The sequence below is a fragment of the Rattus norvegicus genome, chromosome 3, assembly GCF_021556685.1.
Source record: "Rattus norvegicus strain SHRSP/BbbUtx chromosome 3, alternate assembly SHRSP_T2T, whole genome shotgun sequence".
NCBI lineage: Eukaryota > Metazoa > Chordata > Mammalia > Rodentia > Muridae > Rattus > Rattus norvegicus.
In genome coordinates, this window is record NC_141536.1 from 65,797,497 (window position 1) to 65,869,585 (window position 72,089).

The window sequence follows — 72,089 nt, forward strand, 5'->3', positions numbered from 1 at the left end:
GTCTCTTCTTTTGGTTTTCTATATTCAGTGTTGTTTCCATGTGTTCTTTCTTGATTGCTTCTATTTCCATTTTTAATTCCTTCAACTGTTTGATTGTGTTTTCCTGGAATTCTTTCAGGGATTTTTGCGATTCCTCTCTGTAGGCTTCTACTTGTTTATTAATGTTTTCCTGTGTTTCCCTAAGTGTGTTCATGTCTTTCTTGAAGTCCTCCAGCATCATGATCAAATATGATTTTGAAACTAGATCTTGCTTTTCTGGTGTGTTTGGATATTCCATGTTTGTTTTGGTGGGAGAATTGGGCTCCGATGATGGCATGTAGTCTTGGTTTCAGTTGCTTGGGTTCCTGCGCTTGCCTCTCGCCATCAGATTATCTCTAGTGTTACTTTGTTCTGCTATTTCTGACAGTGGCTAGACTGTCCTATAAGCCTGTGTGTCAGGAGTGCTGTAGACCTGTTTTCCTCTCTTTCAGTCAGTTATGGGGACAGAGTGTTCTGCTTTCGGGCGTGTAGTTTTTCCTCTCTACAGGTCTTCAGCTGTTCCTGTGGGCCTGTGTCTTGAGTTCACCAGGCAGCTTTCTTGCAGCAGACAAGTTGGTCTTACCTGTGGTCCCGAGGCTCAAGTTTGCTCGCGGGGTGCTGCCCAAGGGCTCTTTGAGTTTGCAGCAACCAGGAAGACCTGTGCCGCCCCTTCTGGGAAGTTCAGTGCACCAGGGTTACAGATGGCCTTTGGTGTTTTCCTCTGGCGTCCGAGATATATGTACAGAGAGCAGTCTCTTCTGGTTTCCCAGGCTTGTCTGCCTCTCTGAAGGTTTAGCTCTCCCTCCCACGGGATTTGGGTCATCCCCTTTGTCTTGTGGAGGCTCCATGACCAGGTTAAGGGAATGCTAGGTTTCTGAGGCAGGACTGGGTGGGTAGGTGGGGGAGTACCCTCATAGGGACAGCAGGAGGATGGAGGGGATAAGGAGCTTGTGAAGGGGAAACTGGGAAGGGGGATAACATTTGAAATGTTAATAAATAAAATAAGCAATAGAAATGAAAAAAAAAGAAAGGAGATAAAATCTACCCATCTCTTAACTAATGAGAAAACTCTTGGAATGTATAGTTCAGCTTGTCTGCCTAGCCTCCCTGCGCTCAGTCTCAGACTTTGACAAAGACAACATATAGTCCCAGAAAGTATTCCAACTATCTTACATACCTACTCCCTCACGTCCTACCCCTGTCCCACCAAAGCATTGTTTAAATGTATTGATTTTTTTCTTTTGACTTCCTTTATGATGACTATCTATGTTCCTATACGCTTAGTTGAGCATGGTAAAGCCATGCTACAATCTCAGTGGTTTTTGGGGTTTGTGTGTGTGTGTGTGTGTGTGTGTGTGTGTGTGTGTGTGTAAAGTTTTCTCTCCTTTTTCACCCTACAGGTGCTTTGCATGTACAATAGTTTACAATTTTGTGCTTTTGTAAGATTCCTGACTGTATGAACAAGTACGCCTCTACATCCATATTTAATGTCTTGCCTTTTTGGGGGGTATCTTTTTCTTGCATATGTTTGTATTGTCCTATTTCAATGTATTAGATTTGTTTTATTTCATCTTAGTTTGTCTCAGTTTATTACAATCCCTCAAAATCCTATTTGTTTTCTAATAAGATACAGAATGAGGGTACATCTGCGGGGGGGGGTGTTGAGGACAAATCAGGAGAAGTAGAGAGGGAGGGGGAAATCACAATCAAGATAGTATGTGAGAAAAATCTATTTTAAATAAAATAAAATAGCAAAAACATAAAACTATTGTCTTGTAAATCAGATTTGATTTCACATTCCTCTATCTCTGCTATGTTAAAATCTCAATTCTCAAATCTCAATACCCTGATACAGACTCCCAATCTTCCAGAGCTGGGAAAATAGTGACTCAGTTTCTGGTATTCTGTCCTAGTATCACAAATAGATGGAGATGTCAAGATGGCAGACGCTTTTTCCTCCTAAATCCAGTGTCTCAACTGTCATGAGCCTCACAGTCTTTCCTGCTTCTAAAATGTACCTTCAATGCCCATCTTCATTTTCTTCTACCAGGCAGCTGCCATCTGACCCATCCTCATCACATAAGACTTCACCTCACCATATCTAGGAGGAGCAGTAATCCCTACTCAGTAGCTCAGAAGACTGTGTGGGTGACTAGAAAGGATGGATGGTCCAAGACTCAGAGAGGATTGTGGGAATGTTTTGCTCTCCTCTGGGAGAAGTCAGACCATTGTATGAGGAAACTTGAGAACTCAGATAGAATCTGGAAGAAACACTGGCAGTCTTTCCCCTCATGCCATCATTATTTCGCCTCTACTGGTGTTCCTATCTTAGTCCACATTCTCTGCAGTGTTTCCTCTGGTTTCATGAACCACGAGAATTCCTTCAGTAAACTATATAACCTTAAGCAGTTTTCTCTGACCTGAAAAAAAAACACAGATGTTTACTATATTCATAGAACCCTGTACTACCCTGCACATTCCCATAAAGGTCCCCTCAAAGAGCTCTTTTATTCTTTATACAGCCTCCATTGAGAACCTTTCATAAAGTGATTCATATAGCTCATGTGCACAGCCATGCAGCACACCAAAAAACTTGAGAGATGGACCCACGTCAAACAACACTTCCAGAACTTCTCAGTTCTACAACTTGCCTTCTGATCTCTGGTCTCCTGAGAGTCATATTTATGGAATATATTTATTATAAAATAAATGAGCAATATGTTTCAGTAGGCTGATACATTCATTCTGTGCCACATGTAACTTTGACCAACTGGGCAGTACTCCACTGATGTACCATTTTGACCCTAGATGTTCAACATAGGATCTCCAAAATTATGGGTGGGCTGTAGGACCATGTTTCAATACCTGGATCAGCACACCATTAACTTATTTCATGGCCATGAGCTGTAGTTAGAACAAATGGTTCTGGCCATGTTTTTAATAGCTTTGTTTTGGTCTCTGGTCCATTATGATGCAACAGCAAAAAAGTTAAGAACTAGGAGAAAATCATAAGAAATCAAAAGCAAGATAAGATGCTCTCTAAGGGTCATCACAATATCCTAGTGATGATCTAAATCTTATATCTCTGATACAAGTACACAAGTATAAATTTGTATCCCAAAGCCAGGCCTAGTGTCTCTCTCTTCCTGCTGTGTGTGGATCCAGGTGTATAACTCTCAAATTCTCCAACACCATGTCTGCCTGTATTCCACCATGCTCTATGACTTGACAGCAATGGGCTAAAACTTGAAGTTTAAGCAAGCACCAATTAAATGCTTTCCTTTATAAGTGTTACCTTGGTCATAGTTTCTTTCCACATTAAAAAGAAAAAACAAACAAACAAAAAAAAAACCAAAAAAAAAAAAAACCCACCACTGAGAGTTATAGTCTGAATTATGGCCATTATGTAATATTAGCATCTGACTTCATCTAATTTAGCAGGGATAGTATCTGTAGGCTAATGAAACACGCTAGTATAGGAATGTTTGTTAGATTGTAGACTTTGATTACTTTTACATTATTTCTACTCTTCTATATTTGCTCTTCAAACCTATGTACAAAGACAGATTCATACAATAAACATGGGAAACTCTAGAATAAAGACATATATCAAGATTAGCTAAGTCAAAATTAAGACACTTGTTACATAACAAATAACTTAGCTATTTCTTCAGTAAACTTATTACATGCAACAATCTAATGTTCTCAGATAAGATTTTTCTTTTCTTTTTTAGACAACCATACAGATTGTCTGTTTTACTGAAGTCTCTGTGATTGTTTATAATAGGATGAGATTAAGTAACTTGTCAGTGATATTAAAGCCATAGCTTAACCCAAGAAGTCCAATTTAAAAATCTTCAATTATTCAGTAATATCCTGTTATATTCTTTATGTTTTATTATATTAATATAATAAATTACATATCAATATATAAAATATACATGATATAAAATATCTAATATATCTTATATATCATATATCTTATATGAGACATATAAATAAGAGATATATATTATAAATATATATAAATTAACTATATAAGATATACTTTAGAGTACATCTTTTAATATTTTGTATTTTTTATTATATATATTACAGAATAAATTATATATTTGTATATATATTATTTTATATGGTATCTAGCCTTTCAGAAATTTTAGAACTAGCAACAGAGGATAGTTTGATAATAGATTCAGAGGCAGTGATAGTTTGGTTTGTACTATAATTTTGACAGTATAACACATGACAGGACAAAGACTAAGTTACACAATTATTACTATTAAAGATCACATAACATAAAAAATAAGGGATACAAGTATAAGCTCCAAGGTTGTCCCTTCAGAGATTGGCATTCTTAACATGGTTCTGGAGCAATGCACTGCTCACAGTACACAGTAGTACAGGATGGGTACATACTTTTTTGTGAATAGATAGGAAAAGACTTTAAATATAGGGAAATTTGAGCTGAGTTTTTAAGGGAGGAACAAAGGAGAATACATTTGAAGCAATGGTAAGAAACATGGGAAAACATCTTAATGCATGTGGTCCAAAGCAGAATGGTGAATGGGTATCCATCTACAGCTGCAATGAGAGATTCTATGTTGGGAACCAGAATTTACAGGAAGAAACAAAGAGCAGAAGGAGACTGTAAGGAAATCTAATCTCATATTACAATAAGAATTGCAAAAGAGCAAGAAGTGGACTATAGTATCATAATTTCTTTCATAACTGTGTTCTTTCAAGTTTGTTGGTGATAGCTTTTACCAGAAAGAGCTCATGATGATTTATCTGGATTGTCTTTTTATTAGATTGATAAGTGCCTGGGTAGTAGAGCATGCCTCTGGACAGTCTGGGAGGGCTTTTCAAGAAAGGATTTACTGAGGATTGAAGGCTACCTTCAAGGTGGGCATCACTGTCTCATAGACTGGTGCTCTGGATGGAATCAATAGAGCCTTGAAGAAACCTCTTATCAGTGGGATATTCTCTCTCTCTGTGTCTCCCTGTCTCTGTTTCTCTCTGCCTGTCTCTCTGTGTCTCTCTCTTTTCCTAGTTGTGTTGTGCTTCAAATCTACTAACTCTGAGCCCAAATAGGTTTTCATTAAGACTTTTCGCAATGCTGTAGTCAAATGCATGACAAAAAACAACCCACAGGTTGCAAGGTTAACTTCACCATGCAGGTCACGATGTTGCAGTCCTCTGTGGAGGGAAAGGCGTGTCTGAAGAGAGGTGAAGCAGCGGGTTACATCTCATCCTCAGAGAGAGAGAGAGAGAGAGAGAGAGAGAGAGAGAGAGAGAGAGAGAGAGAGATAAATTGTTGATTTTCTTTTAGACCTCTATGACTTGAAAGTGTTTATTTTTATTTTTCTTTATGGTTAGGTGCCTGTTTATGCCACAAATGTTGATGTCTCAAAATGCCTCAGATGTCACAAGAGGAGTAAGATCCTCTCCAATGAAATTACATGAGGTTGTGAGCTGTTGTCATGGGTACTGAGAAGCACCTTTGTGTTTTCTGGAAGAACAGCACACATTCATAGCTACAAAGACAACTCTTCATCATAGCTTTCTAATTTTTACATGATCTAGGACTCCAGTGGATATAATGGTATTGCTTACATGTAAGCAAGTCCTCTCACCTCAGTCAAAATAATCTAAAATTCCTTGACAAGCACCTGCAGAAATTTGTCTCCAAAATGGTTTTAGATAAAAGTTGGCTAGCAATATAAATAACCACATTCTTCTTTTTTTGCCATATATTTGATAACATTGATATAAAACTCACTAATGGTAAAAATAGTTACCAAGGAGTAGGCTTCTGGTGTTGACATTTGGCCACGTGCCTCTTATGTCCCCAATAGTTTGTTAGATGAATCTAGTCATGTTTATAGGTACAGAGTTTGTACAATTATATAATCAGAGGTGAATGGATAATTCTGGTGGGAGTTTAAGATATGAAATGGCCTTTATAAATACAGAGAGATCAGTCTTGTTCTGATGATTCAGATAGATAGAAATAATAATGTTATTGAGAATTGGATTAGAATTCATTCCTCTTGAACTTAGGCAAGGAACTTGACATTTTTGTCCATTTTGAGAAACTTGATTCAGCATAATTGCATCTGTCAGTAGAGAAATATAGAAATATTGAACTAAATCAATGATAGATATCAGAGAATGGACTGTGTTTGGAAGCCAGTTTGTAAGAAATTGTCTTCTGTGGTTGTGTAGATAGGAGTTATGTCTTCCTTTAGGCTCTATAACCTGAAGTTATTATCATACAAAGGTGCACATATTCTCTATTAGCTTTGGCTTATCATTTTTATTACATTTAAAACTCAAATTACAAAATGTAAAATTCAGCATGATAGTCAGATATAATAGCATTTTTATGTAATATATTTATGACTGCTTCTATTATGCTTAAAACTTATTCAAACATAAGAGAATGAAATTGTTTTACTGTCTGGATAATAAAGATAATCATATTAGCCACATCTACTGATTGCTTAATAAATGTGAAAAACTGTTCTAGGCACTTTTTAATAATTGTCATAACTTTCCAAAAATAAAGGAACAGAGGCTTAGAGAAGTTACGTAAATCAGTTAAGGTGCCCTCCCAAGTTGGCCTTCAGAAAACCATTCTGAACAGAAACTTATCTGCTCTAAATCTTAGGTAGTAAGATACTGTTCTAAACACCATCTGCTCCAAAAGGTACCTACGATTAATAATGACTAAGAAGTTTTTATCACGTTTACACCAGCACTGACTTTCCTTGACACAAAAAGATTAAAGTTATTTTGCCCATTTTGCCATGGCTTTTATAAAGAATGGCTTATGTTTAAAAGAAATTCTTTATCTGTACTTATAATTTGATTGATATCAGGAAACCATGATATCAACTATGAAAATTAATTGTATGGCAATGAATGTATATCACATTTCCAATATTAATGCTAATCTTTTTTTTAAAAAGAAAAGATAAATTCTTACAATTTTCAGCATTTCTCTATGCTCAACAAAATGGCATTTTCTTTCACTTCTTGAAGTTAACTTTATATAAAGTCTATCCTTTACCTCTTGTTGTATATGTATTTGTTCCACTGACAAACATAATATGTCTTGGCAATGTTCAACTTATTCAGTGGCATTTTTTATTTAAGCTACTCTCATTTTAAAGGATTTTTAGAAATATTCTTGAGTCTAATAGGTCAACAATTTATAAAAAGAACAAAAAGGGTACTTTGGTAATTTATTTAAAAGCCTGTGCAGGAAATGTCATGGTAAAGTTTAGACAGTTGTTTTGTTCAACAAAATAGGATTTTGACTTATATAAGAAGGCTGCATTACCAGTTGAGCATTAAATGCCATTAATCTTAAATATTTTAAAGAGGCTTTAATGTTTCCTATTGATAATGACAGCGTGTATTGATAATTCTAAATTGTATTTATAGACTCATTAAAGCGAACCTTGGAATGGTGTCCTAGTATGAGAATAATGTAACTGGTGTCATGGAATACAGTTTCATATTGGTGAGTGTGTATTCAAACTCTCCTTGTAAGAATCTAAAGGATCTGATTGCATTTCTTGCCTTTCTTTCATATACATTTCATTATTTTCTCATTGCACCATCATATATATTGACACTTCTGTATCAAAGCCTGTGATGTATTTTAGGAATAGTGGAAATATGGGTCATGTAACTTTAAAGAAACATTTGCAGAAAACAGCAAACAAACAATCCTATAAGATGAGATAGATTCCATATCATGTGAGTTAGTCTTTATTCTCATTTTTCTTATCAGCAGATACAAATATGTTTAAAGGGGGCATAGTTTTGTATAAAAGATCACAAAAAGGAAATACTCAATTTTCCATTATGTACCTTATAATTTGTCTCACAATTAATCCAGCATTTACTATAGTCAAGTGATCATTTTGATAACTTAGTAAATTATTTATAGCAATCTGCAGAAATTTCTTATCTTAGCAGTGTTTTAAACATTACTAAAATATTTTTTCACAAAATACTTTTCATATGTTATTATTTCAAAAACATTTCACTGGAGGGCATATTAATTGAAAATAGCTAGGTAGTTCTTTTAATATAACAGGTGCATAAATTCTCTGGGTATTTCAGACAATTTTCATCGTATTTTCCCATCTCCCCAAACTTTTCCCAAATCCAATCCTACCTCCCTACCACCCAACTTTATATCCTCTTTCCCTCCATCTCCTCTGACCCCTTTCAAAACCTATGGATTCTAGTTTTTGCAGTCCTAATACTTTTGGATATAATGTCTGCCCAGGAAAGTGGTCAACCTACCAAAACTCATACCCTTAAAGAAGACAGACTGTGGCTATTAAATGCCAGTAGCCACCAGCTTTGTGCCCATCCCACAACACATGCTGGTTCTGTCTGGCCTATAGTTTGAAGGCATTGTTAAGTTCACACAGTCACTATGAAGTCACATGTGCATCTGCCCTGTTATTTCTTTCTTCAAGGAATGCCTTGCTTCCTTGAAGTCATGCACTGCTTTTGGCTCTCGATACCTTTCTGTCTCTTCTTTCATGATTATTACTGAGTCTTCAGGGAAGGGCTATGATATAGATGGCCTCCGTAGCTGAACACTGCAGTGTCTTGTGCTATGCATGTTGATCAGTTGAAAATCTCTGTCTTAATTGCCATCTACTGTTAGAAACAGCTTCTCTGATAAAGAGACAGATACAATGATAAATGAGTATAGTGACAAGGAATTTGAAGTCATTTTTAAAATGAGTAAGTTATCCTTTAAAGCCTATAACCTATCAATTCAAGGATTTCTTTTCTCCAGTGATGTTTCTGTGTATGAGTTCTATCTTGTGAAGCATAATTTGAATAAAAGCAGAAAATCGTCAGTTACACTCATAATATTTGTACCATATTGTTTCAACAGTGGGCATATCTTCTTATTTCAGTAACTATTGTAGTTAACAGGAGTCATTGCTAGGTAATAATGGTGTTTATTTTTCTCTTGTGGTAGTGTTCATAGACCATTCCAACACTATGAAAACTAACCAGTGAATGGTTCTTAGTGATACATAAATAACTACGTTTAGGAAACATAATCTTTTTTTTTTTGCAGAGGATTACTATTAATTTGTATGTATTTTAATTTTGTACATGAAACATTTCTAATTATATAAAAAGGATTTTTGGTAGATTTTAAAGGACTTTTATATATAATTATTGTTTTGACATAAGGGTAATTTGTTTTCTTTCCCTATTTTTCCCTTTATTTCCTCCTCTTTTATTGTTATCTGTCCTAAAACTTCAATAACTGCACTATAAAGGAATATGGAGAATGAACATACTTATCTTGTTTATGATGTTAGTGGAAATGTTCGAGTATGTCTCCACTTAGCATGGTGATGACTGTGGTCTTGTGTATTGCCTTTATTATGCTGAGATATGTTGGTTGCACAGCTAGGTTCTCTGTGACTTTCATCATGAAAAGATGGTAAATTTTGTCAAAAGCCTATTCTGATCAAAAACAGAAATATTGAAAACAAAATTACGACATAAAGTCAATATTAACATTAAGACACAGTTAAAACACATTTTCATGACAGTTATTCATTAATCATTCAGACTATGTAAAACAAATTGGAATTTTTATATAAAAGACATAAAATTTTAGATGTTTAATATTAATATAATTTATATTCATAAGACATGTATAGGTAGGTGTGATTTGCCCAGGGAATGGCACTATTAAGAGGTGTGGCATTTTTGGAGTAGGTATTGCCTTGTTGAGGTGTCTTACTGTGGGGCTGGGCTTTGAAACCCTCCTCTTAGCTGCCAGAAAGTAGATATAGAGCTCTCAGCTCCTCCAATGCCATGCCTGCCTAGATGATAATGGACTCCTCAGAACCTGTAAGTCAGTCCAATTAAACAATGTCCTTTATAAAAGGTGCTTTGCTCACAGTCTCTTTACAGCAATAGGAACTCTAAGACTAAAGTTAGTACCAGGGACTAGAGTATTTCTGTGATAGGCCTGATCATGTTTTTGTTTGGAAGAATGTGGTTTTTTTGGACTTTGGATTTGAATTTGGGTAGGGGGAACAGTTGTTTTTGTTTTATCTTAATTAGGTTAGCCAGAATTGCCTCAATATCTTAATCACCACAACTTCGTCATATCACTGGGCATCCTGACATCAGATGTATCTCTCAGAAAGGTCACAAGTTTGTCATAGGCATCCTGACCACCAGATGTTTTTCTCAAAACCTTGTTTTCACAGCTTTGTTTTTCACATCTGTGAAACCTTATTTCTTCATTCCCCTTTTTCTTTTGTCATGGTTTTAATCTTAAAATCACAACCCAGTCTCATCACTAGTGATAAGCCTGTATTGTTGCCTTAACAAAATGTTCTCTAATAAGCAATAAACCAGAGTTGTGAACCAAGGGGGAGAATTGAACCAGGTTTCAAATCACCTTTTGTCTTGAGCTCTCTCTCCTTAAAAACTTTATTCTAATCCTTCTCTAATCTTAGCCAAATTGTCTTTAACTCTTCCTGAATGATCTATATAAAAATAACATTCTTCTTTTAATGCAGCACACAGGGTTCCTTCTTTAAGGAATAACAGTAGATCCAATCCTATCTTATTCGGTAGGACTATCTCTGAGAGGGAGGTCAGGGATTCTTGGAGTTTAGTTAAGGTCTTTTCTATTCTTTCTACATCCAAGTCAATGGCAGTTCTCAATTCTCCATAAGCCTTGTGTGGCAGATGTCCCTGTAACTGCCCCTGCAGCACCTAAACTCAGCCCTAATATAACTGCCTGAGTAATTCCCAACTCTCTTTTGTGCCTTTCCAAGTCTCTAGCATCAGGATCCCAATAGTTGAGTATATCTTTATAAGGATGGTATAACAGTATAGGCACTATCTAAACTAACACACAAAAGTCATAATTGCCTTTTAAAACTTTCAAATTTATATTGGTTGGGATCCCTGAGGTGCAGGCCCAAGAAGTGTTAAGAGTAATATCTTCATAGTAAGGGGATGTTACATCATTTGCAATAGAAATCAAGCCTACCCCCACACCTACATTTTAGGGGCCTATCTCAACGGAACCCAGGGCAAACATAAAATTCTTGTTTCCAAAGTACACTCCTCAAGTGAGCATTACAGCAACCCCCCAGTCATGTCTCTGGTGTATCCACTTATCTGACTTGTAGGTTCAGGGAGCTTTTTAAAGGTCTGAGTGTCCCTCTAGGTCCCAGCCCCCCAATCCCAATAGCTAGTATGCAGCTGGTGAGGGCTGACACTTGACGGCCGTCTGGGTAGTCAGCAGCACCAGGTAAGGTCCTTTCCAGTGAGGCTCAAGTGTCTGGGCTCAGTGTCGTCATATGTAGGCCGAGTCTCCGACCTGGAACTGGAGATGTCTCAGGGATCGCTGGGGCATAGGCTGCTGCCAGCTACAATCAGACTTCTTTCTGTATCATCTGTAGGACTTTTAGTCTGGCATACAAATCATTATTACTATGACATATTGGTTCAATAACATCATCTAATACAACCAGAGGAGCCGAGGCCCCATATAAAATCTCAAAGGGGTAAGGCTGGATCTGGAAGGGGTATTTCTTGCTCTGAAGAGAGCAAGAGGGGAGGAGTACCACCCAGTCTCCATGGTCAATTTGGTCAAGGTCTCTTTTAGAGTTCTATTCATTCTCTCTACCTGTCCTGAACTTTGAGGTTTGTAAATGCAATGTAATTTCCAATAGACCTCTAAATACCTGACCACAACCTGGATTACCTGGGCAATGAAGACAGAGCTGTTGTCTGACCCGAATACCTTAGGCACCCCAAAACCGGGGGAAGGTTTCTTCCAGTATCTTCTTGATGACTACCGAGGCTGTCTCTTGCTTGGTGGAGAAAGCTTCTACCCATCCTGAAAAGTTATCTACAAACACTAGGAGATACTTGTAACCATATTTTCCTGGTTTTATCTCAGTGAAGTTCACTTCTCAGTACACTCCAGGCCAGTCCCCACAGAGCCTCTTGCCAGAGTTTACCTTATTCCTGCAAACATCGGTGCACTATCTGCTCCACAATATACTTGAGACCTGGGATATAATATTTAGTTTTTGAAAATGTCTGGATGAGTTTGCTTACCCCTTAGTGTGTCTATTTGTTTTATCATGGCCTCTGCCTGTTTTTGTAACAGGATCTTCTTTCCAGTTGAGGTGTACCAGAGTCCCTTCCTTGGCCTGCCTGGATCACGGAGGGCCCTTAACAGAGCTAGATTCTCTTCTTTGCTGGTGGGCTGTCCATATAGATGTTAAGTCTCTTTCCAAGCTCAAGGGCTTTGGTGAAGGCAGCAAGCTCTGCCCTCTGAGCAGAGGTGCCTTCTAGTTGGGCCTGAGCCCATATGACTCTGTTTCCATGTACCCTGCCACCCCAGCCCGTCTTTTTCTTTCCTCTAAGATGCTACTCTCATCCATGAACCAGGTGGCATCTGCCCCCTCCAGTGGCTGGTCCATCATATCTTTATGCTACTCCAGTGCTTCAGTAAGCACCTGCTGACAATCATGAAAGGGGGCAGGGTGTCTAGGTCAGGATCTGGGAGCAGGGTTTCAGGGTTCAGACTCATAGGGGCAGTCTGGGATTGCAAGGAACAAATGGGATACCCAGCCCACGCCAAGGTCCACTGTTCTTCGGGTAGTACATGAGTATTGTTTGTTGCCGGTAGCCCTCTGTATCCAAGATCTTTTGCTGGACACTGGCCCATTTTTGCGTAGGAGCACAGAGTGCTGGGACCCTGAATTCACAAAACAACTGGGTGGGCTTCCCTTCTATCTTTGTGCATTGCCAGCACTCTAGGACTGAGAGGCTTGCCTTCAGGGACACTGGAGAGGCCCCTCTTCATTTTCCTGAGGCAGTCCCTGACCCAGTGTTCTTTTTCCTTACAGTAGACACACTGATCTTTAGCCAGAAATTCTCTTCTGTTGCCAGGTACTGTCTTCTTAGGTTCCCTAACTACTGTGGCCAGTATAAGTTCCTCTCCTGTCTTTTTATCTCTCTTTAGTTCTCTACCTTCCTCTTCTTTCTGTCTCTTTTCTTCCCTAGCTTCCTGCTCTTTTCACTTTCTTTCCTCTTTCTCTTTCTCAGTCTCTCTGTTAGGATATCCTCTGCATCTTCCTCTACAGCTACTAGATGCTGTCCACTTATGTGACCACAGTCTTCAGTTGGAGTAGGCAGAAGAGCCTGTGCCAAGACTTTCTCCTGATATCTAGGATAAACAGAGCCAAAACCATTTCTGAATTCTGACTGGCAAAACAAAGTTCCTCACAGTTTGCTGCAGATTCTCTCTGAAACTACTTTAGGGGCTCCCCTGTGCCCCCCCCCCAACCTGGGGCATTTTGACCACAGGGTCAGGTACTGGTTGCTGCTGGGATAGGATCAGAGACACTCTCTATGTCAATGATGACTTAACGGGGAAGGTGACTTAATGCTGGAGACTGACTCCTCTCTTAGAATAGGGCCAGCAGATAAGGGGAAGAAGGCAGGCTCCCTTAAAGATAGTTCTCTTAATGACTGCTCCCCTTCTGTGAAAAATGTTGTTGCTTTTTGCCCTTGTCCAAAAAGATTGCCTGAGGCTAAGGTAAAGAGATTTCAATTAAAGGCATTGACAAAGGATGTCTCAGAAAAAGCCAGCATAGACTTTGAACTCTGGTTTACTTTTACAAAGAGTGTTTGATCAGTTGTAGAAAGCTTAGAAAGAAAAAAATAAAGTTTGGTTCCAATAATAAAGGGGCACCAGGAAGTGAAATGGAGCTAAATGCTGTGTTTAAGAAGATAAGTAGAGTAGGGGTGTGGTGATCTCAGGGCAAGATCCCACCCAGTTAAACTTATTGTTTGTGTTTAGAGTTGAATAAAATACAGTTATGTCACGTTAGGTGTTATTACCTAGTTATTGTTTTCATTTGTACTTTTAATCTGGAATGAATTACAATCCATAAATGGAGGGTACACTTGTGATCCAGAGTTGAGGCTGGAAGACACAGGCTTTCTGATCTAGATCTTGGGCCATGAAAAGCTTAGGCTCAGGTGTGCTAGTACACACCTTTAATCCCAGGAGACACAGGCAATCAGACCTCTGAGATCAAAACCAATCTGAGACAGATAAAGTTCTAGAAGAAAAGCTTAGGCCCAAGCACTCTGATACATACCTTTAATCCCAGCATTCAGGAGACAGAGGCATGCAGATCTCTCAGTTCAAGGTCAATTTACAAAGAAAGTTCTATGACAGCCAAGTTTAGGCAGTGAAAGAAGTGGAAAACAGATAGATGGTGATATCATAATAGAACAAGGGGGCCATGTTCTAGCTCCAGCAAGCAGCAGAACTCAGCAGCTTTAGCCATGTGGCTCTGGCTCTAGAGTCAAGAATAGAGGGGACATCTGGGACAGTTGATGTTGGCTAGCTGAAGCTAAGAATTTAGTGGTGATTAAGAAGAGATAATCATCACTGAGGTGAAACCTTTTGAAAAGTGTTTTCTAAGAGCATAAAGAAGCTGTGCTCCAGAGATAGCCATGGTTGGACCTCATGCGCAGCTGCACTTGGTAATGTGTAAGAATTACCCAGGTTTTGAAGGCATGAAGGGGTCATGGAGAGCAGCTGATGCTTGCCACAGTGGGAGACCAGGGAAAATGATTGGTGAAGGTACAGCCTCACTTGCAGTTGACAGTCCAGGACTAAATGGGTTATGCAAAGGAATTGAGGCTTGGTACCATGAAGGTAGCCTAAGAAAGACTATTGGTAAAGTTTAGTTGCAGTGGAAGTCTTCACAAATTGGAGGTGCCAGTACCATGGGATGATCACTAAGAACAGCAGTGGCAGTGGAATGGAATCAAGGAGAACCTAGAGTGCTACAGAGGCCAGATCTGGCGAAGTGACCCAAGCCTTTTGTATGAGCCCAGAAAATCATGTGTGAATACCAAGCGTTGGAACAAGAAGCTGTAAAACTGAAGTTGCCTTGCATACCCCAAGATGATAGATCTGTAGGATACATTGTGAGGAAAGCTGAAAACAGGGAGTGGAATCAGTCCAGAAGAAAGAGTTGTGTTGCAGTCATCAAAGCTGAAAGATATTGGACATACAATATGGAGATGCAAAATTTAGAGTTTGCACAGGTAGTTCTTGGTCTTGCTTTGGTCCAGTATTTCCTTACCATGACATTTTAGAATGGTAATGCATATCCTGTGATGTTGGAGGTATGTGATATGCTTTTTTATATTGATTGTACAAGGGATTACAGTTAAGTGATTAGATGTATCTCAGAAGAGTCTTTGAATTTTGGACTTTAACTTTCTTAAGATTGCTGTAGAATATGGGGACTTTTGAAATTGTACTAAATATATTTCTTATTACTTGATGACTAGATACGACCCCTAAAGACTCGTGTTCTTGAACAAGCCTACTAGGACCAAGGAATAGACTATAGTGGTTTGAATAGGTTTGGCTGTCATAGACTCATGTGTTTGAATATGCTTGGCCCAGAGATTGGTGGGTCTGGGTAGGAGGTGTGGCCTTGTTGGAGTAAGATAGGCTTTCTTAGAGAATGTGTGTGGGCTCTGAGTGTGGGCTTTGAGCTCTCCTAGCTGCCTGGAAACCAGTATTCACTTTACTGCCTTTGGATCAAGATATAGAGCTCTTAGCTCCTCCAGCACTATGCCTGCCTGGATGCTGCCATGCTTCCTGCCATGATAATGGAGTGAACATCAGAACCTGCAATTCACCTCCAATTAAAAGTCTGCTTTTATAAGAGTTGTCTTGGTCGTGGTGTCTTTTCACAGCAATGGAAACCCAAAGACAATATGTTTCTTTTGTCAAGATCTAGGAAGTCATTTAAAGATGTGTAGTGTGGTCTTTCATTGATTGAGTCTAAATCAAATAGAGCAGACAGGTTTGTGGCCTTGATGTTTGAAATGTAACTGAACTCCCAGAACCTTAAAATAAATTCCTGCTGATTCACCATGAAGGTTATTTTTTTTTAAGAAATATTTAAAAAAAATCCAGAGAATCATCAACTAACTGTCCCTGGGCCATTTTTGGTCAGAGACTTTTAGTGACTGTTTTTATTTCCATTTGGGTTACGGGACTGTTTAGATAATTTAATGGATCTGGGTAACTTTGGTTAATCATATCTGTTTACAATATCACTCATTTTGCTTACATTTTCTAATTTTGTTAAGAACAGGACTTTTCAAGTAAACAATAGTTTTTTTTTAATTTCCTTAGTTTCTGTTGTTATGTCTCCCTTTTCATTTCTGATTTGTTAATTTGGATATTGCCTCTACTTATTTTAGTTAGTTTGGCTAAGTGTCTATCTTGTTGATTATCTCAAAGAACAAGATTTTGGTTTTGTTAATTAACATTCTAATGTTATCATTTGTTAGTTATTTTGAAGATTGTTAGTATTCTATTTTACAACTGAAAGAAAAAGGCAATTTAAGAAGATATTAAACATTGTGAGCACATACATGATGAACACCCATAGTATACTGGCATAAGACAGATGAACTTCATAAAGGCTTCAAAAATATTAAAAATTTGAAATGAATCAATAATACCATGGTGGTGTTATTTTATAATAACCTAGTTAATTAATGCTTTCTTGTCTATTTATTATTTTGTATTAATTTTTGTAGGCTATTTGCAGCATTAAATGTGTTATAGATTCTGAGTTTAACACATATTAAAATATAAAGAGTATACAAAGTAAAATTATAAACAAAATAAAATTTTAGAATGTTACTTGTAAAATCAACTATGAAATTTAAATTTTTGTCACAAAAAACCTAAAAAGAAAAAAATTATGAAGCTAAAATAAATCACTTGACAAGAGATGTGTGTTCCAAAAAAATTGTTACATATTACATATATGTCTGTGTATGTGTATGTATATAATTATTTTATAATTGATGTTGTTAGTTTTTCTGCTGTGTTCTCATGTTTCACTATTAAGTTGAGCAATTTAGCATAGTTTTGCTTCTCTTCTATCTATGTTTTTCTACCAAATTTTGTTATTCATATTTAGAATATTACATTTTAAATATTTATAATTATGATATACACAGAGATGTTCATAATAATTTATGGTTTTATACTTTCTAAATATGGTATAACTACATGTCTAATCCCATCCTTATTCTTCTCATGCTGCCTGCCACTAAGACAGAAGCAAAAACTGAATAAAATCAAACAATTAAAACGAAAAAGTAAAAACAAACCCAAATATTGTGTGATCCCGTAGGATAAGTGTCAGAAAGTATGATGTGTGTACTTTTTCTTCCTGTGTTCCTACATTGTTCTTCTTGATGCTTGTGTTTTGTAGGGCAGGAGTTGATTTTCTTCTTCTTCTTCTTCTTCTTCTTCTTCTTCTTCTTCTTCTTCTTCTTCTTCTTCTTCTTCTTCTTCTTCTTCTTCTTCTTCCTCCTCCTCCTCCTCCTCCTCCTCCTCCTCCTCTTCCTCTCCTCTCCTCCTCCTCCCCTCCTCTTCCTCCTCCTCCTACTCCTCCTCTGCCTCCTCCTCCTCCTTCTCCGCCTCCTCCTCCTCCTTCTTTTCCTCCTCCTCCTCTTCCTTCTTCTTCATTATTGTTTTTATTTAATATGTCTTTATGTGTTTCTGTCTGTCTGTGTGTGTGTGTGTGTGTGTAAACATATGTATGTGTTCTCACATGCACATGTAACACTGTGCTATCTGGAAGTCAAAGGACAAATTGTTGGAGTTAGTTCTTTCCTTCTGCCTGTGCATTCTGGGCTAACTAAGCATATTTGGCTTAGTAGCAAATACCCTTGAGGCATCTAGCTAGCCTGATCATGAAATTCATATCTAAGGCAAATGTTCTAATTCATTTGTCTTTGTGGCTGTGATAAAATGCAAGCCAAATGCACTTTGGGAGAAGAAAGGCTTTATTTCACATTATAAATTACAGTATAAAGGTAAGTCATGGCAGAAACTCCAGGCTGGAACATGGACATAGGAACTGGAGCAGAGACCACAGAAGAATGCTGGTTGCTGAATTTCTGGCTCACATGGAAGCTTCCTTTCTGTATTAGTTGGGGTTCTCTAGAAGAAAAGAACCAATAGATTGAATCTATACAAAAGGGAGATTTATTAGAGTAATTTACAGGTTATCATCTGGCTAGTACATCCATGACTGCTTCCCAAATGGAAGTCATTGAATCCAATAGTTGTTCAGTCTGAGGCTGGATGTCTCAGCTAGTCATTGGTATCTGTCTGAATCCTAAAGAAATAGGTTCTAATGTCAGTGAAGAGGTAATAATGACAATGACAGATGAGCATCAGGACAAATGAGCTTGCTAATGAGAGTGAGGGCAAGCAAATTAAAAGCATATGCTTAATTCTTCTATATCCCTTTAATAAGCTACCAACAGAAGGTGTGGCCTAGAATCAAAGTGTGACTTGGGACCTTAAGTGATCCAGTTATCACCGGTGTGCCCATCTGATTAAGTTAGTCAATTCAAGGTATAGTCAAAGTGACAGCCAAGAATAAACATTGCACTTTCCTGTACAGCCCTGGCCCTCTATGAAAAGTATCTTCTACAGTGGACTGAACCCTCCTACATTAACTAGCATGCAAGAAAATGTTCCACAGATGTATCCAAGGTCTATTTATTGGAGATAATTCCTCTATTGAGGTCTCTACTTCCTAAGTGTCAACTGTGGCTAACTCTGAAATGAACCACTTTTTGAGCTGGGACCAGTCATGATTATCGTATTTAATCTAATTACCTACTAAATCCCTAACTTCAGATACAATTACAATGGAGTGATGCCTCAGAATGTGAAATTGGAAAAAATATTCTCCATTGAAACTTTTGTAGGCACAAGACTTTACAAGGCAAAGAAATGTGAAAGGAAAAATCCTTTACCCCCATTGTGACCTCCAACAGTGAGGACAGGCTTTGTGACCTCCAACAGTGAGGACTACCTTTGTGACCTCCAACAGTGAGGACTACCTTTGTGACCTCCAACAGTGAGGATAGCCTTTGAGAGAGAGCCTTTCACCACCATTGCACTGTAACTGGCTATCAAGCACAGAGACCATGGTGGTCGATCTATGCATCTGTGCAGTAATGTGGCAAAAGTAAACTATGTTTATTGTGAAGTCACTGAGATACTGAAGTGTTACTGTGTTGTGTCAGGAAGAATCCTGAACCCCAGAGGACCACCAAGGAGCCATTTCCAATGTAATCACATTAGTTTTTTCCTTCCTTCCTTCCTTCCTTCCTTCCTTCCTTCCTTCCTTCCTTCCTTCCTTCCTCCCTCCCTCCCTCCCTCCCTCTCTCTCTCTCTCTCTCTCTCTCTCTCTCTCTCTCTCTCTCTCTCTCTCTCTCTTTCTTTCTTTCTTTCTTTCTCAAGTTTGGAAGGGAAGGTAGAGCAGCCCTCAGCAGTACAAGGTTTTATAGGGAATGAGAGTAAGTGAGGGGGTGTCTAGACTGGCAAGTATCTAATAGAATGATCCTTGTAAGCCCACAGGTGGGTGTTTTAAAGCAATCAGACTAATCTTTGATTAACAGTTGCTAGGAAGTAGCTAAGAATTAATTCTGGGGTATGGGCCAAGGACAAGCCGGGGATCCTTCCTAGTACTTGGGTGTAGCTTGGGTTCAGCTGCAGATCAAGTTCGTTCTCAGGCCTTTTTTTCCTTTTAAAGTGGAGTCTGGTTCTAAGGTGGAGTAGGTTTGGCCTCTCAGCAGTAACTTACCTCACCTATATGCATATACTAAGATCTATAATTTGATGAATAGTTTCCATACATTTTTTCAGTTTCTGTCACTATCTCACAGTCAGATTATTCTTTGTTTATAGAATATAGTATTCTGGACTAGAGAAAGTCTTAACAGTTGAGTAGACAACCTTGTATAGCATAATTTAATTCCCAATGCCCACCGAGGGCAGCCCCCAACTGCCAATAACTTAGCTCCAGGAGCTCTCTCACCCTCTTCTGTCCTACTTGGACTTCTTCACAGGAGACTTACATGAACACAGCAATGCACACATACAAATTACTAAAAAGAAAACTATTTTTAATGAAAATAATTCTATATTATGTCTCTCATAGGCAAGGTATTTCTTCATTAATGTTGAGAATGTAATTATTAAGTTTGCTTTATTAAAAAGTATACTTACCATTTTTCACAGGTCTTTACTGTCTAGAATGCTGAACACAGGCTAATTTTTACTCATATTTGATGTTCTTTTCTCTTGGAAATAACAGGAAAGCTTGAATTCTTCATCTTGAGGGATACTATATACATATAGAAAAACACCCAAAACTTCAATGGTAGCAAATTGAGTAACTAGAATTCAAATTTTCAAATGGAAAATTTTACTATATTTCCAGAAAAAAAACCTCCTCTTCAAAATACCTTCTACTTTGGTATTTTACCTTCACCTTCTTAAGGTCAGAGAAACTAATTTTCTTAGTTATTATTTTTTTCTACCCACCCCTACACACAAGGAAAGAGAGGGGAGGGAGGGAAGAAGGGAGGTAGGGAGAGAGAGAGAGAGAGAGAGAGAGAGAGAGAGAGAGAGAGTGAGTGTAGGTATGTGTGTGACTTATTTTAATTTTCAAAAACTAGAAAAGCAAATGGATTTTCATTGGTCTCTCAATTGAAAGACAAATGGTTAAAAAGCAATGCTAGAAATTTTATAATGAAAATTAACTTATTTTTGATGATAAATTGTATCAGTGGTATACTTTACAAAACACTTAAGAACTACTTCAACAATTTATATCAATGATCTGGTGAGTATATGTGTGCTCTGTCCAACCAGATGTAATCTTAACAGAATTTAATTTCACGTTCTTGGTAAATTTCATTTTATATGTAAGCATGACATAGGAAAAGTGAGAAATAATGTAATCCGTATAATCCTGACTTTTAAAAAGATACAAAAGTTACATTATTTAATGACAAATATGGAGCTTTCCAGACAGTCTTCTGGAAAACGGGATTCTGTTCTAATTTACATTGTCAGGCAACACCACTGATAAGTGCATGAATTTATGAAATTTATTAGAGATTAAATAAATTAGAGATTAAAATTACAGATAAAACCATTTCTTACTTAAATATTCAGAAAATTTCAACATGTATTTTGTCTCATGATATATTCTGGTAAATAATAACCTTTTTAATAGAGGTTTCCCCTGAAGGTCCAACCACAGATATTTGTTTCTCTTTATGGTTGATAGAACTTTGGTAGCTTAAAATAGCTTATAATTACTAGAGGGAATCATTTTGGGAATGTACTAATAGAAGTTGTCTAACAAATTATCTTTTTCTTCATTGGGACCAAATAACTGATTCATAGAGAATGTACCTACATCCTTTGGACTAATTTGGGAAATGAATGCAACTGTGAACCTTCGTGAGAAGGGGTTTTAAGGGTTTTCTAATCATCCCTCTGTAATTAGCATTTCATTATAAGCTTATATGATATGATACATTTGCTCCGTATCAATCCTCTTCTCTTGAAAAATTTTTTATCATCTTAAGAAACTATGAAAATTCTTTTTCTCGTGGTGTGTGTGTGTGAGTGTGTGTGCGAGTGTGTGTGTATGTGTGTGTGTGTATGTATATATGTACTTGCATGTGCATGCATGATTGGTACCAGTTGAAGCTAGAAGAGGGTGCAGGATGTCTTGGAGTGGGAGCTACAGGCAGTTGTGGGTAGCCTGACTTGGGTGCTAGTAAAATCAAATTCAGAGACTCTGGAAGAGCCACAAGCACTCTCACATGCTGAGTCATCTCTCCAGTTCTTTCCTCATCACCCTTTTTTAAATAGGAACATTCTTAATTGTTTTTAATATGTAGAAACTGTTTCTTTTAAAAGTGACTTTCAACAGACTGCAAAGTTTTCTCCCACTGCATTCAATGCCTTGATTTTTTTTTTATTTTTCTCTCTGACCTTTACAAGAGCACAAATTTAAAGCTTTAAATACCGAATGTCAGAATGCTTACCTAGAGGCATAAGGAGCTCACTCACAGCAAAGTTATACAGTTCACATACTTTAATATAGTTTCTCTTCTAGGTAGTAAAAGGTTAAACTTACTTTCACAGTGCAAAAGCCAACAGTGACAAATGGAAGGGCATGTTTTTTAACCTTTTAAAAATTATCTGTAATGTTTAAGAAATACCACAGCGAATAAACCACTTTAAATGGAAACATTTATTTTAAAAGACCATGTCTGTCACGACATCTATGTTCCCCTAGCACAGAAACAAATTAGGAAACTATCAGAAAGAGAACAATAGAAATTTAATTTCAAGACAATATTTTGAGTATAAAATGAATGGAGCATTTAATCTGCTCATAGTAAAAATTAGCAATTGTAGTCTTTCTTGCTAAACATCTATGCTAGCGTATTGCTTATACTAAATATATTTGAGTTTTCAGAGTCTGGCTTATATTTTTGCCCACAGCAACAAATTTCTAATAGTTTTTAATTCTGAATAAATATATTCAAGATTTTTCTTTTTTTACTTTCGTGGAAACTCAATTTGAAAAAGATTTTCTCTAACATTGAGAAAGGTTTTAAAACTTTGTGTCAAAATTTCTTATGCCTGAGGAATTTAATGATAGTTCTTAGGCTTTGAGGGGTCCACTGAAAAGGTGAGTTTCTCCTCTAACAGTGTTTGCGTCGATTCAGAATACCATGACGATAAATAAGGGAGTGAAACAAGCCAAACTGTTGACGCAGCAACCAGGCTACCTCATTATCAGCGAGAATAGCAAACATGGACTTGTTTGCAGAGATAGATGACATCTGTACAAATAACACTAGGAAAAATTAATTTTTAAAAGGTGATATGTCAGGCACAGTTGTTCAGGGCTCATCCTACTGGCTGATCTTTAGGTGACTATGTTCTTGACCTCTGAGGTTGCAGTGTCTCTGAAACAACAAGGTGGCCTTATTCGATGCACACACAGAGTGCATCTGTGCAAGCTGCACCCTAGTTCTCACAGAACTGCTGAAAAATATGTACCCCGTCAATACTTTTGATCTGGCCTAAACTTGAACCTATTTTTGATTTCAATGTAATTTTACTTTCAACAGCTAGTTTTGCCATTATAAATACATCACTAGACAATGTCAAATTTCATACAAGGTACAGGTAATTATTGTTAGTTAAACACAATTTGTGGTATTGATAAATACTTTTTATTTTCTTCCAAGAATTTATAATTCTAGAATTGATCAAGAAACTTAAAGGAACTCTTCAGGTAAGACCAAGCCTTCTAAACTTTGGGGGTTCTAAAACCTTGGCATACAGGAAAAGGCACATTATTTTATTAGCATCTCAGTCTCTTTTCCTTTTGAGAGGGACCTGGCTAAGTTGTTTTAATGTTCTATAATTCAACACTTTTTATTCATACAAAAGCATTTGTGTTATTTGAATTTTTTAAATTATTTTTAAGGAAACACATTATAGAAAATAGTGACTTTTTTAGGCTTAGATATTTTATACTTCAGTGTAATTTATATCTTCAAATCTTAGATTAAAATTTTGTCCATGAGTTTTATGAATAAAGTAATTTTCTTTTAGTTCTAGATTTTTTGAAGATGCTCTGTAATCACAATTGGTATGATTTTCCTGAGTGATATGTAAAGACGATTGTATTATTAACTGTATGATATCCTTTGTTTTATTTTCATCATATGTTTATATAGCTTTGGGTATAAAAATATTCATATAGTGCTAGTTACAAATTTTATGAACATGTAAGACAATAATAAAAATGAAAACCAAAACTTTGCCTACATTATGATAGAGAATATTATGTTCCATTACATTAGTTTCAGATAGACATCAAAAATTTTCAGGAGGGCAGAGTCTGCTCTAATCTCAGTCTCTGTCTCTGTCTCTGTCTCTGTCTCTGTCTCTGTCTCTCTCTCTCTCTCTCTCTCTCTCTGTCTCTCTCTCTCTCTCTCTCTCTCTCTCTCTCTCTCTCTCTCTCTCTCTCTCTTTCCCTCACCCTCCCTCTCTCCCTCACCCTCTTGCTATCTTCTCTTGTTTTCCTGACATCTATCAAGTTACATTTATTATTTAACCTTCACTATTTACTTGATGTAATATGTTAGCTGAGATGCAAGCTTACAGCTTTTTCATTGTTCCTTACAATGTCTTAAAGCACGGAGACATGGTATCTTTTGTCAGAGAACTGCATTTGGCAGACAGTTTTGTATTTCTTAAAGCACGAATTCATACAAAAATAAATGGCTAAACTTTCATATAGAAGCATAAGAAACTAGCTGAGATGTGATTAGTTCCCTTTCAGGAAAGAACAATCTTTAATTTGTCATTTTCTATATACAACTAAAATATGATAATAAGCAAAGTAAATTGTGTCTTCTTTTGGATTTTCAAAGAATGTGAATCTAATTCATGTGCATTTAGAATTGGATACTGACACCACATAGTTGCAGGAGATAATAAAAATACCTTGATTTTCTTCTTTCATTACTGATGATATATTTGAAATATGCTCAGTATGTTTCAGTTAAATACACATAATTTCAAGTTATGTTTCAAAGGTAGATGGCTTCAATTATCTATTAAGAATCCTCTCTTTTCAATTAAAAATGAAATACTTATAAATACGTGGAAAAATTATATAATTTCTGATGCTATTTAAGCAATTATTATTTAAAAGCACCTTCCAGACTTGCTTTCCATTTGTTAAAGTGTGGGATTTCTATCAAATGTATGGGTATTATTCTTCCAATGTCCATGTTTCTTATTTTTAAGTTAAAAGTTCAGCAGTCTGTAAGAACAAAATAAATCAGCAAAAGAATCTTGTTCTACATTCAAATATACTTTGTTTGAGAGGTCTGCAAGAGTTAAAATTTTGTATGGTATAGCTTTCTTAAATATACAGATCTTTTCTATGGAAAATTAACCATTAAGAAAGGCTGGATTATTGCTGCCCAGGAGAATAGAGTTGAGGTATCTTTAGGAAAACTCTGTAAGATCTTTTTTGTATTTACTGTGTTTAAATGGTAAAAGGAACTCCCAGAACCCTGTATTCCTCCCTATTGGGAAACCATCATGGAGTGAAAAATCTTCACAGAAAACTAATGTCAAGCCTCAAAGAGAACACCACAAGAGTTCCTCAAATGCCAATATATAACACACTTCATTTCTTTCTTTATTTTCCTTCATGGATATCCCTAAAATTCTACATGTATATTACATATTTAATCCACATCTAGTCAGATACCCTAGGCTTTAGACTCCACAAATATTAAAAATCTTTGATAAAAACATGTTGGAATAGTATTTTGAATACCTTAACATACATGAAGAGCATAATGAAGGTATTATAGCAATAAACATAATCATAACTTTAAGTTTGCTTACGCATCTGATGTTTTATGTCAGATAATATTTTGAGTAACTTCTGGTAGTAGAAATGGACAGTACTTTATTTTCTAAAATATGAACCAGTCAGCTTCCTTAATACTTATACCAGAAAAGATATTTTAAAATTTGCTCTTGCAGGCTTTATTTTCTTGTAGTGAATAGACACACATCTGTCTATTCTCAGAGCAGCAATATGTTGTCACGTATTGCTATGTTGTAAGTTCCTCTTTGTTCTTGACATTGTAATGTGAATCTTAATTGTAAGATTAGGTGGATTGGTAATCATTTTTTACATTAGTGTGTGTGTGCGTGTGTGTGTGTGTGTGTGTGTGAGAGAGAGAGAGAGAGAGAGAGAGAGAGAGAGAGAGAGAGAATAGAAAAAACAAAAAATCTTGATCTAGCTAATACATTAATTCTTATTTGGAGTAATAAAATTATGGTCTTTCTGGTATATGGAGAGCTAGAAACTGTGACTTCATTAGAGGGAAGGTTGTTGTTTACTGCTTGTGCTTTGATCTGCTTTTTTTGCTTAGTTTCTGTCATGCATTTAGCTTCTGTTTTCCAGCAAATGCCTTGCCAACATGATGCTCTGTCCAGCAATAGAGGGCAAAGTGTCTATGGTCTGAATCCTCCAAAACCAGGAACCAATGTTGTCAGTTCATATTTGTCAGTGGTTCCTATCAGCTACTGGTTAGTGGTAAGAAAATTAATACAAATTGCCAATCACAATGATATAAAGGTAATAAAAATTTGAACTCATTCTGGGTTCTAGATAATACTTCCTAATTTTTCCTAACGTTTTAAAAGAAAACAAAATATAATAATAGTTTATTCAAAAAAGTCAAAAATTCTTAACTGTAATAATGTTGCCTATGGAAAAATTGGGTAATATAAAATTAATTTTGTAATTATTAATTACTTATAGGAAGAAGCATTTGCTTACCTCATGTTGCTTATCCATGTTGCACAGTTCAACAGCACAGGACAGAGGAAAACTTCTGTTGCACTCAATCCTATGACATTATGTTTTGCATTTCAAAATCACCTTGCACTTTGAAAGACGCTAGTATTCAAAAATCATTTATAAAATCATAATTTCTGTATAAATATGTGTCTATCTACTTTCTTGGGTAAGACATACTAAATTTATAGGAAAGTGCAGGAAGCTGGAGGCAATAAATGCTACTATAGTATGAAATCACAGATGCTTGGCCAAAAGGCTCTACGTTTGAAGTTTTACTGACACACCAGACAGCATAGTAATCAATGCCATTCATACCATCTTTCCTCCAGGTTAATAAATACGTGGATCAAAACAATGATTAAGCAAATGAACAGTTAATAGAATAGAATAGTAAGTACAAGTTATCTCTTTCAGACGTTCCTCATGTACTTGTGTATATGCAAGAGTATACATGTGTCTGTCACAGCATGCATGTGGAAGTCAGGGGACAACCTGTGTAAGTTGGTAACCTCTTTCCACCATGTGGCTCCAGGTGACTAGGTCCAGGTTATCAGACTTTTACTGACACCAAGTTCTTTCATGCCAAGCCATCTTACCTGGCCTAAAAATGTTATCTAGATATCAGGGGACTCACATACCAACACACAGATAATTTGTCTAAATAACAGCAAGAACAAAATTGAGCACAACCTTGAATCTATCACATATAGACTAACTAGAGAAATTGTAATAATGTCTCAACAGGTAATGCTGTACAGAAATTAAGCTGAAGTGATGATAATGATTCCAAGGAAGACAAGAGCTTCAACACTTTCAAGTTTTGACTCCTCACTATTCACTGGATTCCTAACAGATTTGCAGTTTCTTGTAAGAGAGGTTTGTATCTTTCCAAAATAACTAATATTGAGCTCAGCCAAACCACACATTCTGGAAAAATGGCAGTAAGTGAGAAAAAGCACATTAGTAACTGCACTTGACTTTCTTTATTTTAGGGGACATGTAAATTTTCAAATAAAAACTATCCATTTGAGATACCATCTATATTAAATACCATAAATGTCAGCATCAAGCATAATTCAGTCCACTCTATGTTGCTTAAGAATGAAACATGACACTGTAAAATGCAATGAAATATAAAATTAACATACTGTCCTAATAGCAATTGAAAAAATATAGGGGATACTAAAGAACGGTCTACAAATTATTGGTAATATTATTTCTTACTCTGGAATTATAAACATGGGTATCAGTTTTATTCTATGTTATAAATATACAGAATTATAATTATATATCTTTTCTATAAGAACATTTTAATAATACTAAGCAGAACTTTGTTATCCATTAGTTTACACACTAAACTCAGTACCAAAAACTAATTGGCACTTGGTAACTATGCATTTTACTAACAGACATAAACCACTTAACACTGCTTCTGGAAAATGAGAGCCTGCAAAATAGGCTACTATTTTTCTTCTTGATTCTTTTTTAATTTTGCTGGAAAATTATATCTTTTTTGGAACTCAAGTAATTACTTTAAATATAATATAAAATAGTAATGAATTCCCTTCTACAGAAACCTTAAATCTATTAGGAGATTAGGAGGAACTTGAAAATATGTTGTCTCATAAAAGTTGATTAAAAAAAATCTATTGCAGGAGGGCCGAGCAGAATGGCAGGGTAGAAACTATGTGCCCTGTGGGTGCTCATTAAAACTACTGGCTGCTTGATTGACTGACCTAAAAAAATGTCTCTAGGAATTTTGCTCAAAATATTGAGTTTTAATAGAACTGCTGAGATTGGACATAACCAGTTTAGAAGTTAATACAGAAACTGAATCCTACTGATAACATCATTCTATGTAGGTGGGTAGAAATTTTTTTTGGGGGGTGGGCAGGAAGAGCAGTTGTTTGGGTTTGTATTTTCTTTGAGGTAGAGGTGGTTGGAGTATCTTTTGAAAAGACACAGGAATGACAGGCTCCGGACACAATGGCCGTTGTCCTCAGCTGACTCTTCATCCTCAACTTTTGTTAAAACTCAGTGACTTTTCTTAGGATTTTACCAGTGTGTAGTGACTAATTTCTATAATTTATCATGTTTTCTGATTTTTTTTGTCAATTTTGAAACTGTGCCACGTTAAAAAATAAGCATTGCTTTTAAAAAATTAAATTCAATGTTTGCTTAGTATTTATTTTTCAAAATTGCTAGATTGCAGTTCTCTTTTTAGATGTTATTATGATAAATAGATTGTGTGTATGTACATTGATTATTTAATTATATTTGCTAATTAAGATTCTTAAAATTTGGTGCATGATATTTACTTTGTAGAGTCAACTTTCACATTTTTCTTTCACTTCGCTAACTTTTATAGTCAGATTTATTACTGTGGTATTCACAAAATTATTCTTATTGCTCTAAGTACTTGGTTTACTGCATTAAAATTTTATGTGACTATCTGGCTCTAGTATTAAACTACTTTTCTAATATCAATGATAAGGCTTATAACTTACTATATAAGGTAGTGACTGTCTATAGTACCTATTTTCATTGTAGGAAATATTACTCTCTGGTTTGAATGCCCATGGATTCTTTGGGATTGGGGAGTAGGAGTTCTTAATTAGGTATAGAGTGCAGATATTTGGAAGATATACAAACAGATATGACTGTGGTGATGATATGTCATGTGAGATATAAAGAAAAATACTAAAGTACTTCCTAAGGAGTGGATATTAAGAAACAAAGGTAAGAAAAATACTGTTGTTTGTATTGAGCTTAATACGTGGCTAAAATAGCATTTTATTGAATCTGTGTTCCAACCTTTACGATATACACACCATCCCTTACATCCTTCTTCTTCCGATCTTCATACATACTCTCTCTTTCCTTTAAAACCAACAGTCCACCTGATACTGCCTCTTTGTGCATGCCTGGAGGATCATCTATTAGAATACAAGCAGCCTTGCAGACTAAATAACTGAAGAAAATATAGTCTCCTTCCCCAGCAGACATCAGTTGCAAATGACTTTTTACCTAGGGATGGGATCCATAAATCTCCCCATCTTGTGCATAACTTGTGCACGCATTTACAGCTGCTAAAATTTCATGCGTGTGATGGCCAGGCTATGTCCAGACAGTACTGTTTCTTTTCTAGATACTCTTTCAGTATTTCTGCTTTCCCATCTGCAGTGATACCGTGGGATAGCATTGCAATATAGATACACGATGTATCTATTGAAAAACAAATGTAAAAATCCCTTTTATTTGCCTGAGTAATTGTTGTTCTAGAGGGGTACTGCTACATAAGCTCATCCTTTCTAGCTCTTTCTCAACTCTAGTTGCTGGTTTAAGTCAGGTGTTCTGGTTCAAACTTCTTTTCAAGCTAATGGGTTCGAACTGGCTTCTCTCTGCTTCTGGCTGAATTGCTTCTGCTTGGACTCAAACTAACCCTCTCAATGCATTCTGATCTGGCCCTTCTTCTCTGGCTCATTCTGTTTTCACCTGTGCCTAGCGTGTTCTGTCTGAGACTTGTTTATAAGATTGCTCCAGTAAAAATCTCCCTCTGAGCTTCATGAACTGAACTGCCACAAATTCTACCCCACTGCACTGCACTCACTGCACTGACTCACAACTGAATGAACGAACTGAAAAAAGAACTGTACTCCTCCTCTCTCTTTCTGCTCTGTTCTTAAACAGCCTCCCTTTCCTGTGCTGATCTCATGAGAGTTGGATGTGTCCTGATTTGTCACTTTGTCTGCTGCTCAATTAGAGCTTTTAAACATAACTGCTTCTTTCTGTAAACTAACCTTACTTCCACTGTTTTGGATTAAAGGTGAGTTCTAAAGGCAAGTCTGTATTCCAGCCAGAGTAGTCATGTTGCTGGAATTAAAATTTCTCTACAATAAAGAAGCTTCTCTGATAACAGCTGAGAGATGCAATAATGTATGGGCATATAAAAAACAGTTTAAGAGGCAATTAAGTACTATGCCCTTTTACCAGAATAATTGTATTATGTTCTATCCTAAGGCTTATGACTTAACCATTCATTTTGTCCGAGTCTACATTGCCAATGATGAGTCCCATCCTTGGCACAGTTCTTAAATACAATCAGAAACTGCCACTATGTCTAAGTGGCATGTCTTAGCAGGACAGTCATTATTATAGGTTGTAAATTCATTTTAGGTAAGTGTTAAATGTTTTCTGTGTTAACACACATAGAACCTATAAGGACCCCGAGGACTAAATAGCTGGAATGAAGCTTCCAGGCCAATATCAGTGTGATATTTTTCATGTCCTATAATTCAAGCATGTGGTTGTTTCTCCGGAGTTGGGTCTCATCATCAAGTTTGGAATGTTAATTGGGAACACTGGAAATGCCGTATAAATTGACAGTATACCTATGGTTTCCGCACTGAGCAACAGCTCATCAAACAGTAATCTATATCTAGCATTGGGCTTTCAAATTAGTAGCAATGATGTTTAAAAGAGGCACTGTCATCCTTATTATAGGGTAACACTATCTAAACTCCTTTATATATGTATATGTGTTTTCTCTCTCTATATATATATGTGTGTACAGGCCCAGGTGTGCGTGTGTATATGTGTGCATGTGTGTGTGCACACATGCACGCATGCACGCACACACACATATATTATATATATATATTATATATATAGATATGGATACTATATAGCAAAAGGTTTTCATCTGACATATTCAAAGCTCTTCATTTAGAGCTTTCTGTTTCTATACTCTGCCTTTGAGCCTGACTTCCCAGCCTCCTACTTAACTCTACCCTTATGTTTCATTATTTTCATTTCTCATTCATGCCACCTGTATTGTTGTGTTTCTTGAAACCTTGCTTCATGACATGTTATTGATTTTCTAACTTCCATGTGTACTCCAGTGCAAGTGTGATACCTAGTTTCAAAGATAGCATCCACATATGAGAGATATGGTATTTGCCTTTCTGTGTCTGGGTTATACAACTTCAAATGATTATCACCAATTCCACACATGTGTTATCTCCAAGAATAGAGTATTAACATCAAGTTTTAGATGGCATCCAGGAGCAATGACAATAGCCAGTAGTGTGTGTGTGTGTGTGTGTGTGTGTGTGTGTGTATTTGTGTGTGTGTGTCTGTGTGTGTGTGATGTGTGTGGCGGGGGAAGGCACAGAAGTACTTACCTGCAAATATCACAACTTCATCTTTCTTTACAGAAGCATTGTACTCTATAACTTACAGGGATAGGAAAGAAACTCTGAATACGATCCTGTCATTGAGCCCAAAAGTGGACAAATGGAACTTCATGAAACTAAATAAACAAACAAAAACTTTACCAACTGACATCTTATAGAGATTTGTTATATAGCTAGAATAAAAAAAATCTAAATCCTAAGAAAACAGACAACCTAATTAAAAATTATGATACTGAACTAAACGGAACTCTTAAAAGAATGAGCATTTCAATAAGAACTTCAAGACACTGAGGAAAGAAATTGAAGAAGACCTCAGAAGATGGAAAGATCTCCCATGCTCATGGATTGGCAGGATTAATATAGTAAAAATGGCCATTTTACCAAAAGCAATCTACAGATTCAATGCAATCCCCATCAAAATACCAATCCAATTCTTCAAAGAGTTAGACAGAACAATTTGCAAATTCATCTGGAATAACAAAAAAACCCAGGATAGCTAAAGCTATCCTCAACAATAAAAGGACTTCAGGGGGAATCACTATCCCTGAACTCAAGCAGTATTACAGAGCAATAGTGATAAAAACTGCATGGTATTGGTACAGAGACAGACAGATAGACCAATGGAATAGAATTGAAGACCCAGAAATGAACCCACACACATATGGTCACTTGATTTTTGACAAAGGAGCCAAAACCATCCAATGGAAAAAAGATAGCATTTTCAGCAAATGGTGCTGGTTCAACTGGAGGGCAACATGTAGAAGAATGCAGATCGATCCATGCTTATCACCCTGTACAAAGCTTAAGTCCAAGTGGATCAAGGACCTCCACATCAAACCAGACACACTCAAACTAATAGAAGAAAAACTAGGGAAGCATCTGGAACACATGGGCACTGGAAAAAATTTCCTAAACAAAACACCAATGGCTTACGCTCTAAGATCAAGAATCGACAAATGGGATCTCATAAAACTACAATGCTTCTGTAAGGCAAAGGACACTGTGGTTAGGACAAACGGCAACCAACAGATTGGGAAAAGATCTTTACCAATCCTACAACAGATAGAGGCCTTATATCCAAAATATACAAAGAACTCAAGAAGTTAGACCGCAGGGAAACAAATAACCCTATTAAAAAATGGGGTTCAGAGCTAAACAAAGAATTCACAGCTGAGGAATGCCGAATGGCTGAGAAACACCTAAAGAAATGTTCAACATCTTTAGTCATAAGGGAAATGCAAATCAAAACAACCCTGAGATTTCACCTCACACCAGTGAGAATGGCTAAGATCAAAAACTCAGGTGACAGCAGATGCTGGCGAGGATGTGGAGAAAGAGGAACACTCCTCCATTGTTGGTGGGATTGCAGACTGGTAAAACCATTCTGGAAATCAGTCTGGAGGTTCCTCAGAAAATTGGACATTGAACTGCCTGAGGATCCAGCTATACCTCTCTTGGGCATATACCCAAAAGATGCCTCAACATATAAAAGAGACACGTGCTCCACTATGTTCATCGCAGCCTTATTTATAATAGCCAGAAAATGGAAAGAACCCAGATGCCCTTCAACAGAGGAATGGATACAGAATATGTGGTACATCTACACAATGGAATATTACTCAGCTATCAAAAACAACGAGTTTATGAAATTCGTAGGCAAATGGTTGGAACTGGAAAATATCATCCTGAGTGAGCTAACCCAATCACAGAAAGACATACATGGTATGCACTCATTGATAAGTGGCTTTTAGCCCAAATGCTTGAATTACCCTAGATCCCTAGAACAAACGAAACTCAAGACGGATGATCAAAATGTGAATGCTTCACTCCTTCTTTAAATGAGGAAAAAGAATACCCTTGGCAGGGAAGGGAGAGGCAAAGATTAAAACAGAGACTGAAGGAACACCCATTCAGAGCCTGCCCCACATGTGGCCCATACATATACAGCCACCCAATTAGGCAAGATGGATGAAGCAAAGAAGTGCAGACCGACAGGAGCCGGATGTAGATCGCTCCTGAGAGACACAGCCAGAATATAGCAAATACAGAGGCGAATGCCAGCAGCAAACCACTGAACTGAGAATAGGTCCCCCGTTGAAGGAATCAGAGAAAGAACTGGAAGAGCTTGAAGGGGCTCGAGACCCCAAAAGTACAACAATGTCAAGCAACCAGAGCTTCCAGGGACTAAGCCACTACCTAAATACTATACATGGACTGACCCTGGACTCTGACCCCATAGGTAGCAATGAATATCCTAGTAAGAGCACCAGTGGAAGGGGAAGCCCTGGGTCCTGCTAAGACTGAACCCCCAGTGAACTAGTCTATGGGGGGAGGGCGGCAATGGGGGGAGGGTTGGGAGGGGAACACCGATAAGAAAGGGGAGGCGGGAGGGGGATGTTTGCCCGGAAACCGGGAAAGGGAATAACACTTGAAATGTATATAAAAAATACTCGAGCAGCTCTCTGCTCCCAGACCCGGTGAGAGAGAGACCCAACCGCCTGGTCAGGTGGGCACTCCTGAGGCTGCAGAGCGGAAGAGACCACCAACACTGCTCACCCCTGCCCACATCCCTGGCCCAAGAGGAAACTGTATAAGGCCTCTGGGCTCCCGTGGGGGAGGGCCCAGGAGCGGCAGGACTTCTGCGCCTGAGACACCACCGGAACCTGAAAGAAACAGACCGGATAAACAGTTCTCTGCACCCAAATCCCGTGGGAGGGAGAGCTAAACCTTCAGAGAGGCAGACAAGCCTGGGAAACCAGAAGAGACTGCTCCCTGCACACACATCTCGGACGCCAGAGGAAAAAGCCAAAGACCATCTGGAATCCTGGTGCACTGAAGCTCCCGGAAGGGGCGGCACAGGTCTCCCTGGTTGCTGCCGCTGCAGAGAGCCCCTGGGCAGCACCCCACGAGCGAACCTGAGCCTCGGGACCACAGGTAAGACCAAATTTTCTGCTGCAAGAAAGCTGCCTGGTGAGCTTGGGACACGGAAGCAGAATTTCTCTAGGAGGCACGGTCTGTGTTTACCGGAAGTCCCACACCCGCGGATCCCGGCCCGCAGCAGCTCTCTGCTCCCAGACCCGGTGAGAGAGAGACCCAACCGCCTGGTCAGGTGGGCACTCCTGAGGCTGCAGAGCGGAAGAGACCACCAACACTGCTCACCCCTGCCCACATCCCTGGCCCAAGAGGAAACTGTATAAGGCCTCTGGGCTCCCGTGGGGGAGGGCCCAGGAGCGGCAGGACTTCTGCGCCTGAGACACCACCGGAACCTGAAAGAAACAGACCGGATAAACAGTTCTCTGCACCCAAATCCCGTGGGAGGGAGAGCTAAACCTTCAGAGAGGCAGACAAGCCTGGGAAACCAGAAGAGACTGCTCCCTGCACACACATCTCGGACGCCAGAGGAAAAAGCCAAAGACCATCTGGAACCCTGGTGCACTGAAGCTCCCGGAAGGGGCGGCACAGGTCTTCCTGGTTGCTGCCGCTGCAGAGAGCCCCTGGGCAGCACCCCACGAGCGAACCTGAGCCTCGGGACCACAGGTAAGACCAAATTTTCTGCTGCAAGAAAGCTGCCTGGTGAACTCAAGACACAGGCCCACAGGAACAGCTGAAGACCTGTAGAGAGGAAAAACTACACGCCGGAAAGCAGAACACACGGTCCCCATAACTGACTGAAAGAGAGGAAAACAGGTCTACAGCACTCCTGACACACAGGCTTATAGGTCAGTCTAGCCACTGTCAGAAATAGCAGAACAAAGTAACACTAGAGATAATCTGATGGCGAGAGGCAAGCGCAGGAACCCAAGCAACAGAAACCAAGACTGCATGCCATCATCGGAGCCCAATTCTCCCGCCAAAACAAACATGGAATATCCAAACACACCAGAAAAGCAAGATCTAGTTTCAAAATCATATTTGATCATGATGCTGGAGGACTTCAAGAAAGACATGAACACACTTAGGGAAACACAGGAAATCATTAATAAACAAGTAGAGGCCTACAGAGAGGAATGGCAAAAATCCCTGAAAGAATTCCAGGAAAACACAATCAAACAGATGAAGGAATTAAAAATGGAAATAGAAGCAATCAAGAAAGAACACATGGAAACAACCCTGGATATAGAAAACCAAAAGAAGAGACAAGGAGCTGTAGATACAAGCTTCACCAACAGAATACAAGAGATGGAAGAGAGAATCTCAGGAGCAGAAGATTCCATAGAAATCATTGACTCAACTGTCAAAGATAATGTAAAGCGGAAAAAGCTACTGGTCCAAAACATACAGGAAATCCAGGACTCAATGAGAAGATCAAACCTAAGGATAATAGGTATAGAAGAGAGTGAAGACTCCCAGCTCAAAGGACCAGTAAATATCTTCAACAAAATCATAGAAGAAAACTTCCCTAACCTAAAAAAAGAGATACCCATAGGCATACAAGAAGCCTACAGAACTCCAAATAGATTGGACCAGAAAAGAAACACCTCCCGTCACATAATTGTCAAAACACCAAACGCACAAAATAAAGAAAGAATATTAAAAGCAGTAAGGGAAAAAGGTCAAGTAACATATAAAGGGAGACCTATCAGAATCACACCAGACTTCTCGCCAGAAACTATGAAGGCCAGAAGATCCTGGACTGATGTCATACAGACCCTAAGAGAACACAAATGCCAGCCCAGGTTACTGTATCCAGCAAAACTCTCAATTAACATTGATGGAGAAACCAAGATATTCCATGACAAAACCAAATTTACACAATATCTTTCTACAAATCCAGCACTACAAAGGATAATAAATGGTAAAGCCCAACATAAGGAGGCAAGCTATACCCTAGAAGAAGCAAGAAACTAATCGTCTTGGCAACAAAACAAAGAGAATGAAAGCACACAAACATAACCTCACATCCAAATATGAATATAAAGGGAAACAATAATCACTATTCCTTAATATCTCTCAATATCAATGGCCTCAACTCCCCAATAAAAAGACATAGATTAACAAACTGGATACGCAACGAGGACCCTGCATTCTGCTGCCTACAGGAAACACACCTCAGAGACAAAGACAGACACTACCTCAGAGTGAAAGGCTGGAAAACAACTTTCCAAGCAAATGGTCAGAAGAAGCAAGCTGGAGTAGCCATTCTAATATCAAATAAAATCAATTTCCAACTAAAAGTCATCAAAAAAGATAAGGAAGGACACTTCATATTCATCAAAGGAAAAATCAACCAAGATGAACTCTCAATCCTAAATATCTATGCCCCAAATACAAGGGCACCTACATATGTAAAAGAAACCTTACTAAAGCTCAAAACACACATTGCACCTCACACAATAATAGTGGGAGATTTCAACACCCCACTCTCATCAATGGACAGATCATGGAAACAGAAATTAAACAGTGATGTCGACAGACTAAGAGAAGTCATGAGCCAAATGGACTTAACGGATATTTATAGAACATTCTATCCTAAAGCAAAAGGATATACCTTCTTCTCAGCTCCTCATGGTACTTTCTCCAAAATTGACCATATAATTGGTCAAAAAACGGGCCTCAACAGGTACAGAAAGATAGAAATAATCCCATGCGTGCTATCGGACCACCACGGCCTAAAACTGGTCTTCAATAACAATAAGGGAAGAATGCCCACATATACGTGGAAATTGAACAATGCTCTACTCAATGATAACCTGGTCAAGGAAGAAATAAAGAAGGAAATTAAAAACTTTTTAGAATTTAATGAAAATGAAGATACAACCTACTCAAACTTATGGGACACAATGAAAGCTGTGCTAAGAGGAAAACTCATAGCGCTGAGTGCCTGCAGAAAGAAACAGGAAAGAGCATATGTCAGCAGCTTGACAGCACACCTAAAAGCTCTAGAACAAAAAGAAGCAAATACACCCAGGAGGAGTAGAAGGCAGGAAATAATCAAACTCAGAGCTGAAATCAACCAAGTAGAAACAAAAAGGACCATAGAAAGAATCAACAGGACCAAAAGTTGGTTCTTTGAGAAAATCAACAAGATAGATAAACCCTTAGCCAGACTAACGAGAGGACACAGAGAGTGCGTCCAAATTAACAAAATCAGAAATGAAAAGGGAGACATAACTACAGATTCAGAGGAAATTCAAAAAATCATCAGATCTTACTATAAAAACCTATATTCAACAAAATTTGAAAATCTTCAGGAAATGGACAATTTCCTAGACAGATACCAGGTATCAAAGTTAAATCAGGAACAGATAAACCAGTTAAACAACCCCATAACTCCTAAGGAAATAGAAGCAGTCATTAAAGGTCTCCCAACCAAAAAGAGCCCAGGTCCAGATGGGTTTAGTGCAGAATTCTATCAAACCTTCATAGAAGACCTCATACCAATATTATCCAAACTATTCCACAAAATTGAAACAGATGGAGCCCTACCGAATTCCTTCTACGAATCTACAATTACTCTTATACCTAAACCACACAAAGACACAACAAAGAAAGAGAACTTCAGACCAATTTCCCTTATGAATATCGACGCAAAAATACTCAATAAAATTCTGGCAAACCGAATTCAAGAGCACATCAAAACAATCATCCACCATGATCAAGTAGGCTTCATCCCAGGCATGCAGGGATGGTTTAATATACGGAAAACCATCAACGTGATCCATTATATAAACAAACTGAAAGAACAGAACCACATGATCATTTCATTAGATGCTGAGAAAGCATTTGACAAAATTCAACACGCCTTCATGATAAAAGTCCTGGAAAGAATAGGAATTCAAGGCCCATACCTAAACATAGTAAAAGCCATATACAGCAAACCAGTTGCTAACATTAAACTAAATGGAGAGAAACTTGAAGCAATCCCACTAAAATCAGGGACTAGACAAGGCTGCCCACTCTCTCCCTACTTATTCAATATAGTTCTTGAAGTTCTAGCCAGAGCAATCAGACAACAAAAGGAGATCAAAGGGATACAGATCGGAAAAGAAGAGGTCAAAATATCACTATTTGCAGATGATATGATAGTATATTTAAGTGATCCCAAAAGTTCCACCAGAGAACTACTAAAGCTGATAAACAACTTCAGCAAAGTGGCTGGGTATAAAATTAACTCAAATAAATCAGTTGCCTTCCTCTATACAAAAGAGAAACAAGCCGAGAAAGAAATTAGGGAAACGACACCCTTCATAATAGACCCAAATAATATAAAGTACCTCGGTGTGACTTTAACCAAGCAAGTAAAAGATCTGTACAATAAGAACTTCAAGACACTGAAGAAAGAAATTGAAGAAGACCTCAGAAGATGGAAAGATCTCCCATGCTCATGGATTGGCAGGATTAATATAGTAAAAATGGCCATTTTACCAAAAGCAATCTACAGATTCAATGCAATCCCCATCAAAATACCAATCCAATTCTTCAAAGAGTTAGACAGAACAATTTGCAAATTCATCTGGAATAACAAAAAACCCAGGATAGCTAAAGCTATCCTCAACAATAAAAGGACTTCAGGGGGAATCACTATCCCTGAACTCAAGCAGTATTACAGAGCAATAGTGATAAAAACTGCATGGTATTGGTACAGAGACAGACAGATAGACCAATGGAATAGAATTGAAGACCCAGAAATGAACCCACACACCTATGGTCACTTGATTTTTGACAAAGGAGCCAAAACCATCCAATGGAAAAAAGATAGCATTTTCAGCAAATGGTGCTGGTTCAACTGGAGGGCAACATGTAGAAGAATGCAGATCGATCCATGCTCATCACCCTGTACAAAGCTTAAGTCCAAGTGGATCAAGGACCTCCACATCAAACCAGACACACTCAAACTAATAGAAGAAAAACTAGGGAAGCATCTGGAACACATGGGCACTGGAAAAAATTTCCTGAACAAAACACCAATGGCTTATGCTCTAAGATCAAGAATTGACAAATGGGATCTCATAAAACTGCAAAGCTTCTGTAAGGCAAAGGACACTGTGGTTAGGACAAAACGGCAACCAACAGATTGGGAAAAGATCTTTACCAACCCTACAACAGATAGAGGCCTTATATCCAAAATATACAAAGAACTCAAGAAGTTAGACCGCAGGGAAACAAATAACCCTATTAAAAAATGGGGTTCAGAGCTAAACAAAGAATTCACAGCTGAGGAATGCCGAATGGCTGAGAAACACCTAAAGAAATGTTCAACATCTTTAGTCATAAGGGAAATGCAAATCAAAACAACCCTGAGATTTCACCTCACACCAGTGCGATTGGCTAAGATCAAAAACTCAGGTGACAGCAGATGCTGGCGAGGTTGTGGAGAAAGAGGAACACTCCTCCATTGTTGGTGGGATTGCAGACTGGTAAAACCATTCTGGAAATCAGTCTGGAGGTTCCTCAGAAAATTGGACATTGAACTGCCTGAGGATCCAGCTATACCTCTCTTGGGCATATACCCAAAAGATGCCTCAACATATAAAAGAGACATGTGCTCCACTATGTTCATCGCAGCCTTATTTATAATAGCCAGAAAATGGAAAGAACCCAGATGCCCTTCAACAGAGGAATGGATACAGAAAATGTGGTACATCTACACAATGGAATACTACTCAGCTATCAAAAACAACGAGTTTATGAAATTCGTAGGCAAATGGTTGGAACTGGAAAATATCATCCTGAGTGAACTAACCCAATCACAGAAAGACATACATGGTATGCACTCATTGATAAGTGGCTATTAGCCCAAATGCTTGAATTACCCTAGATCCCTAGAACAAACGAAACTCAAGACGGATGATCAAAATGTGAATGCTTCACTCCTTCTTTAAATGAGGAAAAAGAATACCCTTGGCAGGGAAGGGAGAGGCAAAGATTAAAACAGAGACTGAAGGAACAGCCATTCAGAGCCTGTCCCACATTTGGCCCATACATATACAGCCACCCAATTGGACTAGATGGATGAAGCAAAGAAGTGCAGACCGACAGGAGCCGGATGTAGATCGCTCCTGAGAGACACAGCCAGAATACAGCAAATACAGAGGCGAATGCCAGCAGCAAACCACTGAACTGAGAATAGGTCCCCTATTGAAGGAATCAGAGAAAGAACTGGAAGAGCTTGAAGGGGCTCGAGACCCCAAAAGTACAACAATGCCAAGCAACCAGAGCTTCCAGGGACTAAGCCACTACCTAAAGACTATACATGGACTGACCCTGGACTCTGACCCCATAGGTAGCAATGAATATCCTAGTAAGAGCACCAGTGGAAGGGGAAGCCCTGGGTCCTGCTAAGACTGAACCCCCAGTGAACTAGTCTATGGGGGGAGGGCGGCAATGGGGGGAGGGTTGGGAGGGGAACACCCATAAGGAAGGGGAGGGGGGAGGGGGATGTTTGCCCGGAAACCGGGAAAGGGAATAACACTCGAAATGTATATAAGAAATACTCAAGTTAATAAAAAAAAAAAAAAAAAAAAAAAAAAATACTCAAGTTAATAAAAAAAAAACAATCAAAAAAAAAAAAAGAATGAGCATTTCTGAGAAATATAAAAAATAATGTTTCATATATTTAGCTGTTAGTAAAAAACTAATTAAAACAAATTGGAGATTTCATCTCACCGCAATTTAGAATGGATAAGATCAAAACAGCAAATGTTGGCATGGATGAAAAAAGGAACATTTGTTCATTGTTGGTGTGGGTGTGATCTGGTACAACCACTATGAATATCAGGCTGGAAGTTCCTTAAAAGCTAGAAATATCGTTACCATATGAACCGGCTATTCCTTCCTTGGGTGTATTCCCAAAGGACTCTTTATCCTTCCACAGTGGTACCTGCTCACTCCTGTTCATTGATGCTTACTTCAGAACACTGAGAATCTAGGAATAGCCTACATGCCAGTCAACTGATGAATGGATAATTAAAATCTGGTACATAGCCACAAAGGAACACTGTTCAACCTGATGATTTTTATCTACTTTTAAAACAAACACTATGCCCACTGAGAATTCAAGATAAATTTTACTTGTAGTTGAATGAGATTGACAAATATATTCACCAAGTTAATTAGAACCAAAAATTTTTTTCAGCATTACAATATTTTTATAGACAATATCTCATGAAGACAATTATAGTTTTGGTTGTCTTATTAATTTCTATCACTATAGATTTGTTTTGCCTCTTGGTAAAATAAAATTAACAAAGTGAAAGTCTTCAAATGTTGTTGTTCACATTCCTCTGTTGTGTGTTTTCATGTTGGAGAAATGAAGGACTCATTTAGATGTTTTCTGCCTTAGGCGCTTGCAGCTACTGTATGATTAAGTGTTGATACAAAGGCAATAATTAGCAGTAGTCTATAACACTGCAAAGTTCATGATTACATTTGCAATTTAAGTTAGTTTAGTAAAGATTTACATAAATGGAATATTACAATATCCATGGCTACTTTCTCAACAACACAATTTCTATAAAAATTATGCAATATGAGCAAATTGGTTGGCCTTTTTTATGCTGATAGATATTTAATTGTTAAAGTTTTTAATATTTGCTAAACCACGAGGATTACTGGACATAAAAGGGAAGGTGAGAATTTAAAAGGTAAGTGACTAGCTTCAGAGGAAACAAAAAATACTATAAAAATAAGGAAGTGTTATAAGCCTTATCCAAGTTGTTCAAGATTCATGCCTATCTGAATTTAAATTAAATTAGTTTTGCACTGAGAAGCTTTCAATAAAAGTACATAAGTGTTACAGTGTGCTCCAAATTATCTTTGAGTGGAAAATGTACTAAAGAGCCATAAAATTCAAAGTATTAGATGTTATAGTCTTCCTATTTTCTTGTAGTCCCAAGATTAAAAGCGACCAGACTGATAAGAGTCAAGAGTGGTACACAGTGTTTTTACTTTCCCAAGGCACACAGTTATGAAAAATGATGCAATATAATTTCCAAATATGCAAGCACGTTTATTCCCATTTTCTCTGTCTTACAGTTCTGAGAATGTTTTCTTCCTTGCTAGTTTTCAGTGATTGTATGATTAAGTGTTGATACAATGCAATAATTAGGGATATTCTGCAACAATATAAAGATGTTGATTGCGTTTGTAATTTAAGTCAATTTGGCAAAGTTAAACAAAGGTTTGCTCCCTGTATAAAACAATATACTAATCCAAATGACAACATAAATTATAGATGTAGCAGTATTGTTTTTGAAGTATTATCACTGATTTTCTTTAGGAAATTATCTTCAAGTGAATACTATTAAGTGTATTTTATAATGTGCCACATTTGGGGTAAGGGAAAAATATCTGTAAATGCTATAATTTTGCTACATTATTATATTTGCCTCTTAGAATCATTGTTTTAAAATATTCTCTAATTCATCTCTGTTTAATACATATGGTTTACACAAAAAAGTTTTAAAAAATTATTGATAGTTGTCCTGGTGATTGGCAACTCTTCAAAACAAAGCAGCAATCTCAGTTATTGACTAACCTCTAAAGAGAATTTCGATAGATGCCTTGTTTATATAGTCTCTCATAGATGACCTGGAAGGGTCAAATGGAAATGTGTCACCAGACAAAAGCTGGAATGGTCAAGCAGATTAAGAAACACTGACAATTCTCATAATTAAGTACTATAGGTGTTGGAATTTGCCTGAGACTGGGTTCCTGACCACATGACCAAGACATCACACATGAGGACCATGACAACTACTCATGTAGCATTGAGCCCAGAGTTCTCCAGGCTAATGAGATATCCAGGAAACCCCAGTGGTTTAACAAATAAGATTCTGTTCCCAGACATTCTTTCCTGTAACAGGTATTTAATCTCTGGTCCACCCGGAGGAAATTGTTTGCACCGATTTTTCCATGATGAATAAACAGTTTAGACAAGCAAGGTCTGTCTTTCTCATCAAGAACTTCCTTGCAGGGAAGCCTTCATTATCAAACCACTCAGTCTATGTCTCCCACAGAAAGCCCCTCCATGAACCAGACATTCTCCTCTGAGTTAAGCCAGATTCCAGGCCTCATTTCCAACTCCTCAAGATTCCCACTGGGTCTGGATGCCCAGGAGTGTGGGAACCTTAACCTTGGCCTCAGCGTGCACCATTTCTCACTGGGCCTGGGACCTCCATCTTATGCTGCATTCTACGCTAAGCAGGTATCAGCGTTCCATGAGCCTGTCACCCCAGGAGAAGATGTGGTCTACTGCTTTCCTGTTTCATTTGCCTGGGCAGAGTTCACACACCCCAGCATTGAGATAGAATGAGAACCCTCACTTTTCAGTCAGTTCACATCTTGTAATTGATATATATTTTCTATAGTCTGATATTTATGTCATGTACCCCCCCAAAAAAGTTAAGAAATAAGACATTGAAAGATGTATTTGTTACTGTGTTTATGGTCAACGAATGACCTGGGAAAGGCAGAGTTTGTTTTGGCTCTTAGTTCCAGATGACAGTGCACTGGGTTCAGCAGAGAAGTTCTGTTAATAGAAGACTGAGGCCAGTTACATGATCCATAGTCAAGAAGCCGAGGAAAGTGAATGCTTGTATTGAATTCACATTCTCCTTTTCATTCCATCCATTGTCTTATTATGGAATGGTAGCGCCCACATGTAGGATGAGTTTGCCAACCACATTAGCTTATTCTAGATAAACCCACACAGAGATACTCCGAGGCTTATTTGCTCTGTGATTCTAGGTCCTATCCTGTTGAAAAGACTTTATTATGGAGGTAGATTCTTGTTATATTACAATTAGTACTCATGTAAAGGAGAACATGCAGAATTGTGTTGTCTTTTCCACTATGTGAAGACTCCTAGGGAAGGTGGCATATTTGAGGAACAGTAATTACTACAGACCTCATCTTTTGGTCTCTAACCCTAAGAACAGTGAGAGACAAATGCATAAAAGTTACTCAGTTTACAGTATTTTCTTATAGTTGCATGAATTGGAAAGTTAAACCTTGTCAGGTATTTTATCACAAGAACCTTGATAAAAGTGGACTATGTTGAGGTAGGGTTTAGTGCTCTATAAGCAGTAAGGAAAATGACACATCACAGGATAAAACTATAAGGTGGTCATGTAAATGAGAAAGCAAAGAGGACATAAGTGACAGCCAACAACATTTGCCATGCTCAGGAACTAACAATGTGAGTCAGGCTTGGTGACCCTAAATTAGCAGCTAGAGGTTGGTAACCAGTAAAATAAGCCAATGTCTGTAATTAACAAGTTAAAAAGACGGAGGAGAAGCTTCAATGACTGACCATCTCTCTAATTTAGTAAACAGGATATGTTTATCTCATTGGTTGGCCAGGAGGGTCATGCATGAAGTGAGTGGGCTCCCTTGACTCTGCCATCCATGAGACATCCAGAGAATTAGTCAATTTCTGTAGAAGACATGGTCCTTTCCCAGTTTTTCCCAAAGTCCCATGGAAGTCCCTGCTCACACAGCTCAGCATACATGCTGTCCTCAGCAGTGTACCTCACATTTCCTTAGTTTTTCACTCCCTTTTATACAACTTACTACCTCTGATATTACTTTGCTCATTCCATGTCCTTATTTCCCATCACTAGAAGATAATGAACTCCAGAGCTATGCTTTCAGGTTAAGCATGAGTGATCATTGATTTTTCTAGCACCTTAATCTTTGGTGAAACTCATCTGGACCAAAGGAAGATATGATGGCTCTCCAAGATGTGTATCATTATATTAAAATGTTAAGGCATAAAGCAGCTCATAGAAAGATTAGAGGAAAGTGTTGTGTAAACAACAGTTTCTTAGTTATAACATTAACACTACAGGCATGATCCACTAAGGAATCATAAATTGTCTTTCATGAAATAATTTCTTCTCTTCAAATAAACACATAAGACAGATATAATTTCACATTATGGAAAAAAATGTCTAAAAATTACATGCCCGATAAACTATATCTATTCTACAATATATTAAAATACAAGAAATATAAAAGTCAAAAACAAAAAGAAAATATGCAAATATTCTATATAGATAATTGATCAAAATACACCCAAATGTATATATGTAAACACACACACACATACACAGCAAAGACAAGAACATGAACAGACTCATTTTAAAAATTCAAAGTAATAATGGTATCTGGCTATGAATACAGAATGCTACTTTTTAATTATGAACTCTTTTAACTTTTAACATTAAAATATAAAATACAGTACTTTCATACTTTGATAGAAATAAAAGTGATAGCCATTTCAATTAGAATATAAAATAGAGTAGGTTTCAATATTCTTCATATAAAATTATACTTCATAAATTCTCAATTGGAAGATACTAAATATTCATTGTTTGTAGAATTAAAATAATATTTCTATTTTTCAGGAGAAAATTAGTTTCCCCCTTACTCTCAATGGACAATGATTTAACTTTTAATGGGCACTGTGTCATAGGCAGCCTTTGTTAGATCCTTACATTATCCACATTTAGGTTTCCTGATGCTTGAATGCTTTTAGCACACAGGACTCGTTCTGGGCTGCTACTGATGTGGGAAGAGTTGTGTAGAAAATGAAAGCCTTATATTGGGCTACAAAGAGACTTGACTACAGATAAATTCTATTATAGAACCATGATATATGATATATTAAGGGAGTGTCAAGGCAGGGAAGGGCATGGTGGCTCATCCAGACAGTATTTTCTATCTTGAAAGATATACATCCTTTGATGTGAAACAATATTCATCTTTCAGTTATTTTAAAATATCCAATCGCACCATTTTTTCTGTCATTACAATAGAATTATTGCTGGATTACAAAAGTCCCCTCATTTTATTTAAATTTATGTAAAGATCTTTAAAGGTTCTCATGTTTACATAAACTCTGGGGAACCTTACACACTAACTTAATCTTTGCAGTATGCATGCTATCTTGAAATTTTTCTAAATTTTGACAATTATGTTTATCATTTGTTTTTTTTAATGAACATTGAAAATGTACTACCCATTAGTATTCTAATTCTTCTGGAAGAACAGACAGTAACCTTAATCACTGAACTATTTCTCTAACCCCAGAGTTTTTATTTTTAACCCAGTCCTTGAGGGTCACACGTATGGCTATATATCCAGTGGTCTGTCATTTTTAGTAGGGAGTCTAGTTTTGCTCACTTCAAATATACAAGGCAATGACAGACCATTGGAACGATCCATTGATTTTATTGCTCTTACTTATAGGAATGAACAGAAACAGGAGATTCTTTCATGAGCTCGATGGCTTGGGAGCTCTATCACTCATGAGCTCGATGGCTTGGGAGCTCTATCACTCAAAAGCTCACCACAGTATGGATGTGTGTTCAAGAAAACTGCACCGCTGGAATGCTCTGAGTGGTTTGCAGGCAGATACGCTATTCAGGAGTCTCCATTTGACAGCAACTGTTGTCTGCTCACATAAACTCACGAATCCTAGGAACTTCATGAGTCTTAGAAGGTGAATATCTCTGTGAGACTCATAAACCTTTCCTAACTTCAGTGAAGGAGTTTGAATTGGAAAGATAGAGCTACACACAGCTATGTAAAAAGTGGGGTTGGGGATTTAGCTCAGTGCTAGAGTGCTTTCTTAGCAAGCGCAAGGCCCTGGGTTCAGTCCCCAGCTCCAAAAAAAAAAAAAAAAAAAAAAGAAAAAAAAGAAAAAAAAAGTAAGCCAGTGATTTTTGTAAGGCAGATATTACCCTAAGCTTTCAGTCCGTGCTAGCTGTTTTATGTATACATGGAAAAATTTATTCAACTTCATAAGTTCTCGGGTCTCTACCAATGCTCATTATGTAAGTATTGGTATCTCTCAGAATTCTTTCCCATATTAATATTTCTTTCAGTTGGGGATATATAGAAATTTTGTTCCAGAACACTGATAATAGTCTGATTTGTAGAAGCTTAGTTATTCCTGATTGATGTGATCCATACATTGATCTGGAACAGAAATCTTTGGATTCTGAGATTTTTTTCCCATTAAGTCACCAAATCCTGCCATCCTTCTCCAATGGAATAGTCCACCTCTCTTGAGATAACTGTTGGTTTTGTAACTACACATAAACTAGTAAAGCCATGGTAGCATTCAGATAGAGGTGAATGTGGGAGCTATTCTGAATAAGAAATAAATGGACTGCACTCTTGTCCCATTTTAATATGCAGTTTTAAGATTTACATGTAATATTTAATGTAACTCAGCACTGGCTCATGGGACTCATGCCCACTGACCCATAGCTTCATACACATGAGACAAATGCTGCACTTCTGCAGCACATCCCCAGTCCTAAGGGAGAAAATAACCTAATAATGAAGTTTGGGAGCTTTTTAGTCTCAAATAAAAGTGAAAAATCTTCTCACAGTAGTTGAGGTCCTAGGAGAAGAATTAAAATGAATTTGAGCCATAAGAGTAAATTAGGGCAATTCCGTGTAGGACTTAACTTTGCTCTGAAATAGTACAAAGTCAGAGAAAAAGCAGAAAGAGGGATGTGTGTCTGTAATTGAAGAAACACTGGAAACAGATCACAAGAATGTCAGTTCTTAGATAAATAATGTAAAAGTGAACTAACTAAAAATATTCAATTTGTCCAATGATCAAAACCTGCCTAGAATGAATGGAGAAAGGAAGCTTTTAAAAAATGCAGTGAGTGGGTTCCTGGGTCCATCCATCTGATTATTTAAAATACACCCACACTTTGTAGACGTGAAAGAAAATTGCAATACTAATTACCTTACAGTTAAAATTAACGTGAAATTATTTTGTTGATGAAGCTTCAAGTTATGTTATTCTATTTTGTCACACAGGCAAAATTTCTTAAATGGGAGGGAATCTATGCTAGTTCCGGCTTACTCTGAGTAATTAATGTGAAAAAAATGTTGGCTTTCATTTGTTCAAGTAGGGAGGATTACTCAAATATATTCAAATACTGTGTTAAGGGGCATTTGGGGGAAGGGAATCTTACTAAAGTACAGAGGTCTGATACTTGGTATTTTTTAAAGTGAGGGAGGCAGTTTTTGTGAGTTATTTATTTTGTTAGCATCACTACATTTTGTTCCACATACTTTACTTTCCTGGCGTTACCATGGGAAAAATTGAAATACTGTATTGGATCCATTGAGTGACTATTAAAACTCACACCCCCTCCGTTCTGGTGTCAAGTCTCTGGAGCTATGAGGTCAATCAAATGTTGAAGGCAATGACTCGTTTTCAGCAATTTGAAACTGACAAGAAAGAACTAGAGACTGACAGAGTCTGCTAAAGATGGTTTTACTTATTTGCGAAAAGCTACTTGTTTAAAAGAGACCAGAGCTGGAATGGTATTAACGGAAATCACAATGGTTTCTATACAATCTTCATGTTTACACAGTCAAGTCGACTGCACTGCCTACTCTGCCCGCAGCTTCACACACACACACACACACACACACACACACACACACACACACACACACACACACAAAACTTCTCTGTAAGATTTATTATATCGACATCTTCCTGTCTTTATTTTTGGATAATTTATTGTCGAAACAAAACCATCTGTCAACTTTTAAACATTGTGTTTTTATTAGAATAAATATTTGACTCAGTTTCAATTGTTATTGTGATAGAACTGCGGCATTTATACAAGATAGAGTTCACCAGGTCAATACGGTCCGACATGGAAGAGGTTTATTGAGGATGTTGGAGACAAGAGGAGGCAGAGAGAGAGAGAGAGAGAGAGAGAGAGAGAGAGAGAGAGAGAGAGAGAGAGAGAGAGAGAGAGAGAGAGAGGAGAGAAAAAAGAGGAAGGGGACAGGAGGGTCTGCCTTTTATTTAAACTGTTACATCTCTACCCCCAGGTGAAGGTGGGAGCTGAACCAAATGTATTCTGGGAATGCATGGCCATTGGCATGGCAATAGAAGCACAGGTCCCTGTCGCCTGCAGGTGGCGTCACTGTGGAGGCGAAAGCGGTTTCTGATACCAACAATTGTAATATTGATAATAAATAGAAAGTGATTATAAAGTTACTAATATTTATTTCTAGAACTTATTTTAAAAGAGTGATTTGGAGGAGTTAGAGAAAGATTGAAGGAGCTGAATGGGTTTGCAACCCATAAGAAGGACAAAAATATCAACCAAACAGACCCCCCAGAGCTCTCAGGGACTAAACCACCAACCAAAGAGTACACCTGGAGGGACCCATGACTCCAGCCGCATACAGAGCAGAGGATGGCCTTGTTGGGCATCAGTGGGAGGAGAGGCCCTTGGTCCAGTGACGACTCGATGGACCAGTGCAGGATAATGTCAGGGTAGGGAAGCAGGAGGGAGTTTGTGGTAGGAAGGTTGGAGGGAGGGAGCATCCTCATAGAAACGGGGGCGGGGTGATGGGATAAGGGGTTCCAGGAGGGGAAACTGAGAAAGGGGATAACATTTGAAATGTAAATAAAGAAAATATCCAAAAAGAAACAAAAAGGGAGTGATTTGTTTTTCTATTTGAGGAACCTTAAATGATAACCAAATCTGTCTGTATCTCACAAGAATGTGAATTGTTACGGGAAACAGGGTTCTTGGACATAATACAGGAAACGCCATTCTTTCACTTACTGTGATACACCTTGTTGCCTTTCAGCATACTCTAAAATTCAATTCCCTATCCTGACTAAAAATTATACATACATACAATACACAAAAGAAACAACGCTCAACTGCTTGGAGGCTACTTGGAGGCTGAAGAGATCGCTGTGCTGGCAAAGTGCTTGCTGCACCAGCAGTCATGTAAAAGCTGAGATGATGCGAATAGTTCCTGAGATTGTAGCGTGAATAGGCGGAGACAAAAAACGAGCCTATGATATGCTGGCTTTCAAATCAGTGAGCTCCAGGGTAAGAGGGACACTGACTCAAGTCAAAGCTGAGAATAATCAAGTAAGAGAACCAGTGTTGTCCTTTGGGTTCTACACCCATATCCACACATACTTGCAAACACATTCACAAAGACACACAAAGGAAAATGCTCCCTTTTTTCTAGTTTTCACTTACGAATATTTGGACACATGTGGAAAGCATTTTTAACTTATATTTTTGGTGTTTATGTGTGGGCGGATCTCTACGTGTATCATTTGCATGCGCCATGGGATGGGGGTGAAAGCTATTGGCCATCTCTTTGATATGAGCTTTGTTCCACTAGTAGATTTCAGAGATGTAATTCAGGTCATTTGGCTTTGCTCCAGGTTCCGCCGCATGCTGAGCCATCTCATGGGCTCCAAATTTATGTTTAGAATGACATTATATGTTGTTAAGTGGACGATTAGTATTACAAATGCAGAATGTAATCTTATCGACTTAATGATGCAGGTGGATATTTTGAGAACCTTAATGTTGGGATATCCACTTTCGACAAATTGACATGAAACAATCTCACACCTTTGCCTAACCCAAGCGAGGAAAAGCTCCATGTGTGATTTCCTCCTTCCGAAGCTTGGCTGTTCATCCGTGAAGGTGAACAAGTAAAGATGTTTGCGATGAGCCTTCAATGTATCTTCAAGCTAGAATATTTTCTACAAACATAAATTTTATGGTTTTATTATTAGTTCTTGTAATGTGATGACAAATGAGCAGGGGTTTCTGCTTTAAAACTGGTGATGAAGAATATTCTGAAGCATCTTTAACCACTATCCGTCAGACTCCAAAATGTGCAGGCGAACCAAGGAATATTAAAGGCATCATGTCAAGAGTTGGTGACTGATATTTGAAATATTTTTCTTTTTATCCCTTATACAAGCTTCCTAGTGATGCACAAGTAATGCAACTAAAATAATGAGTAATTTTTAAAGACAAAAATTATTCTTAATAAATAGAAGATAAATATCAATATTTGACTCTATATAATTATTTAATAAGATTTATTTTTCTTTGATATCTGTTCATTTGGCCCTTGAGTCTTCTTTACTATATTTCCCTCCTTTATCTTTTATTACTTAAGAAATTTCACCACTTACTTATTAACCATTATTCACCTAGCCTCATGAGCTATTCAGATACAAAATCGGTACCAAGAAAATATCTAGGACTGCGAAGAGATAGATAAGGGTTCGGGTTTTTTATTCAGTTGCCTGCAACCCATGTGCTGGCAAGAATATCAGAATTTTAAAACTGCAACCCTCTTTCTTCTGTACTAGGGAAATAAACATTTCTATTCAGAAGGATACTGGAAGAATTATGAAAGGCAATGTTCAGAAAGTGCCAGTTTCTCTGTTTGAAAATGATCATCACAAAATAAATAATTGTTGCTGTTAATATGCTTTTGTGTCATTTGATGTGAATCCAGTGTTTTGGGGGGGGGGTCATCTGCTCATGATTATGACTTTAAAACAAAACAGTACTGTCTGATTCTCAAAGTTAAAATAATTAACCTTATTTATAGACACAAGTTTGAGAGAGTAGAAGAAAGTACTTTATAGTAGCAAAGACATGGATTTAAATGTTATTTAAATTTGATTATCTTCACATACATCGTGTTCACAATACATTCCATAAAGATGTCATTGCCTTCTCTAAATAAGACTGAGGTTAATAGTATGAGTGGTTGACATAAGAATGGCAGTGCATGGAAAATGAAAGGTTGTAATGTTTTGAGAAAGTGGAATGGCATTAATAAAAGACCCATGAAATCATTTTGTGATGAATTGTAACAGGGAAGCTATCAGCTCCCCTCATCTCTGTGGAGGACTGTTGTTAAGAAACCAATATTATCTATTATTAATGGACTATTGATTGGTTTCCTAATTGAATTTCCTAAAAATCTTTCACATCTTCATATATAGAAATGCACTCAAAATATTTCCATATCCATACACATGTGCACATACACCTATTTATATATAAATAAGTTTATACCTTGATTGTTCAGTGCCCACTAGCTCCAGTCTTTGTGTTTCTATGAGAAGTTTTTTAAAGCATGGAGAAAAGGCAACATGAATGCATTTGTTTTTAAACTGCTCAGAATCTGAGAATTTTAGTGATGTCTTAACCTTTTAAATTATGCTTTTATTTTGTAAACCTTACTAAAAAGCCACATTGAATTTTCAATTAACTATAAAAATGAGTTTAAGAGAGCCTTCTTGTATTTTCTCTGTTAAAGACATTTTTCTTTAGAATTTCACACATGACTACTGTGTGTGGTTTACATTATTTAAACACCTCCCCCAGCACCTCCAATTTATACCATGGCGTACCAATCTCCAATGCCAATTATTGACCTATATACACTAAAATAAGCTATAAAATCTTAAAAACATGAATGGAGCTCTAGATTCATCCAAACTACCAAAGTTCAAACAAGCAGAGACCAACACAGACCCACCACAAATGAGATTTAAAACCTTCCTACCAATAAAACTCTTTACCTAGATGAACTGAAAGCAGAATTTTCCAAGGTTTTCAAAGATGATCCACAATCAGTTATTCTTAAGTTATTCCGAGAAGTAGAAACAGAAGGAGTATTTCCAAAATTCTTCCACCAAGTTGCCATTATTTTAATGGCAAAACAAGGTAAAGATATAACAAGAAGAAAGTTATGGGCCATTATTCCTGAAGGACATTGATATAAACATTCTTAATGAAATATTACTAAACTGAATACAGGCACATATAAAGTATTATTCTGATCTGTGTGGTGGTTCAAATTGTGTAAATCATCTAATTATATAAATGAATTTAAAGACAAAATTCATATGATCATCTCAATAGATAGAGGAGAAGAACTTTTTCCAAAATCCACTATACCTTCATGATAATTTTCCTATGAAAATAAGGACCAAAGAGAATGTTCCGCAACATTTTAAAAGCTATGAATGAAAAAACCCTAGCCGACATCATTCTAAATGGAGATACTGAAGCAATCCCAATTGATATCAGGAACTAGACAAAAATGTTCACTATCCCCACTTCTTTTCAATATTGTGTTCAAGGTACTAGTTAGAGCAATAAAGCTTTCAAAAGCAACTGAAGGTTTATGCATAGGGAAAGAATTAAAATTATTCATATTTTCAGATGATGATATTAGAACCTTTAAAAAGTTCCAGCAGAAAAGCTTTAGAAATGATCAACATTTTTTTCATTGAAACATCTTTTTTTTATTGGATGTTTTCTTTATCTACATTAGAAATATTATCCCCCTTCCAGGTTTAGCAAAGTGTCAGGATACAAAATCAATTTTAAACATTCAGTAGCTGCCTAGTCACTGATTCAAGAAACATTGTCACAAATATTGATATACATTATTGAAGAATGGAGATGTTTGTATGTTGAATATAAACATTCACTAATAACACATATGTATCACTTAAAACAATTAATATTCACTTCCATAAATACCTTTAAAAACTGAATTGCTACTAATTAATTTTTGATGATTTTTCTTATTTCCCAAGGAGTATCAACAGTTTTGTAGAGTAAGATAAATGCAATTAAGTTTTCATACAGATATATCATAATAAAATTTTCAACATGTTATCATCTGATGGAATTAGCTGTTTTCATAAAAATATATATGATTTGGCACATTTCTTACTATATAAAACATAGAATTGTAAACAGAAAATTATTAGAACGTTATTTATATTTAAATGTGATATAAGCATGAGAGTACAGATGGACTTCTGGATTATTAAGGTAACCGAAATAAAACTTTAACAGTATAATTGATGTAGAATTTATTTTTTATATTTGCTTAATTGTTTTGCCATGAATTTATTTCTAATCTAGGCCCATCAGTGGTATATCTGTGTATAATAATTACTCATAAATTAATATCAGCTGCAGTAGAAAATAAGTCCCTGGCAATGGCAGAATTAGATCTCAGTCATGCAAATCAAAAATAAATATATCATAGTAAAAAATTGTGAATATTAAAAAAGTCAGAGAAATTCAGGCAATTTCCTGGAGTTTAGGTTTGATCCAAATGAACTACCATTTGCCTATGTATTAAAACCAGCTTCAATTTACACATGTCCTTTCAAATGGAAACATAGTTCATTAAATACACTTTTTAATATATTCCTTGAGAATTTTATTCATGTATGCAATGTCTTTAGAGCCATCCCTACTGCCTCTACACAAGATTCTTCCATAACCATCTCCCATGTCCTCCATTAGCTCCATTTCTCTTTTATTATTTTTATTTTAGTCTTGAAATTTTAGTTGACTGTTGATGTCTGTTTCTTTTAACTTCGATATTTTGAATGAATCTAGAAATGTACTCCTCTCCTTTCATTCCCTAGAAGCCCTCACATGTACCTCTCCTTGCTTTCTTTCAAATTCATGATCTATCATTTCATCATTGGTGTTACAAACATATGTACATACACATACATAAATACATACACATACACATTCACATGCACATATTCCTAGATACAACCTGCTCTGTCTACATTTTATTTGTATGTACATGTTTTCAGTACTGACCATTTGGTTTTGGATGGCCAGTCAGTGTGCTTTTTCCTGGGGAAGATGATTTCTCCTGATCCTAGCATTTCTTAGTTGTTTCAAGTTCATTGTGTAGGGATGGGGCCTTACAGTGTTTCCCTCACCTATTTAGCATGTCTATTACTGTTCCCTTGTTCAGCTCATACTTAGGCAATCTTAATCAAAATGCAAACTTGTGTATCACTGTTCCAACAGACACATCTGTAAAACAATCTTGATACCTAAGGCTCAGGTAAAAAAGTAGAAAATGTGGTAGTGCAAAGATTGTGAAAGAGAATTTGCTGTGAGATTCTTTTTCTTAAAGTAATGTTAAAAGCTGCACCCATAAAATTTTATGAATCTTTTCAGCTCACTCAGTCTACCAACTGTCATGTAAGGTTCTGTTTCAGTCATAAAACTATTAATTTGAACAGTTATCTTCCTTAAAGCCCAAGTTAAAGGTTTATATATCTTAATAATAATAACAATAATTATTACATTATTTTCTTTTATGTAGATTCAAAGTCAGCACCACTGACTGAGAGTTGCTTCAAAAATTTAAAGTACATCTGTTTAACAACCCACAATAGTTGTTTATTCATTATTTCTTAATCATAATTGAGTATCTTCTAAGTGATATAATGATATTACTAAATATTTACTTATCTTTTAAGAAAATATAACTATTTTTACAAAAAACAAAGCAGTTTCCAGATGGTGTTACACATGGATGTCCAGATGAAGAAAATAAAACTTTTACGTGTTATGAATATTTGCAAGATGTAGCAGTGAATATAAAGTTTAGTAATTTGGGTGCCAATTGTTGAACCAATTTGCATAGAGCAGATTTTCACTGAAGCATAAAGAGCATTGGCTGCTGTCCAATATGAAATGATGTAAAATTTACAGCTATATGTTATTTTGAATATATAATATAACAAGCTACTCCATATGTAAATATAATATGGATATAACTCAGTTTTATATATGCTATAACTGTTATTATATATTTAGTTTTCAGTCAATATTTTTATAGACCTCAGTAATTTATTATGAATAAATATAAATATAATTATAGTTTGTTTTTTTAATTTGTCTTTAATGATATAACCACAGAGGCCTTTTTTTTAGCAGAAAAATCAACAAACTACCTTTAAACCTTCCCCAATAAAGCCAGAGTACTTTTAATAAGTATAAACCCATTTATCTTAATTTTTATAACAGAAGAATTATCTTCTAATTAAATTTACATTAAATATGTACAAGATGAAATTAATCTTTGTGATGGAAGAAAGGCAATACACGTGAAGGACATTCTGACCGCCAACATTGTCAATGCTGATTTAGTAGAAAATATAAATAAATGAAAAGATCTTATTAAGAAACAGACAGATCAAGAATTGATAAATAGAACTTCATGAAACTAGAAAGATTCTGTAAGGCAAAGGACATAGTCAATAAGACAAATCATCAACCTACAGATTGGGAAAAATTCTTGACTAACCCCACATCTTATAGAGGGCTAATATCCAAAATATATAAAGAACTCAAGAATCTAACCACCAAAAAAGCCAAACAACCCAATCAAAAAATGGGGTATAGAACTAAACAGAATTCACAACAGAATAATGGCCTAAAGAAATGTTCAAAGTCCTTAGTGGTCAGGGAAATGCAAATCAAAAACAACCCTGAGATTCCACCTCATACCAATCAGAATGGCTAAGAACAAGACCTCAGGCGATTACACATGTTGGTGAGGATGTAGAGAAAGAAGAACACTCCTTCAATGCTAGTGTGATTGCAAACTAGTACAACCACTTTGTAAATCAATCTGGAGGTTCTTCAGAAAATTGGAAATATACCTACCTAAAGACCCCAAAATACCACTCTTGGGGATATACCCAAGATGTCGCACCACGCCATAGAGGCACATGTTCCACTATGTTCATAGCAGCCTTATTTGTGATAGCCAGAAGCTAGAAACAACCCGGATGTCCCACGACAGAAGAATGGATACAGAATAATATGGTTCATTTATGCAATGGACTACTACCCAGCTACTAAGAATGAGGATATCCTGAGTTTTGCAGGCAAATGGATTGAACTAGAAAATGCCATCCTGAGTGACTTAACTCAGATTCAAAAGGACATGCACGGTATAACAGTAATATACTCACTAATAAGTGAATATTAGCCACCCAACAAAAAAAGTAGAGAATACCCAAGATACAGTTCACAGAACTCAAAAAGGTCAACAGGGTTCCAAGTGAGGATGCCTCAGTCCCACTTAGGAGTGAGAAGAAAGCAACCACAAAGGAGAAGGGAGGGACCTGGGAGGGAAAGGGGACAGAAGGCAGGAGAGGGGAGAGAGGGGAACATGATTTAGTATTGGGTGGGGGAAAAGGATTGAAGCCCTGAAGGCCAGTCAAAAGAATGGAAACAGGGGACCTCGGAGGTAGGAGATTGGGACGACCCTCCAGAATGAACCAGCGATCTGGGAGGTGAGAGACTCTCAGGACTCAAAGTGAGGACTCTAGATGAAATGCCTTATGGGACAGGGAACTTGTTGAAGCCACCTCCAGCAGAAAAAACAGGGCATCAAGTGATGGATGGGGTTGCCATTCCACAATCAAAATCTGACCCATAATTGTTTCTGTCTGAAAGAACTGCAGGGATGGAAATGGAAAAGCCTGAGAAAGAGAGGGTCCAGCTACAGGCCCAAAGTGGGATCCAGCTCAGGGGAAGGCCCCAAGGTCTGACACTGTTACTAAGGCTATGGAGCTCTCACAAAAAGGGTCCTATCGTGACTGCCCTCTGAAAGACCCAACAAGCGGCTGAAAGAGTCAGAAGCAGATGTTTGCACCCAACCAATGAACGGAAGCTGCTGGCCCCTGTGGTTGAATTAGGGAAAAGCTAGAAGCTGAGGATGAGGGCAACCATGTAGGAGGATCAGCAATCACAATTAACTTAGACCCCTGAGATCTCTCAGACACTGGAGATGTATGTGTTTAAAAAAGAAGCAAACTGATAAAAAGTAATAGGGTTTTATATGCCTTTTCTTAATGTATCTCCTCTAAAATTTTATAATGAGAATAGATTTTGCATATGTTAGCATATATATGTATTTTTAATACTTCAGTTATGAAACAGTTTATTAACATTTCTGTAAAATTCCTCCTAGTAGTCCAACAGTATCATGCTTACCAGGTCATGATCCAGAATGTACTCTTCAGAGAACAGCTGAAAGTCACGGATTTATTGAACTTGAGTTACATAATGACCCCTGGTTGTGTTTTACAATAATTATTGAATCCATAAAAACACACTGTTTAGAGACTAAGAGCTTGTGACATTTATTTTCTTAGAAAATTTATGGAAAAATCATTTAATTGATTAGTTTATAATGATGCAGATTGCTAATGCTAAACGGGTGCATAGAAAAACAATCCAGTAGAAAACAAGAGGGGACTTTAATTACAGAGACACATGGAACATTAAAAGTTTAGAATAATTTGCAAACGAAATATCATGCTTGTGTCAGTGGGTTTTACTTGCTTTATGTTAAGGTAGAGACTTAGACAAAAGGGTGAGCTTTCCAGAAGGACGCTATCCAATGTTCTGCAATGTCAGTTCCTTGCCTGGCACACCAGTATCCCTGTGAGAAGTAGTGGTCCCCATTCTTTATTTACCGGCATCATAGCTAGTCTAGTAATAATCATTCGATCATTATTTATATGTAAGCAGATATAAAAAAGAAGACATGCTCATATTGAGACTAAATAAAACAATACAGAAAAGCAGAGATTTACTATTTAGTATATTTGGAAGTAGATATTAGTCAGAATGGATCTTTCAATGGCTGGGAGCTTAGCTGAGTCATCTGCTTAGTATGAACAAGAAGAGCAACGCCCTGGGGAGAATAGATGAATGAGAAGCAAAAACGAGAGTGAAAGGTGGAGTAATTGCGTGTGTGTGTGTGTGTGTGAGAGAGAGAGAGAGAGAGAGAGAGAGAGAGGGAGGCAGAAAAGGAGGGAAGGAGGGAAGGAGGGAAGGAGGGAAGGAGGGAAGGAGGGAAGGAGGGAAGGAGGGAGGTCTTTAAACACTTTCTTTAGATCTGATAATAAGCACAGACCCATTGCCATATTTAATATTAATTTATTGATAGTTGAATGCTAACCAATAAACCATACAGTACATAGAATATATTATTAAATTAGGACATATACATATATGAATTATTAAAACATGTGTAATCAGTACCTTCATCTTATATTATTACTTTATTCTTGTTAATGAAGCTATGTTTAGTATATACATTATACATTTTAGTAGAGATTAATAATTAATACTTATACAATTTTCTAATTTGATTTAAGCAATTTAAAATTATATTTTCACTTCCACAATTTCTACTAGAAAGCCAGTTTTTGTTTGCATTTTATTCTTTAGAAAAATACACTTAATTGTATTGATGTTTAATAATGTTGGACTTTAACATCATAACAATTATAATGTACAATTATCTTAGTACTTAATTAATTTTAATTAGTTTTAATCTATTCTGACTGAAAAGTGCAATTTTCTTTTGCCATTTGAGCTGAAATTTTCTCCGGTCAATTTATGTTTTAAGTTTAATATTTCAGAAAGTTGCTGCTTCTTTCTTTCATTTTTATTTCTGAAAACCACTATGAAAACACACTGGTGGTTCCGCCTTTCTATCATATATAATTCTATATGTAATGTGTGCATTTGCCATATTTTGTTTCACAACTTACTGTGTACTTTGATATGAATACTTCTCTTGATTTCTTCCAATTCTTTAATACTCTTTCCAACGCTTAGTCAATTACTTCATATAATGCCTATATTTTTAAGATCAAGCCCTTGTATATTTTATTCTGAAAATATCAACTTCAATTCACTTTTGCATATTGAAGCTGTATGATTAAATTCTGTATACGTTGGTTACTTGACCATAGCAAATATGATTACTTTAGACAACCAGAATCTGGCTAATCCATTATGTCCTACGTTTATTTATTTTTTTATACTTACTGTTTAGATATTGTCATGTATTTCTATCTTACTTCTGTGACATATTATTTCTATTTCTGAAATTTAAATGTCCTGTACAGAAATTATTAATACATGGTGTATATTCTTCCAGAAAAACTAAGAACTCAGTTCTCTTCTGAAGTTTTGTACAATAATCCAACCAAAGCTGAGCGCAATGTATTTCAGAGCTCTGTCCTCCCTGGTTTGCTCTTTTGTAATGGCTTTTAGAAAATTTTCAAAGACAATATTGAGTTCTAGTCCCAAGTTTCTTCCTATTAAGAATTTGGGCGACCCATTTTCTAATGGTTTTGACTCACAGCCATCATCTAACCTTTGACTTTTAAGCTTTGAACTCTTCTTTTTTTGATTTTCCTCTCTCCCCAGCAAGATGGCTGAAACCATTCCTAAGGAGATAATGCTGGTGCACCTAGGCTCAACTTCATATGCGTCACTTCTCTCATTCATAAAGCAAGAGGCAAGTCTGATATATTTAAATAGTGCTGCTTGTTTTGGTATTTGCTTTTGTGTTTTATTGAGAAATGATTGCTCTCTCTCAGAGGGTTAGTTGGATATAATCTATGTGGTATGCATTCAAACTATTATTTGGCTTTTAATGATATTTCACATAGTTCATCAATTTCCATGTTTTCTTATGAAAAACAACCACCGCATGATAGTCTCTGCCTGTGCAGACCTCTTGGATGTTACTGTAAATACAACTGTCTTTTAAATGGTAAGTAATTCTTTTCTACAGAATACATACTGATACAAAGTTTCATACTTAAGAATCTAGTATACATTTTGAAAGATGTAAAGAGTAAATTAATTTCCCAGAAAGAGAAAATTATGTACTTCCTAATATTATTTGTTATCTTCATTTTATTCAAGACTGACTATATTGACTTTATTTTTATTTATAATCTATTTTTTCTGTTTTAAAATTATTATAAATCCTTAGTAGAACCTAGCAGAGAGGCTCCAAAATGTAAAGAGTTGCAACTGCTGTATTTTTTTCTAACCTTACTAAACCCATCTTCTATTTTGGAACTGAGGTTAAGGTTGAGAATGTAATGCTAATCTTTAGGATGACTTCTCTCTGCATGGCTACAGAGGTGCTAGGGAGGAAAAAAAAGAGAAGCAACAAAGCAGGTCAATGGCATTAGATATGAAAGGAAAATCCTCTTTTCTAGACTCCCTAGAAAATCAGACACTGTGTCAGGCTTAACTTGATACCTGATAAAGGAGAAAGTTATTGAAGTGAGCTTTCCACATAATACGATTTTCTCATCTTTTGATTTCAGTTTTTCTTTTCAAATAAAATAAGAAAATTTCAGCTAAAAAGAATTCTTAACTTATTTAGAAAATATGAGTTGTTAGTTAAGAATGGTAGACAGGCAGTGCCGCAAATGATCAACATCTAATTTAGAATCATCAGACATAAATTAAAGTCTTAAGATTTCCTACCTACTATGTTTAGTAAATATGTTCAATCATTTCTTTTCAGCTTAACATAATGTCTCATAAAAGTAGTTATAACAATAGATAGCATCTCACATAATTTTTTGTTTCAGCAATATAAATGAAGATCTGAATAAAAAACAGATCTGCTATTTAATAATCTGTTAATAAATTCGGATAGCATATTGCCAATTCATCCAAGTGTTTAAGACTAGGTGTGGTAAGGAAGTAGACTTTGATAAACTTCATATCTGTAAAGAAATTTAAGGATGCAGCCTGTAGTTTCAAGCCTTTTTCATCACAGCACATTGGATTTAATTTAAAAGTTCCCTCTATCTTTTAAAAACCAAGTCAATAGAAGTGATATTTGATTGTGATTAAAGTAGTCTATCAAAATTGTGTTTTCTCATTGCTGATGCAGTCATCATAATTACCTTGTCAGATGTCACTAAAGACGTTGACAAGGTAGTAATAAAGCTTGGCAAATTTAAATCTAATTCAGTTCATCTTCTAGTAAGACTATGAATTCCAAAGCATTTTGTCAATTATGGGAAACTTTGTAAAGCATATGCAACCTAGTATTTAAAATTTCGAAATCAGTGTGCCTTATTTTGAATTCATGAAGTCATTCATGTAGCTACTAGCCCTGCCTTCTACACACAATAATAGATGCTGTAAGTGTACGTTGTTCATTAAACGATTAACGCAAAATTAGAAAAAAAAACAGATTTTAGGCTGCTGACTCTGGAGGGGACAACGTAGATGAAATGTTACATTTCATGTGTATATTTCAATAGGTTTAGTAAGGTCAACACAGGTCACTTGTAGTTCATGCAATTAAAGAAAAGCAAGAGGAAACATACAAAGGAATGCAGATAAGGAAGTTCAGGAAATAGTGGCTGCAGATCTCCTTTTAAATTTAGCTTATTCACTTTCTTCCCTTTTCTTATGCACCACCATGAACATGTGAAGCCACTGTCTGCAATTATTGAGCTTATGCATGTATCAGTGTGCAAGTTCCTGTGCATTCCTGAAAAGTGTGTTGAGTCTCCTGCGGCCTCAACTACAAGGATTTGAATGACCCGACATTGGACGTGGGAACCAAACTTTGGTCTCTAAAAGCATGACAAATGCTCATAGCCACTGAGCCATTCCTCCAAACCTTAACAATAATTCTCACCATTGTATTTTAATACTTTCTTTCATTAAAATGCAATCGTTTTTATACGTGTAGTGTTGAAGATTTTGTGTAAAATTTCTTTCCACTCTTTAATTTGTGAGAAAATGTAAGTGTTCTAAGGAAATTGTCAGTAAGCTACAATTATATTTAGTGGACAAAATGATTAATTCATTTGTCATAAATTAGTAACTACATTAATGAGATATTATAAATACACTTGTTAAATGAATACAGACTAATTATGTAATGGCGAGAATAATTTACAGTTGACACTGAACTTGTAATTACAACTTTGATGTTCCTTATTAGAAGTAGTTCTCTGTGCCCATTGTCCCCTGCTCTTTGCATTAGGACATTGTTATCAGATGGCCACCTCTCTAAACTTTATCAGCCGTTCCAAAGTACTGAAATAGAAAAAGAGGATCATAACAATACAACTTTCTCTGATCAATCTTTCACACAGCCAATGTTTCACTAATCAATAATTTTTGTCACCTTGACTCCCCCCGCCCCGTGGTTAAATAGATTTTTCAATTTTGTGTTTTCACATTTATCAGTGACCAGTTGCATTAGGCAGCTAAATAAAATATAAGGACTACATTATATGTATATAATCTTGGGATTTGGGAAAAGACTTCATGTTTAAAATATAGGGCATTAGTGTTTTAGAAATAGTCACTGGTTGGTAATCTCATCCCTCCACTTGAGGCCCTATCTATCTGTTGGGAGTGAATTCTTCAAGTTCCCTCTCCTATTGTTGGATATTTTGGCTATGGTCAGCCCATTGAATCTCAAGGGGAGGGTGACCCTATAGGAACACCGGCACACCAGCAGTGTTGACTAACCCAGAGCCCAAGGAGCAACCAAAGACTGAGCCATCAACATGGCAGCATACACAAGGTGGTCCAAGGTCCCTGGCACTTATATCATAGCTGGTCTCAGTGGGAGAAGATACACCTAATTTTCCAGAAACTTGATGCCCCAAGGAATAGGGAGGTTTGGTGAGGAGGAGGAATGGGATGAGGAACTGTGGGAAGGACTACAGCAGGGACAGGGTGGGGCAACAGCTGGAATGTAAATAAAATAATTTAAAAAAGAAATAGCCAACAGTGTATAAATTAGCTCTGTTTCCTATTGTTGTCAGTAGGATTAGTCATGTCAGCTTCTCTTACAATGTAAATAAGAGTCCTTGTAATCTACCAAAGTAGAACTTAGAGGGTAGATGCCATTTTATGATACCTTAAAGTGCCCTTCAAGATTAGCATTCCACATCATTGACCAACACACTGAGGGACCTTAAAAACTTTTGAAAGTTACCTCTTAGGCATTTTAATTACTCCAGTGAAGTCTTTAGATCAAAATTGCTACAAGATCCTCTCCAACTTAAATCTGCATCCAAATAATCTGGGGACTTCATTTTAAAACGAAGTACAATGTCACAGATCTACAGTAGCAGTAAATCTATATTCACACAAATGCTCAGAATACCCCAGCGCTGCCTTCTCCAACATCAAACGTGTCTGCCAGGTTCTGGAGCAACACATCTCACACCAAAGGGTGGCCTTGCAGATGCCAATTCTAGATTCTAAAATTACTCTTGGAGTTTCTCTGTGGCCAGGCCTGGCTTTCACTTTATTTTGAATTTCTTCATGTCAGCTGATAGATAATCAAACACCAAGACCTCGTGTTCACAAGTAATGAAATGACATATAATATTCTGGAAAAACAAGTTCTAGTTTTGAAAGCTAAAGCTGTTTGTCTACTTCAGGTCTATGGAGACCTGGAATCTATATACTTTTAATGGTTGCTATGCAAACAGGAATAACTGTACTTTTAAAATCCAAATTCAGTCATGAAATAAAAGCAGACTTTGGGTAAATAATACTTTTAATTGAAACAAATTGACCCCTAGGATCAAGCTATTAATGCTCATTGTCCTTTCTCTGTCATTAGCTGATATCAGTAGGTGGATCAGCATAAGTGTAGCAAATGAACACTCTGTATGGTAACAACAGCACTAGTCTGCAGATTTCTTGAAGCCATTTGCACAACTTTAATGTACCTGTGATTTAGTCATATCCTTAGAGTGCAATTTTAAACTGTTGCTCCCTTGGTTTAGAAACCTTTATGTGCTTTATGACCCAGTTAGTTTAAATTGATTCTTTCCCTATGTACCCAATTAGCAATTATGGTTTGCAGAGCCCAAAGGGGGACGTCTATGTTGGTGGTAGAGAATCAAAGTCATTAAATACTAAACAGAAACACAAACAAAATAAAATATAACCCCAAACAACTTGCCATTAAGCATTTGGGAAACCTGAGGCAAACATGGTTTAAATTAGCCTAACAGTATTTTGTGTATGAAGCATGTTTATCAGGGCTTATGGCTTCTCTATTTGACAATGTCAGTTGACAATGAAATGTTCAATTTCAATCTTTGCAAAGGTTCCTCTGCCTTAGCCTTCACATAGGTAAGTGTTGACTCCTAACTAGCTCCCTCTAAGAAACAGAGATGGTTTAACTATGAAATTGCTATTTATAAACTATTTTTATAGAAATTGTTACATATTCGTGCATTCTTAGAATCTACTACAAACCAAACTTAAGCTGGACATATTAAGTTCAGTAAGTGTGAAGAGCTATCTTTAAGAGTCTTCTAATGAAGGCTTCTGGTACATTTAGTGAGATTTTAGCACTGTCAGTCAGAACCCTATCCATGAACACGAATGGACCCCGTCTATGGCCCATGTACTAAGCTATTTCGAGAAAAAATGGTATTGTTCAGAACACTGCATATTTATTACCAGACTTGTTCATTTTTTCCAACACAGAACCACACAGTTGGCTGTTTCATACCTCAGGGGAGCAAGTCCAATACTGTGAATCTCAGAGCAGCATATCAGAAAGTGGAGAAATATCACGGATCAGATTACCAGACAACTGTAGCATTGGAAGGACAAGACGGTTTTACATCCAACAGGTAAACATCATCTATAAGATCCAACATCTTGAATCTCAAGACCAAGGTGTTAATAGGATAAGGAGTCAAATGACCTCTTCTTATACTTTTGATAGCTGATGCCTGTGTATATAAATATTATCAGTGTACTCTGTAAAGATTATTCTCGTGTTATTGAAATTCTGATTTCTGCACCCCCATATCTGGTTGTAATCCTTACTCTGAGAATCTCTTGTTTCAGTGTTGTGTAAACATTGCTCCTCGATTATTCCCTGATTAGTTGACAAAGAGCTGATTTGACAGTGACTGAGCAGGAAGAGAATAGAGCTGCACTTTCCCCCAGCCAGGGGAGGGGAATAAAGAGAGAGGAATTTGGGATTTAGCCAGAAGAGTGGGTCCAGGAGACAGCATAAGGAAACAGCACAAAAAAGTATCTCAGAGATTTTGGTTGGGAGACAGCAAGATTAATTTAGAGAATTAAAATACTTAATACTGATCAGTTATTAATCTACTAAACTGTTAAAATAGCCTCATCTCAATTATTTGGGCTCTTGCTTGGTTAAGAGAAAACGGCAACATTTATAAAACTGCACTAACAGATGCCTTTGGTGTTACTGTGCTTCCAGATGCCGCCTCCCGAATTCTCTTAAGAGGCACACTCCTGTCACATCCTCATACGATCTGTTCCTCTTTCTAGAACTTACCTATATATTTTTTTTTTCCTCTCTGAACATCAGTCATGGCTTGTTGTAAGGAATCAAAGTTAACTTGTTGAGCTCTGGGAGACAAGAACATGTACTATTATCAGGAAACGTACACAATCCTGTTTTGATGAGGGTATTTTACCACTAACCTGATTTAAAAAGAGACTTAGTACTGAATCGTACCTACGGAAGGACTGACCATTCAACATACCCATACACTAAGCTCATTCGCAGGCAAAGGAACAGGCAGAGGTGTCAAGAATGTAAGAAGTTTACACGGAGGCACAGACCTGTAGGCGAAACCCAAACTGAAACCTGAAAAAGCTGATCCTGGAGTTTGCAAGCTTGGCCATAAGGGGAATCGAGGCCAACTGCTCTGCCACCATGGGGAGTATATCTGCTGAAGGAGACTACAAACTGCCAATGAGTGCATGCTAAAACATGCAATAACATCCATGTTGTGTTTTAAAAGAGACTTGCTACTCTTTAACAGGGTTGAGAAATGAGGCACTAATGAAATCCTTTGTGCTATTGAATGTATACTGTGCAGATCTTGTCCTGATTTATTTAAGACCTTTAATTATATCAGTTAATTAAAGTGAAACAAAAATGTGACTGTGAACCTGAAGACCTTACCGAAAACCCAAAGTAAGACAAAGCACGTTTAAAGAGTCTTGTTATGGTGATTTAAAATACATCAGAGTTGGGAAAGAGGAAACCGATGCTGCTTGGCCTCTGTAGAAAAATTACAGCCTCAACTATGAAATTAGTTAATGAGGAATTTTAACCACTTCCTTCAACAGAGAAGGCAGCAGATTCGAGGCAAGAAAGTCATGCCCAGATGGATCTCTGACGATTGTGTAAAGACTTTTTCTCCCTTTGGTGTTGACACTGTTTTCTTTTTTTTTTCTTTTTTTTCTTTTTTTTTTTTTTTATTAACTTGAGTATTTCTTATATACATTTCGAGTGTTATTCCCTTTCCCGGTTTCCGGGCAAACATCCCCCTCCCCCCTCCCCTTCCTTATGGGTGTTCCCCTCCCAACCCTCCCCCCATTGCCGCCCTCCCCCCATAGACTAGTTCACTGGGGGTTCAGTCTTAGCAGGACCCAGGGCTTCCCCTTCCACTGGTGCTCTTACTAGGATATTCATTGCTACCTATGGGGTCAGAGTCCAGGGTCAGTCCATGTATAGTATTTAGGTAGTGGCTTAGTCCCTGGAAGCTCTGGTTGCTTGGCATTGTTGTACTTTTGGGGTCTCGAGCCCCTTCAAGCTCTTCCAGTTCTTTCTCTGATTCCTTCAACAGGGGACCTATTCTCAGTTCAGTGGTTTGCTGCTGGCATTCGCCTCTGTATTTGCTGTATTCTGGCTGTGTCTCTCAGGAGCGATCTACATCCGGCTCCTGTCGGTCTGCACGTCTTTGCTTCATCCATCTTGTCTAATTGGGTGGCTGTATATGTATGGGCCACATGTGGGGCAGGCTCTGAATGGGTGTTCCTTCAGTCTCTGTTATAATCTTTGCCTCTCCCTTCCCTGCCAAGGGTATTCTTTTTCCTCATTTAAAGAAGGAGTGAAGCATTCACATTTTGATCATCTGTCTTGAGTTTCGTTTGTTCTAGGGATCTAGGGTAATTCAAGCATTTGGGCTAATAGCCACTTATCAGTGAGTGCATACCATGTATGTCTTTCTGTGATTGGGTTAGCTCACTCAGGATGATATTTTCCAGTTCCAACCATTTGCCTACGAATTTCATAAAGCCGTTGTTTTTGATAGCTGAGTAATATTCCATTGTGTAGATGTACCACATTTTCTGTATCCATTCCTCTGTTGAAGGGCATCTGGGTTCTTTCCAGCTTCTGGCTATTATAAATAAGGCTGCGATGAACATAGTGGAGCACGTGTCTCTTTTATATGTTGAGGCATCTTTTGGGTATATGACCAAGAGAGGTATAGCTGGATCCTCAGGCAGTTCAATGTCCAATTTTCTGAGGAACCTCCAGACTGATTTCCAGAATGGTTTTACCAGTCTGCAATCCCACCAACAATGGAGGAGTGTTCCTCTTTCTCCACATCCTCGCCAGCATCTGCTGTCACCTGAGTTTTTGATCTTAGCCATTCTCACTGGTGTGAGGTGAAATCTCAGGGTTGTTTTGATTTGCATTTCCCTTATGACTAAAGATGTTGAACATTTCTTTAGGTGTTTCTCAGCCATTCGGCATTCCTCAGCTGTGAATTCTTTGTTTAGCTCTGAACCCCATTTTTAATAGGGTTATTTGTTTCCCTGCGGTCTAACTTCTTGAGTTCTTTGTATATTTTGGATATAAGGCCTCTATCTGTTGTAGGATTGGTAAAGATTGACACTGTTTTCTTACTTGATGTCCCTGGTTCAGCAAGCATCAGTCATGTAGAGATCAGTTAAAGGGACCACTGCAGATACAGAGCAGGCCGATTTGAAGATATTTCTTCAGAAGCAGGAAAACTCAAGACAAAATAGCAGATGAGCTCCTAATGAAAAGCCTTGGGACTCTCTAATTATTGCCTTTCTGTAGAGGTGTCAAGCGTGCCACCTGCGCCCTGTGGGAGTTTGGAAGGGAAAATGTGCAGCATTGGGTAGCAAGCCTGATAAGAGACATGAATAAATAAAACAAGGGAAAAAAGCACAATGGTACAAGGAAACCCAAAGAGCGGTAACATTGATTCTCCTTTATCTTGTCTCATGTGGTTTGTTCTTGTCTCCACAAACTCTAACAAAGTCCAATATAAGCTTTTCTGTTAGTTTCTGTGTGGTTTTTTTTCTATTTGTTACTGCATTGGGTCATAGGATCTGTATCAGGACGTGTCTTCACAGCTCTCTCGCAGGCATCAGTGGAAGTGTTTAAAAGCACAGTCTGAAAAAGACGAGGCATATCTTAGAGAGAAGTGCGGGTCAGCCAGGCAAGCAGGTGGGAAGAAGAACAAAGTCTGAAAGAAGAGCAGGCCAGGAAATTCAGCTTAGCAAGAGCTGGTGAATGAGGGAGAGCCTAGGAGCTTCCTAGGAAAATCTCTTAAAGAGAGCATACTGCTTCTCCAAGCAGTCTCACTGAAATCATTCCAAACCTAACAGGAACCTGAAGATCTTAGAGGAATAAAGGAATGAGCCACTCAGCAGGAGAGGACAATCCTTTTCATTAGCAGAGAAAGACTTTAAAAAGGAAGGCCAGAGTCTGCTTTCACCCAGAACATGCATTTGTTCCCTGCAGATCAGGAACTAATCTCTAAGAAGAGCTGGCCCCAGGCTTGTAGGTAGAAAGAATTAAGAACATAGCATTAGCAAAGCATTCCAAGAAAAAAACAACATAGGGAACAAACTTTTGTTTTTCATCTACAAGAAACAGAACCTGCTTCTTTGCCTACATCACATTGTCTTAATTTTTATCCAGAGATGATGTTTGAGGGTAGGGAAAAGACTATATTATTAAAACAAAACAAAACAAGACAAAACAAAACAAAACAAAGAAATAATGTGTTTTAATACAAAAGACTGATGGTGAGCACTACCATGTTTTTCCTGTGAGAATATATTCTTAACAAGAAGGTGAAATAGAACACTGAATCTGGGCCCAATTTCCCGGAAGGGGCAGTAGCATCATGTTCTGTTCCTCCTTGGAACCATCTTCGGAAGCATGATTCAGGGTTTGCTCATTTTGACCCTGCCATCTTCAGACATCAAGATTCTGTACCACTGAAAGTACAAACTAATTCATGCTCTTGTCAACAGCCTGGCAGAAATGACTATATTTCAAAGAGACATCTTAGCTATTAGATTACTTAAACAGTGGCCTCTAAGAGACTAGCATTTCCCCTGGAATCTCATTCTGTGAGGAGAGTAGCTTGGGCTACCCAGATCAAGAACTTTTCTCTCAGGGAAGGAGGTTTGCAGTTTTGTAGAGACATTGCAAGATCAGTGGTTGGCCAGACCACAACTTGGGGAGTGATTAGATGTACATATCATTGGCAATGTATTAATTTTATTCCAGGGCCCTTGAGGAAAGGGTAGATGGAAGTCACTTTATCACTTTGTTCCCCTTTCCAATGTGAACACAGAGTACATCCCTTTGTTTGTTTGCTTATGTTTTAATATTTAATTATGTTGTTTGGTTTGGTTTGGTTTTCTACTAATTTGCTTATTTTAGTTAGTTTCTCAAGAATGGATGGTTGACCTTGGCTCTTTGAGGTACAGCCTATGACAGAAAGTTTAATAACAGTGACACAATAGCAAAGCCCTGACAACAACCCCACTATGGTTCTAATCGTGGGTTTTCATCAAGCCCCCAGAGGAGAGACTCTAAAGGGGAGACTCTTGCTAATTCGCCATCGAAATAATCTTTCCAGTATGATAAATTAATTTTATTAACACAATAGCGGCCAGTGCTAATATCATGTCAGGGATCTTCGCTCTTATTTTCTAGAAAGAATTGAGCAGAGAGACACAGTTTAAACAGGAATTTATTTAACGAAGAAAATCTAAACAAGAAGTTCAGACTGGGGTGAGCAGCCTCAAATGCTGTGTGTAACAAGGTGAATTCTAAAGAGGCTTTCATCAATATATAGGATATAAGTATCATATTTGTTGATTAATTGGTCATTTGTTGTTGTTTTCTAAACAAGTCATGATACTCTAGATCTCATAGATATCACAGGATATCTCTTCCTTTGTTCCCTTAGCAAAAACCTTCTGATGGGGTGGGAGAACTGAAATGACTAGTTGCATTTTGTTCTAATAAAGTCAGAATCTTTGGAGGTTTTAGGCCTTTTGATGATAAGATGATTAGGAAAGTACCCTGGAGTCCAGGATACTGATAGAGTAGGAACATCCTACTTGTAGATAAAAGAACATTTAATCACCAAAGAGGCATTCTGACCTCAAGAGGTAAAGCTACCTAGGCTTCCTGAAGTCTTCCTTCCCTGACTCATAATATCTTCCTATTTGAAAAACCAACTGCCACCATCTTAGCCTTAAAAACCATCTTGTAATGATATTCATTCCTGCTTATGATCTAACCTCTGTTTCTCAGGAATTGGATTAGCCTCCCCTGTCGTCTAAACAACAAATGGTTCTGTACATCTGTTCCAGGAATGGTAATCCTGTCTTTGCTTTAAAATGCTCTTTATAACCATGTTGTCACCTTTCCTTTGTGCCGTGGCTATCTTGCTATGACTACTCATCCTTGTGAACATATTACACCCACGTCTTTGTGTCAGGAGGCCACTATGACTAACTTGTTAATTTGTGTTCTGCTTCTGTAACTTCATCTATTTTACCCCCCGAAGCCCCATTGGAACCGCCTACTCCCCTCCAATGCTGACCTCTCCAATCCCACTTTATGGGGAGGTGGCCCATGTACATGAATCAAAAATCTTGCTTTAATTAACTGTTTTAATTAATTGGTCCATGATGATTTGGGTTGGTGGTCTTCCTCTTTCTGTCTTTGAGATTAATACTACCAAGTTGACTCCTGCAAAAATAAAAGCAACTTCCTGCCCTGCTTCCATTAAGGACAAGTATAGAAGTCACACCTACTACTTAGAAAGAAGTGGCATTTTATATCTTGAAATGAAAAATAACCACTGCAACAAAAACTCATGTCACCCTTTTCCAACAAATGACACCCTGACATTTCTCACAGGTCAGTGACTCCTTCTCAAAAATGCATTTAT

General features: G+C 37.2%; 1 long non-coding RNA gene across 1 annotated transcript; it reads left to right on the forward strand.

The window, feature by feature from the left end:
* The first annotated feature begins 19,102 nt into the window (after positions 1-19,102).
* On the forward strand, positions 19,103-49,597 carry LOC120101586 (uncharacterized). The gene is made up of 3 exons (XR_015683640.1): positions 19,103-19,269; positions 27,162-27,293; positions 49,433-49,597. It is a non-coding gene; the product is annotated as an uncharacterized LOC120101586 (long non-coding RNA).
* The last annotated feature ends 22,492 nt before the right edge of the window (positions 49,598-72,089 follow it).